The sequence below is a fragment of the Quercus robur genome, chromosome 11 (assembly GCF_932294415.1).
Source record: "Quercus robur chromosome 11, dhQueRobu3.1, whole genome shotgun sequence".
Lineage (NCBI taxonomy): Eukaryota > Viridiplantae > Streptophyta > Magnoliopsida > Fagales > Fagaceae > Quercus > Quercus robur.
The window spans coordinates 8,194,705-8,248,828 of NC_065544.1; the positions used below are offsets into that span (position 1 = coordinate 8,194,705).

Genomic DNA, 54,124 nt, shown 5'->3' on the forward strand with positions numbered 1-54,124 from the left:
TAAAAAAAAAAAAAAAACAGTATAATGTATATAATCAAACAATTTATCTCAATGTCTTTACAGTTTAAACATTAAAACTATTGTGAAATATAACTAAAGATTTTCTACCACTAAGAGCATTAGTATTGGTGGTGTCAAATGACTCAAATTGCCATATTGCCAAATTTAACAACCAATATTAGAAAAATAATGTTGCATTAGTGGAGCTAAAGGTATAATTTTTGGCTCTTGAGCTGCAACGCACAGCCATCTTTGGCTATGCACCGTAGCTTAAATGTTATACTTAAAAAATATATTTTATTTGTCCTCTTATTATTATAATGATTATTTCCTTTTGGGTGTGGTTGTGGTTATTATTTATTGTAGTGGATATATTATTTATTGTGTTGTTTATATTATTTGAATGTGTTGAATACTAAAATAAAACCATTGATGTTAGGTGTTTTGTAAAGTGATGTGGTAAAATAGATAAAGTAGTTTTTTGTGGTGCCAAAAGCTAAAATTTTTTGTACCACTAATGCTAATGCTCTTAACATTTGCCACAACTTGACGAAATAGTTGACAATAAGTGATGGGTCGTCACTTTCAGATGAGCTAACTATATCTTCTCATGTACTTACAATCGATAAATTTAGAGTTGTAACAAAAATTGTGTCCCATAGCATTTAATAATAATAACAATAATATTAATAATAATTATAATTATAATAATAATAATAATATTATTATTATTATTATTATATATGTAAGAACGTGTCTCCTAATTCTATGGTTTAAGATACAAAGCAAAACACATGTTACAATTAATTTGTATTATGGGTTGATATTGATCCACAATGGGAAATTTAATTTGTAAAAAATATCATTTACTTCATAATATTTAAAAATTATCATTATTAAGCACTACATAAGATGAAGAATTTTTAACGAAAATATCATTTACTTCATATTATTTAAAAAAAAAAAAAATCCGTGCAAGGCATGCACAGGCCTATATCTAGTAGGAGTCAATTTCTTATCGTTTACTCATTAATAGTTTTGGGTAAGTGATCAAATGATATTAATTTCTTCATAGAAGAGAACGCATCACTACTCAAAGTTGCCTCAAAGGAGATGTAAATCCCACTTTAATTTTGTGTCAAAGATAACCACCTAAACACTTGCGAAATTCTTTTTTTTCCCCCTAACAGAATGACAATGACCATGCAGTGTTAGAGGAACTTTCCTAATAATAATGTCAATTAATTATGTGGAAGTCACGAATTTGAATAGTTCCTTAGAATTGTCAGCAAAATGCCAAAACCATCTACTTAAATAAATAGTTGAGTGGAATAGTTTAATTTCTTAGAAATAGGTTGGCAATCATTCCACACGTTAAGAAGTTACAATAATTAAATTAAAGCTTGACCTTGTAGAGCAATTAATGTCAACTTCTTTGCCAATCAAAGCTCCTCACTCTTCCTCTCGAAACTCAGAGATGGAGGAGTTCCAGATCTTCTCAATCTCAGACATTTATCACTGTCCAGGACCTCACAGATATGAACCGTTTCTCCAATATGGACAAATCTGTGGTCGTCTCAATCTTAGGAGCAATAATCTAGTATTTTTTTTTGCCTCTGTTTATGGAAAATTTCAAAGGTGAGAAACAAGGACAAATGGAGCTGAGTCGACCCACACAAACTATTCTAGAAGTCTATTAATAAGTTAATTACTCGATCCATTAATCACGTGAAACATCTCCAGTATCTTTTCCTTCTCTCTCACCGTTTCAACCAACATATATCGACCAACATGTCCTTTCCGAGTAATAATGGAGTTGAACCTTGAGCCTCCTAATTGTTCCAGCTAACATTTAGACATCAGTGAGTTTGGTAACACGTTCTACCACTTCAGTCTCATCAGTAATACAACGAACAACGCACTTTCTTTCAAGCTCTCTCTGTGTCTCTACTTTGTCTTGGCTCTAATCGCATACAACTTCACCACCAAACATAGCATTAAAAAAATAAAAATAAAAACTTTCTAGAACCCACATGATAAAAAAAAATAAAAATAATCAAAATAATCCATCTACACAAAAAAGCAACTACAAAAGGTCAAAACTCCTAGAAAATACCGAATCGTCAAAATTTACCTGATAACTCTAGGCTTACCTCGATGGAGAGGTTACTATTTTCCAATTGAAACAGAGAAAGAGAGAAGATAAGAGAAGAGATCGGGCTCCGATCAGACAGAGAGAGAGAAGGAAAAAGGTGAAGACTTTTTGTTGTGTCCAGGAGCAGAGTTAGGAATTTTTATTTAAAGGGTTAAGTTACAACACTAATATATTTATCAAGACAACCCTCCACACATACACAAACATATATATATATATATATATATACATGCACACACGCTATTTTATTATATACATATATATATATATATACACACCCCCAAAAAAAAAAAGTTTAATATTTTCAATTAAAATTATGTTTGATGGCAATCTTTCATAAAATAAAATTCATTTTTACCATTTTTATAGTAAAATTCTTTAAAAGTTTCATTTTCAATACAAACTATCAAATTTTATACTAAAGTAAGTAAAAAAATCTTTCAATTGAACTAATAAAATTTTCAAAAACATGAATGATCCAAAACTTGGAGGAATAAGTTAAGCTTTGAACATATTTGAAACTATCTTGTTCTAACCCAATATGTGGCAACTAAAAAGACATTTTATGTGTAGTTCTAGTAACAAGATTTTTTTTTAATGAGTCAATAACTTGTTAATCGTCACATAAAAGGTTGAGAAAGATAAATTCAAACATATTTGATGCCAAACTTTATCAAATATTTAACAGGTATAAGAGCACATTTTACAACAAAAAATAGAATTGTGAAAAATAAAGTCATATCTCTATAACTGTTAAACCAATTTTTTTTTAAAAGCATCATTGGACTAATTTAAATATTTGGAGGACAACTCTTATTTTTGTAAACTAAATTTTGAAAACATTAAAATAATAATTTTTTAAAAAAAATTCAAATTTTTCGGGGCCCCTAGCTCCCCCATCCTATTACATAGCTCTGCCCCTAGTTGTGTCATTTGTTGTACATGTTGTGTGTTGAGAATGGAATGAGGGAGAAGAGAAGATCTATAGAGTCAAAGTTAGAGAGGTCTTACTCAGCCAATCTTTTCTTTGGATTGGGATCACATTGCTATTGCAAATGATGTAATGGATATGAATGACTGAGAATTAAAATTGAAACAAAAAAAAAAAAAAAAATTAGATCCCAACTATTGAATAAAAAAATGAAAAAAAAAAAAGTAAAAATAGTAAATACATGTTGTGGGAGGGAGGGGGTTAATTACACGATGCAATTGCATAGATTTCAATCCCTTTTCTTTCTAAAAATATTTAAATTACTTTATATAAGTTCAAATTATACCTAGATTTTTAATACATATATACATATATACATATATATATATATATATATATATATATATATATATCTAATTGAATTTGAACTTTTTAGTTTTTGTATCAAATAATTCACTTGCCACAAAATTAAAAAGTTAAATAGGATATGTGACGCAAAATTGAACTTCAATTTAGAATCTAATTGCTTTTTAACTCTTTAATTTTTGCATTCAATAATTCACTTGACACAAATATTTTTTTTTTTAAATAGATGGGGCAAGTCACATAAATATGAACTTAAATTTAGAATCTAAATTTAGAATCTAAATGTATTTTCTCTCCGTTTTGAATATTCCTGTTAAAAGTTGCAAAATGAAAAATGCATACTCAATAAAATAGGTTTTTTTAGAGCCAAATTCCTAAATTCATGACCTTCTTTGGATACTTCGAGAACACAGACAACACAGCAAAAACACAAAAAATGGGAACACACAGAAATGGAGCTGAGACCCACACAATAAAAGTTCAGAAGTACCCCTCTTTTTACCAGTAATTACCATGTGATGTGACAGTAACATCTCTATCTCTTCCGTCCACAAAAAAATTCACTTGCTTTCCTTCTCTCTCTCGTTCAATTAGATGTTTTTTTTTTTTGTTATAGTGGAGTTGGGCCTCCATGTTACAACTAACGTTCACTCCAGTGTGTTTGGTAGCACAACTTCAATCTCGTCTGCAACTATAATACTCTCATTTCTCTCCCACCATAAATTCCATCACACCGGCTTTGAAACATACATCGAGGAAAATCATATACTGATTTCTGTAGTGAAGTTCCAAATAGTTCCATGGAAATAGAAAAAATGGGTACTATTGGAATCTTTGCAATCTTTCTTTCAAGCTCTCTCTGTCTCTACTTTGTCTTGGCTCTACTCCGGTTTGTTCACAAACTATGGTGGAACCCTATTCGCATACAACATCAAATGCGTTTACAGGGAATCACAGGTCCTTCTTACAGATTCCTCCATGGAAACAACAATGATATTTTGAACATGAAAAGCGAAGCCAAGAACAGGCCTATGGGTTTATCACATGACATGATGTCCAAAGTTCAGCCTCATATTCACTCATGGGTCAACAAATATGGTAACCAAAGAAAAAAACCTCCAACTATGTATATTTTACTAAACTTGATCATTTTTTTCTTTTTCTTACATTCCCCCACCCCTCTCTCTCTCTCTTCGGTGCAGGGAAGATTTATCTTCAATGGTATGGCACTCAACCTCAACTGGTCATTACAGAACCACAGCTTATCAAAGAGGTACTGAATAATAGAGGCAGTGCTTATCCGAAGGAAGAGGCTAAGGGCTATATGAAGAGGCTCTTTGGAGATGGGCTTTCAGTATCTGAAGGTGAAAAATGGACAAAGATGAAGAAATTGGCCACTCATGCCTTCCATGCCGAGAGCCTGAAAGTAATCTCTTATTGGCTTTGAAAAACATGTTTAATTTTTTATATTTAAGTTTACAGCAATAATAACAACAATAAATAAAGCCCTAGTCCTAAAATTTTGAGTCTGCTACAAATTCTAAACCGATTTTCTTTTCTTTTATTCTATCTTATTTAAAATCATATTTTCTGTTATTCATCTATTCTATTATTTAAGGAGTTTTTTTTATTTGAGATAGACATTTCGTTGATTCAAAAATACTTATACACCCTTAGATTTAAATAAAAACAAAACTAAAGGACAGCTGGATAAAAATACATTTATAACTTCACATATAACATTGCCTACAAAATAAAATGACTCTTTCACCAACACATGTCTTCAAAACAACCCTATTTTTTTTTTCTTTAAAAAAATAAAATAGAACTCTTTTTATTATGTACTATTATTGAACGAGCTTCCTCAATTTGGACTCCCATCGGACTCTTAATTTTTTATGCTTAAAGTACTCTCAAATTTATCTACTTAAATGATTTAAATAGTAGGGTTAGATATGTAACATTACTAATTTAAAAACTCCTAAATTTTAGCTAAATTTTAAAAAAGTTTTTCCTAACCACCTTTCTGCCTTCTATTCTTTTTAGCCCTTTTTTTTTTTTTTTCACTACCTCTTTCACATTTTTTTTTTTTTTACTGTTAGCTAAATTTATTAAAAAAAAAAAAAAAAAAAAAAGCCATTTCTCCTAACCAGTTTCTGCCTCCTCCACGTATGACAAAAAATAAATACAATAGCTTTTTTTTTTTCTCTCACTCTCTCTCACATTTTTTTTTTTGATAATCTCTCTCATTAGACATCTAGGAAAAATTAAAATAAATAATCGTAGTAAATAGAGACATAGAGGTTTAACTTAACCCATTACCAAGTAATTATCCAAAAAATAAAAAGCAGTTATCCAAATTTAAAATTTCACCAAAACCCATTATAAAAATGTTATGAACACATGGGTAAAACTCACCATTGAAAACCGACTTAAAAGGGGGTGTCTTAGAGCTTATAAACACATGGTTAAACTTACACTTAATCCATGTGGGATACTAGAATCATAACATATCACCACGCTCCACAGCTGATGTCCACAACGACCTACTCTATTGACATTGACCCGATGATGGTAATTTTTTTTTTTTTTTGGCCGACTCCACTAGTAAGCCATTTTAATCTAGCCTTTAGGTCACCCCCTTCAAGACCACCCTTCCACAAAACCACAACTCATTTGATCACATATTCAATGAGCTACATCTGATTACTCAACATGGTGATTAACTCTGATACCAAATGTTAGGAAGCCATGGGTAGAGCTCACCTTAAAAATCGGCTTACAAAAGGAAGATGCCCAAGAGTTTATAACCATATGGTTAAGCTTATAAACTCAATGAAAACCATATGAAGATCTTTACAAGCCTCTTTATATTTTTCCATTAGATGTCTATAGCTTCCATGGTAGATCGTCTTAACATGAAACCAAATTGATTCTCTGATATTGTTGTTTCATGTCTTAACCGATGTTCAATCACTCTTTCCCAAAGTTTTATTCTATGGCTTAGAAGTTTAATTTCATGGTAATTTGTACAGTTTTGAACATTCTCTTGTTCCTATAAATAGGTATTATTTTCAAATGTAACTAAACTCAATAACAAACTAGCTTATTAAATTATTAATAACTTAGTTTGAATTGTAAGAAGAGGTTCACTTTTGAATGCAGAATATGATTCCAACAGTGATCAGAAGTGTGGAGGAAATGCTAGAACGGTGGAAACATCAAGAAGGCAAAGAGATCGAGATATTCGAAGAATTTAGAGTATTTACATCAGAAGTAATTTCCAAGACTGCTTTTGGGAGTAGTTACGTAGAAGGGAAAAACATTTTTCAGATGTTGAGGAAACTGGCCACGATAACAGCCGACAATGGTTATTTACACAGGTTTCCCGGCATCAGGTAGAGTCCTTGTAAACTTGGGTTTCCTAGCATCAGATAAAGTCCTTTTAGTTAAACATTAAACATTTGTCTATTTTTACAGTAAAATTTATAAAACAAATGATGAAATTGAATCGGAGGAGCTTGAAGAAGGTATACGCCAGTCTATATTTGAGATGATTAAGAAAAGAGAAATGAAGGTAACAACTAGAGAGGTTGGCAGCAGTACTGAGGAAGATTTTCTTGAAATACTTTTAAAGGCTCATCATGATGCCAATCCTAGCCGAAAGATTTCAGTACAAGATATGGTGGATGAGTGTAAGACATTTTACATTGCTGGACAAGAAACCACTACTACTTTGCTTGCATGGACTTTATTTCTCCTAGCAATCCACCCTGATTGGCAAGAGAAAGCAAGAAAGGAAGTGCTCGAAATTTTTGGCCAACAAAATCCAAATCCTGATGGCATCCCAAAACTCAAGACTGTAAGAACTTCTGAAAATCATATCAATTACTTGTTCTATATCACTTTAACACCCTGAACACACTTAAATATAGATCACTCACTCACTCATTGAAACACTTGCACACAGACCTCAGTCTCTGGACACCTATACACTCACACTATTATCACTCATTCACTTGCTTCACACACATAGGCACCATCTCCCCCTTTTAATTCTTGCTTCAAGTCGGTAAAGCCAGCAATTTCAAAGCTTCTAAATTCCTCTTTTATTTTTAGTAAATTTTTTCTTATCCAAACTTCAAAAAAATCAATGGTGGTGATTTTTTTAGCTCAGAACAGCTTGTAGAAAAATATAGAAATCTAGATGGTGTTTTTACTAAGTGTGGGCAATGATAGGAGAGAAAACTTTCTAGAGAGACAGGGAGACACTAATAAGATTTTTAACACTGCAAATCTTAAATTCTAATTTTTCCGATATTCTTTCATATGCAGATGAGCATGATCATCAATGAGAGTTTGAGGTTATATACTCCTGCACTTTCAATAATGAGAAAAGTTGAAAGGGAATCTAGACTGGGGAAGCTCATTCTTCCTGCTAATCTATTGGTGTACATTGCACCTCTTGCAATTCATCATGACCCTCAAATATGGGGAGAGGACGTGCATCTTTTCAAACCAGAGAGATTCTCAGAAGGTGTTGCCAAGGCTACTAACAACAACATAGCTGCTTTTTTTCCATTTGGAATGGGACCTCGGATTTGTGTGGGCATGAACTTTGCCACCAATGAAGCAAAGATTGTTCTTTCAATGATTCTACAGCGCTTTGCCGTCACCCTATCCCCAACCTATGTCCACTCACCAATTCAGAATTTTACCCTTCGCCCACAACATGGAATTCAAGTGCTGCTACACTCATTGTGAAGACTGGCTAGAATTGGCAATAAAATGTGCACTATCTTAATGTTATGCTTGCTGCAAATAATTTGGATGTTTAATTAATTTTAGTATCCAAAAGTTGTTGCATAATATTCGGATTTATTGCATTTGTATTTGCATTTAGTAGGATAAGGGAATTTGTCAATCAAGTGTTTGGGTTGTAACGGCTAGTGGAGCTAGTCTTTGAGTTTTATTAGGATATGTTGTTCCTAAAATGCAGGGGTTATCTTGTATAAAAGGAGCAGTAGTTTATTTGAATAAAATCATCAAAGAAATCTGTTGAGGTCAAGAATTTCTTAGTTGATCCTAATTTATTTTATAGTGTTTATCCCTTAATTATCAGTATAGGTTAAGGTCAAGTTTTTTACATACCACACGTAGTGCACGGAACATCTTTGGATTTGTAGCCTTTTTCTTTGAGTTGGTAGTTAGCTTAGGATTTGATAGCTTGGAAGAAAAAAGAAAAATAAATGAAATCACAGTTTTAGTTCAAAAATAGGATATGTGTAAAACTGTGAGTAACAGTTTGTTTGCAACAAATATTACCTTTAAAGAAAAGCAAATGAAGATTGAATTAATAAAATTAGTAGGAACATTGAAGTTATGGGTGATGTTAGGAACCCATGGGTAGAACTCACCCTTAAAAATCGGCATCTAAAGGGAGGATGCCTAAGAGCTTATAGACACATGATTAAGTTTACACTTAATCAATGTGAGATACTAAGATCATAACATACCACCATGCTCTGCAGCTAACGTCCACGAATGCTCATTCTATTGACATTGACTCGATGGTAGTCCTTTTCTTTTTGTGGCTCCACTCACCTATCAGTAATTTTAATCTAGCCTATAGGTTGCTCCTTTTGGGATCCAACCACAAAGCCACAACTCTTTTGATCCTATACTCAATGAGCCACGCCCCAATTAATCGGATTGGTGGTTAACTCTAATACCAAATGTTAAGAATCTGATTATGGAATTGAGGAAGAGAGAATTGTGTAGGTCACTTCAAGGGGACCTAGGCCTCCACACAAAGAGAGAGAGAGAGAGAGAGAGAGAGAGAGAGAGAGAGAGAGAGAGAGAGAGAGAGAGAGAGAGAGAGAGAGAGAGAGAGAAAAGATTGTCTAACAATATTATTCATCAATGAATTATACATTCAATTCTTATCCCTTTAAACCTATAGGTAGTCCTTGCTTAACAACTAACAGAACATTAGTCATTAGTTAGCTAAGTAACCACTTGCCTAACTAACTCCTAATCAACCATTTAATCCAATGGTAACTAAACTACCTACTACAATAGTCACAGTACATGTGTAAATGATACAATGCAACTGAGGTATGTATAAATGATACAATGCAATTGAGGTTCCTAACAGGTGACTTCAACTACCTTAAATTATTACATGAAATATATGCACCATTGTCTTATGTGTGGTTAATTCCAATTCACTATGACCCTTTCTTGATCTTGAAAAAAATTAGATTAAGGTTGTGTTTGGGATTTGAGAAAAATTTAGTTTATTTTACTTTTTAGCTTATTTTTGCTCCTAAGGTGGGTCTCATTGTTCCAAAAATCAGCTTTTAGCTTCTTCTTTTTTCTATATATTTTAAGCAAAAAGTTTTCAGTTTTATAAAAATAAGTGATTCCTAAACGACCCTTAAGTGTTCATTTGAGAACAATTTATATATTAAATATTTTACAGAAAAAATTGTAGATAAAAATTATAAGCTAAGGATCTGGTTGGTTGAAGAAGTGGAAAAGTAGGAGGATGGAAAATTAGTGGGAGAATAGAAAAGTGGAAAGATAGAAAATATTTAGTTTTTCCTCGTGTGTGTTTGGTTGGAGGGGTGGAAAAGTGAAAGGGTGGAAAATTCTTTTGTTTTGTTGAAAAGAAAAGTGAGAGGATAGAAAATGTAGTTTATATAAATTGATTATTATACCCTTATTACATAATAGGTAAGAAATAAATTTATTTGTACTCATTAAATAATATAAAATTTACCAACAATTATATTTTTCAATGAGAAGTGTTACGTCCACAACATTTTTCGCAATACTTTCACAACAAAATTTATGTGGAAAGTTGTTACTAGTTCTAATTTGAACCCACCACTGAAATTATTTTTTTACTCACCAATATTAATTAATAACAATCTATTACTTAAAATTTATTATAAAAATATTGTGGTAATATTTCTCAATTAGGATTTTTTATTCACTATGTTATTTCTTCTTTCTCAGCCTTCATTTCATCCATACGTTTTTCTTTTCTTTTTTTCTTCTTTTTCTCCTCCACACACATTGTCCTTATCTCTATCCCCCTTCATTCTTTTCTTTTTCTTCCTCATTCTTTTCTTTTTCTTCAAGTACGTTCCAGGTGCAACTCTCATTCTCTGTTTTTTTTTTTTTTTTCTCCCGCGCTCTCCCTTTGTTTTTTTGTTTTTTTTTTTTTTTTTTTTTTTTACTTGACTCCAACGCTCTCATTCTCTGCTTTTTTTTCTCCAACGCTCTCTCTCTCTCTCTTTTGTTTTTTTTTTTTTACTTGACTCCTGCACTCTCATTCTCTCTTCTTTTTTTTTTTTTTTCTCCAACGCTCTCTCCCTCTCTTTTTTTTTTTTTTTTTTACTTGATTCCAGAACGGAGTATTATTGTAAAAGTGCTATGAGAGCACTTTTCTCTCCAGGCTTTTCCCCCCGATTTAAGAGGATGAAATTTGTGGGCCTGGGAGAGAAAATTTTCTCCTGGGTTTTCCTTCTTCCCTATTTTCCTTCTTTTGCCAAACAATGGAAAACACTATTTTCCACCCTATTTTCCTCCTTATGTTTTCCATCCTCCCTAAATTCATCCCAACCAAACATAGTGTAAATAAAATAAGTTTATTTTTATTTTTTTAAGAATCTAAATAAAATAAGTTGATTGTTTTTTTTTTTTTTTTTGGGTTAAAATTATTGTAGCAATAAAAAAGGTGGGGGTGAGACCGGCAATAAATAAAAAAATTGAGCAAAAACCAATGAATGTGACCCATAAAGTAGTGATTCTATAACCAAAAAAACCAAGCTAAAGTGGAACCTGCAGCAGTGGCAGAAATAATTGAATCTTGAAATAAGTTTCTTTCTTGGGCAATAGCGGAGCCAAAAAAAAATTTAAATATACGTGCACGAAAGGAAAATTTACCTCGTGCTGCAGAAGCAAAAGCCAGTCCTTGTCAAATGCTGAATCCGAAATTCGGGGAGAAGTAATTTACTTTCCCCAAGCTCTTAACCACGTGTTAAAACATTGTTGTGGGTATAATGTTATTTAGGTTCTGTTTGAATATTATTTATTATTAAAAATTCAAAATTGAAAATACTGTAATAAAATAATTTTTAAATGTGTGAATAGTATTATAGGACCCAATTTTAACTTAAAATTTGTTGAATTTCATATTGTGGGTCTCGTGAACACAGAAAAATGCCAAATGCAGTAAGAAAATCATTTCAGCAACATCCAAACTCACACTTAGGGTGCGTTTGTGTAAGGCTTATTATGTTTGCATTTTCCTAAGTTACGTTTTTTGGTGCCATGGACCAGCCAAGTGCAAATTGTCGGTGAACAGTAAATTTGAGTAATAAAAAATATTTTGTTACAGTTCCTACAATAAGTTTTTAATTTTCAACAAAATAAGCGGTATCCAAACGCACACTTAGAATAACCGGTTGGAACTGAGCATTTTTTGCCATTAGAAATATGAATCTTTTATGTACCCTTGCTTGGATAAATTAAACTTAAATATGACGTTATGAAGTAAATTAAGGATCCAGCAATACCATCGTTGAGAATGAGACTTTTGCAATGCTATAGAAGAAGCAATATATACCACTATTGGTCTCTCAAGTTTCAAGTGTCAGCCGACTAATTAGCTGTCAGTATGCATGGTACGTTTAATTGTAAAAGTGGGTTTTTGAAATTTTGATTAAAAAGAGAAAATACAAAATGTGTAATGGTTTATTGATAAGGGCTTCAAAATCATTTTCTTGTTTATTTGAAGTATTGTTCAGCCTCATCTAAGCAGTAAGGAGTAAGGAGTAAGGACCTAAATAGTTCAAATCGGATGTTAATAACTATTTTATCTTAAAATAGTGCTATCTTCAATGTTGAAAGTCTTAAATGTTAATTATGATGATAATTCCTTTTGTCGGCAACCCAGCATCTGAATCAGTGTCACCATATATGATTTCATTGCCAAAGAACACCGCAAAAGATAATCAATAAGACAATATTATACTCATGGTCATGGACGTGCAAAGCCAATCAAATTCGATACTGTATTTTTTTCCTCTCCCTTTCAATTCAATGATTTAAGTTGTCAGTATGTGTTCACATATCCATATTAGGGTATGGGCCATCAGATTCCACCATGGGGAATCATTTTATTTTCATGGATGCTGAAGCTAAACTTGGATTTCAGTTTTGCAAGCAGGCATTAATCAACACTATAAATTTAGGGCAAGACTTAAGTTACAGTACCTAGATGTTGTTCCTTAAATTCTCTTTTTAAGATTCTGTCATGTGTATTTTTTCTCATGGAATGGTAGTGTTTTTTTTAATTAAGTAACCACATGACTGAATTTTAAGAGAAGAACCTAAAAAACAACACTTAAGGTACTGTACCTAAATTTTATCCATAAATTTACTATCAAAAAAAAAAAAATACGTAAAAGAGAAAGGCAAAAATAGCCAGAGAAGATAACACTGGAATTTAATACTCCATTCAAAGATGATAAGTTCCAAAATATTTATTCAATAAGCCCCAGAGCTATTAACAAGCCAAAGGAAACAGCAATGACACTCAGCATTATTGATAACTTTATTACATATAGAAAACTGAAAAAGTTATATTACTACTACTTGCGCAGGTTGCGAAAGTAGGCTGCCGGGTCTCTCTCAAAAACATCTCTGAATATGCGATGATTTCTAGCCGGTGCTTTCATTGTCTTCCTGTTTTTAGATCCTGATGAACAAGATAGGAGACCAAATATGGTAATTGCTACGCCAAGCACTGCGACAGCACACTTGGCTATTGTAGCCGCATTATTTTCTGGGTCTGACATTACATATGCTAGTGTTTTTTTTTTCACGGTTCTGTGTGATTTGGATGCAACCCTTTATGTCCCAAATGTTCCTGTTTTTGTTAATCTATTTCTCTGCTCTTTAAAAGTACAATAACAGAAGGCTTTTTATATATATATAGCAGCCTAGGAACTTAGAAAGTCATTTTGTAATTAATGCAAAACTTCTACTTGCATTTTCCAAGACTTATTCATTGTATCGAGGATGAGAGCATGTGAAAATAATTCAAGGAACTTGAATCACGAAGAGACGTGTGCATTAATTGTACACCAATGACAAGAACATTTTCCTATTAGTATGGTGTGTGGACGTTTCGATCCCTAGCGCAGCACATACCCGCATGATTTTTGAGCGCATGCTGCATGAGAGGTACATTGTTATATCACTGTCACATGGTGGTATATGACAAACCAATGTTTTGAATACTAATTTGGATACCATTACAATTTGTCAATTGGTATCGAACATTTTGGTATCAACCTATTTCAGCATAATGTTTTGAGGTTATTGTTAAAGTTACATATATAAGTCCACATTATATAATACTATACCATATCAAATTATTAATTCAAAATAAAGTAATGTACATTCTTAATATCATCATTACAAAAAATAAATGTCATATCTAAGTAAATGAAAAAAATATATATATTCTTAATCATGAATAAAAAAAACTATGTTATAGTGAGTAAATTAAACAAGAAAAACACATTGTTAATGGAAAATAATAATAAAATATCATATGTAAGTAAAGTAATAAATAAATAAGGTTTAGGAAAAAAATTATGATTCGTTTACATATCGGCTGAAATCACCATATCAGGCGAAATTGAGTGGAATTTACTTAAATTGGTGATATGATCAGAATGGGCCGGAATTTAGAACATATTGGAATAGAACATACCAACTTACTAATTAGAAAAAAAAAAAAATTCAGCCATTCTGGGCAAAATGAAACAAAAATTCATCATTATGTGACAAATATGTATATGGAACATAGTGTAGCTAAATATGCAATTGCACCTATCTCATTAATTTGCACTCGAAATTTTTGTATATGGACGGCACAGACTAGTGTGTTTGGGTTTGGATTTATGATTTGGGAGCAGTCCGCCTACAAACACACCCAAGTTTACATAAAATTTTATAACATGCTTAGGTGTCAACGTGTGATTGGATTACAACACTTACACAAGAGACCACCAATGGTACTTGGTGAAAAAATGAATTTGGTGCACCAATCACAAATTGAAATGTAAGCTTGTTGTGGATCTGGGTGTGAGTTTGGGTGTGTGACTAGAGTTTTCCATTTGGAGGTGACAATCTAGGCCCATTCATTAGACATTATTGTGGCTATTGAAGAGTGTGGTGGTGTTGTGGTGGATGTGGAGGTGGAGTCTTGGTGGGCTTGGTAAATTACCAATTCTCCAAAAGTATAAATTTTTTGGAAGATGTATTTAATCATTAAACTATTAATTAACTCTCCCTTACGTGTGGACCCAAACTCTCTTTTAATAAGTGAGATTTTAACATGTGAGATTTTTAAACCTTTTTTTTTTGAGAATGAGATTTTTAGCATTTTAAATGGGAAGTAGAGTGGATACAAATATTAAACTTAGGAAAGCTGTGTTAACTTATTTATTTTATTCAAAGTCAAAATTGTACTGGTAAATGAAAGCTAATAATTAAATAATAATTTTCCTCAAATTTTATTTTGTTTATAAATAATTTTTTATTGAGGAGAATAAATTATACGTAAAGATCACTTGAGGTGCTAGTAGTTTGTTTGTATGTATATAAAAATTATACATAAAAGGATGTATAAGTAGTCTTCAATCTTCATATCAGACCCTTAATTCATTGAATTGTTTTTTTGGTACGTAAGAGCTCTTATTTGAGTCATGTGAATTCAAATGTAAACAGCACACTTCAATATTTGCAAGAATTAAGGATCTTAATTCTAGCAAGAACCAAAGAAATTAAAATCTAACTGTACCTTTTAATTCTCTTATTGCAGAAGTCCCAATGTCATTATCTGGCACAGGGAAACGGTATTCTGCAACTGGAGGAAGAAACAGAAGAAGAAGAAGAAAAAGAAAAAGAAAAAGAAAAAAACAATCCAGAAATTAATTTCAGTGGCAAACGAAGAAAAAAAAAACTGCCAAACAGGAACAAAATTCTAACCAAAAAAACAGTAATCGACAAAACAAAACTCAAGAAATTGAAAAAATAAATGGGAACGGAGAACTCTCTCCTTCGCCATTTCCAAATTTCAAAAAATCAAATCAAAACCTAATGTTACCAAAATACCTAAATAAAAATCAATCCAACCAAATTGAATAGCATATAGAAAAACTTACCGGTGGTAGTTCTCTCAATGTTGTCTCCTTCTCATCTATGTATCGCAAGGTTTATTACTTGGCCTTCTCTATCTGTGGATCGCAACCCGTGTTAAAAAATTGAAAAAGGAATTGATAAGAAAGTCACAAATTAAAACCTGATTTCCTTAGCCGTACTTTTTGAATCCAAATCTAAAACCAAATATTTAAATTGAACATTTAAACCCAAAATCAAAACCCTAGATCGACGGCCGAAACCCTAAACCTAAAATCGAAACCCTAAACCAAAAATAGGAACCCTAAAACAGAAATCAAAACAAAAAATTTAAAAAAACTTACTGTTAGTCGGCCTTGCGAGAGTGCCTTGAGTGAGATTGAGAGTTCGAGAGAAAGTGTGTGTGTGCTACCGATCGATGAGAAGGGAATGGAGAGGAGGAAGAGCGGAGGGAGGAAGGGGATTCGGATAGGGTGGGAGTGAGATAGATTGAGATCGGTGAGGGGAGTGTGTTGGATCGAGAGGTAGCTTGAGATCGGTAAGAGTGGTCTTTGTGGAGTTAGGGTTTTTTTTTGTGTTTCGTAACTTTCGTTGGGGGATTTTTTTTTTTTTTTTTTTTATACTGAATGTCTAAGCTCTAGACTTGTAAAGCATATTTGAAGCATCCTTCAAGCTATACTAAAAAAGAAAAAGAAAAAGAAAAAGAAGAAACCGGACGGAAACGTGGCTTAAAGGAAAAGCTTTTTTGTAATAACACATAAATGGTATTAAAAAGTACAATGAGACTCATAAAAATAAACTAAATGGTAAAAAAAGTTAGCTTTTTCAGCTAATGTTAAACACAAACTTAGTCTCCCTTTAGGAACACGTATGAAGAAATATTTATATATAAGAAAGTACAATGAGGCTCATAAAAATAAACTAAATGGTAAAAAAAGTTAGCTTTTTCAGCTAATGTTAAACACAAACTTAGTCTCTTTAGGAACACGTATGAAAAAGTATTTATATATAAGAAAGTACAATGAGGCTCATAAAAATAAACTAAATGGTAAAAAAAGTTAGCTTTTTCAGCTAATGTTAAACACAAACTTAGTCTCTCTTTAGGAACACGTATGAAGAAGTATTTATATATAAGAAAAAAGAAGAAACCGGACGGGAAACGTGGCTTAAAGGAAAAGCTTTTTTGTAATAACACATAAATGGTATCAAAAAGTACAATGAGGCTCATAAAAATAAACTAAATGGTAAAAAAAGTTAGCTTTTTCAGCTAATGTTAAACACAAACTTAGTCTCTCTTTAGGAACACGTATGAAGAAGTATTTATATATAAACTAAGAGTTAGGTGTAACGGGTGTTTAAGATTGGTCAAAAGTCTAATCCTACACACTTTCTAGAACGAGGGTCAAGCAAAGTTTCTATCTGATTTAAATGAAATAAAATAATTGGATGGAATAGGATTCATTATTGAATCTAAAAACTTCCACCTGCAAGCTCATCGATCCCTCCCACCAAAATTTCATCACTTTCCTGCCTTGAAAACCAGAACAAATCCATAAGTATAGCACCTTGTCAACCTCAAAAAGCATATAAAACAAACAATATTAATTAAAATATATATATAGTTGAAATTGAAAATTTTTTACTGAAATTACAATAAATAAAGCTAAAAACTAATTGAAACAGTACAGTGAAATATATTAATGGTACCAAAAAGTATAATAAAACCCATGAATAGTAGTAAAAATAAGCTAAATAATATAAAAAGCTAGCATTTTCAGCCAAATGTCAAACACAACCTTAATCCCTCTTTAGGAACATGTATGAAGAAGTATTTACACATAAGAGTTAGGTGTAACGGGTGTTTAAGATTGGTCAAAAGTCCAATCCTACACACTTTCTAGAACAAGGGTCAAGCAAAGTTTCTATCTGATTTAAATGAAATAAAATAATTGGATGGAATAGGATTCATTGTTGAATCTAAAAACTTCCACCTGCAAGCTCATCTATCCCTCCCACCAAAATTTCATCACTTTCCTGCCTTGAAAACCAGAACAAATCCATAAGTATAGCACCTTGTCAACCTCAAAAAGCATATAAAATAAACAATATTAATTAAAAAAAATATATAGTTGAAATTGAAAATTTTTTGAAACTAATTGAAACAGTACAGTGAAATATATGAATGGTATCAAAAAGTATAATGAGACCCATGAATAGTAGTAAAAATAAGCTAAATAGTATAAAAGGCTAGCATTTTCAGCCAATGTAAAACGCAACCTTAATCCCTCTTTAGGAACATGTATGAAGAAGTATTTACACTTACACATAAGAGTTGGGTGTAACGGGTTTTAAGATTGGTCAAAAGTCTAATCCTACACACTTTCTAGAACGAGGGTCAAGCAAAGTTTCTATCTGATTTAAATGAAATAAAATAACTGGATGGAATAGCATTCATTATTGAATCTAAAAACTTCCACCTGCAAGCTCATCTATCCCTCCCACCAAAATTTCATCACTTTCCTGCCTTGAAAACCAGAACAAATCCATAAGTATAGCACCTTGTCAACCTCAAAAAGCATATAAAATAAACAATATTAATTAAAAAAAATATATAGTTGAAATTGAAAATTTTTTGAAACTAATTGAAACAGTACAGTGAAATATATGAATGGTATCAAAAAGTATAATGAAACCCATGAATAGTAGTAAAAATAAGCTAAATAGTATAAAAAGCTAGCATTTTCAGCCAATGTCAAACACAACCTTAATCCCTCTTTAGGAACATGTATGAAGAAGTATTTACACTTACACATAAGAGTTGGGTGTAACGGGTTTTAAGATTGGTCAAAAGTCTAATCCTACACACTTTCTAGAATGAGGGTCAAGCAAAGTTTCTAAAAACTTCCACCTGCAAGCTCATCGATCCGTCCCACCAAAATTTCATCACTTTCCTGCCTTGAAAACCAGAACAAATCCATAAGTATAGCACCTTGTCAACCTCAAAAAGCATATAAAACAAACAATATTAATTAAAATATATATATAGTTGAAATTGAAAATTTTTATTGAAATTACAATAAATAAAGCTAAAAACTAATTGAAACAGTACAGTGAAATATATTAATGGTACCAAAAAGTATAATGAAACCCATGAATAGTAGTAAAAATAAGCTAAATAGTATAAAAAGCTAGCATTTTCAGCCAATGTCAAACACAACCTTAATCCCTCTTTAGGAACATGTATGAAGAAGTATTTACACATAAGAGTTAGGTGTAACGGGTGTTTAAGATTGGTCAAAAGTCTAATCCTACACACTTTCTAGAACAAGGGTCAAGCAAAGTTTCTATCTGATTTAAATGAAATAAAATAATTGGATGGAATAGGATTCATTATTGAATCTAAAAACTTCCACCTGCAAGCTCATCGATCCCTCCCACCAAAATTTCATCACTTTCCTGCCTTGAAAACCAGAACAAATCCATAAGTATAGCACCTTGTCAACCTCAAAAAGCATATAAAACAAACAATATTAATTAAAATATATATATAGTTGAAATTGAAAATTTTTTACTGAAATTACAATAAATAAAGCTAAAAACTAATTGAAACAGTACAGTGAAATATATTAATGGTACCAAAAAGTATAATAAAACCCATGAATAGTAGTAAAAATAAGCTAAATAGTATAAAAAGCTAGCATTTTCAGCCAATGTCAAACACAACCTTAATCCCTCTTTAGGAACATGTATGAAGAAGTATTTACACTTACACATAAGAGTTGGGTGTAACGGGTTTTAAGATTGGTCAAAAGTCTAATCCTACACACTTTCTAGAATGAGGGTCAAGCAAAGTTTCTAAAAACTTCCACCTGCAAGCTCATCGATCCGTCCCACCAAAATTTCATCACTTTCCTGCCTTGAAAACCAGAACAAATCCATAAGTATAGCACCTTGTCAACCTCAAAAAGCATATAAAACAAACAATATTAATTAAAATATATATATAGTTGAAATTGAAAATTTTTATTGAAATTACAATAAATAAAGCTAAAAACTAATTGAAACAGTACAGTGAAATATATTAATGGTACCAAAAAGTATAATGAAACCCATGAATAGTAGTAAAAATAAGCTAAATAGTGTAAAAAGCTAGCATTTTCAGCCAATGTCAAACACAACCTTAATCCCTCTTTAGGAACATGTATGAAGAAGTATTTACACATAAGAGTTAGGTGTAACGGGTGTTTAAGATTGGTCAAAAGTCTAATCCTACACACTTTCTAGAACAAGGGTCAAGCAAAGTTTCTATCTGATTTAAATGAAATAAAATAATTGGATGGAATAGGATTCATTATTGAATCTAAAAACTTCCACCTGCAAGCTCATCGATCCCTCCCACCAAAATTTCATCACTTTCCTGCCTTGAAAACCAGAACAAATCCATAAGTATAGCACCTTGTCAACCTCAAAAAGCATATAAAACAAACAATATTAATTAAAATATATATATAGTTGAAATTGAAAATTTTTTACTGAAATTACAATAAATAAAGCTAAAAACTAATTGAAACAGTACAGTGAAATATATTAATGGTACCAAAAAGTATAATAAAACCCATGAATAGTAGTAAAAATAAGCTAAATAGTATAAAAAGCTAGCATTTTCAGCCAATGTCAAACACAACCTTAATCCCTCTTTAGGAACATGTATGAAGAAGTATTTACACATAAGAGTTAGGTGTAACGGGTGTTTAAGATTGGTCAAAAGTCTAATCCTACACACTTTCTAGAACAAGGGTCAAGCAAAGTTTCTATCTGATTTAAATGAAATAAAATAATTGGATGGAATAGGATTCATTGTTGAATCTAAAAACTTCCACCTGTAAGCTCATCTATCCCTCCCACCAAAATTTCATCACTTTCCTGCCTTGAAAACCAGAACAAATCCATAAGTATAGCACCTTGTCAACCTCAAAAAGCATATAAAATAAACAATATTAATTAAAAAAAATATATAGTTGAAATTGAAAATTTTTTGAAACTAATTGAAACAGTACAGTGAAATATATGAATGGTATCAAAAAGTATAATGAGACCCATGAATAGTAGTAAAAATAAGCTAAATAGTATAAAAAGCTAGCATTTTCAGCCAATGTAAAACGCAACCTTAATCCCTCTTTAGGAACATGTATGAAGAAGTATTTACACTTACACATAAGAGTTGGGTGTAACGGGTTTTAAGATTGGTCAAAAGTCTAATCCTACACACTTTCTAGAACGAGGGTCAAGCAAAGTTTCTATCTGATTTAAATGAAATAAAATAACTGGATGGAATAGCATTCATTATTGAATCTAAAAACTTCCACCTGCAAGCTCATCTATCCCTCCCACCAAAATTTCATCACTTTCCTGCCTTGAAAACCAGAACAAATCCATAAGTATAGCACCTTGTCAACCTCAAAAAGCATATAAAATAAACGATATTAATTAAAAAAAATATATAGTTGAAATTGAAAATTTTTTGAAACTAATTGAAACAGTACAGTGAAATATATGAATGGTATCAAAAAGTATAATGAGACCCATGAATAATAGTAAAAATAAGCTAAATAGTATAAAAAGCTAGCATTTTCAGCCAATGTCAAACACAACCTTAATCCCTCTTTAGGAACATGTATGAAGAAGTATTTACACTTACACATAAGAGTTGGGTGTAACGGGTTTTAAGATTGGTCAAAAGTCTAATCCTACACACTTTCTAGAACGAGGGTCAAGCAAAGTTTCTAAAAACTTCCACCTGCAAGCTCATCGATCCGTCCCACCAAAATTTCATCACTTTCCTGCCTTGAAAACCAGAACAAATCCATAAGTATAGCACCTTGTCAACCTCAAAAAGCATATAAAACAAACAATATTAATTAAAATATATATATAGTTGAAATTGAAAATTTTTATTGAAATTACAATAAATAAAGCTAAAAACTAATTGAAACAGTACAGTGAAATATATTAATGGTACCAAAAAGTATAATGAAACCCATGAATAGTAGTAAAAATAAGCTAAATAGTATAAAAAGCTAGCATTTTCAGCCAATGTCAAACACAACCTTAATCCCTCTTTAGGAACATGTATGAAGAAGTATTTACACATAAGAGTTAGGTGTAACGGGTGTTTAAGATTGGTCAAAAGTCTAATCCTACACACTTTCTAGAACAAGGGTCAAGCAAAGTTTCTATCTGATTTAAATGAAATAAAATAATTGGATGGAATAGGATTCATTATTGAATCTAAAAACTTCCACCTGCAAGCTCATCTATCCCTCCCACCAAAATTTCATCACTTTCCTGCCTTGAAAACCAGAACAAATCCATAAGTATAGCACCTTGTCAACCTCAAAAAGCATATAAAATAAACGATATTAATTAAAAAAAATATATAGTTGAAATTGAAAATTTTTTGAAACTAATTGAAACAGTACAGTGAAATATATGAATGGTATCAAAAAGTATAATGAGACCCATGAATAGTAGTAAAAATAAGCTAAATAGTATAAAAAGCTAGCATTTTCAGCCAATGTCAAACGCAACCTTAATCCCTCTTTAGGAACATGTATGAAGAAGTATTTACACTTACACATAAGAGTTGGGTGTAACGGGTTTTAAGATTGGTCAAAAGTCTAATCCTACACACTTTCTAGAACGAGGGTCAAGCAAAGTTTCTATCTGATTTAAATGAAATAAAATAACTGGATGGAATAGCATTCATTATTGAATGAGTTGAATCTAAAAACTTCCACCTGAAAGCTCATCTATCCCTCCCACCAAAATTTCATCACTTTCCTGCCTTGAAAACCAGAACAAATCCGTAAGTATAGCACGTTGTCAACCTCAAAAAGCATATCAAACAAACAATATTAATTAAAAAAAATAAAACCAGCTAGACAAAACTTATCTCTCTCTCTCTCTCTCTCTCTCTCTCTCTCAACTCTTTCCAAAAACCACATTGACACTGAAACTTTCAATCAATAATGAAAAAAAAAAAAAAAAAAAACCCATAAAGCATGATGTGTACAATAAAAATTAGACAAAGAATGGTGACAGAGAGGTAGAGCTAAGCTTATTTTAATTAGACAATTCAAGGTGACCCCATCCATGGAGGAAATACGTGGGCCATGATCCAGATTATGTAATTGGTGTTATGGAGATTGGAGTATTATAATGTGGAGGCAGATATTGTGATTCTGGTTGCAATTATTATTATTGTGTGTTACGTGGTTGTGATCATTGCTGTAGGGCTAATACACCGTTGTCATGTTTTCCTTATTGTGCCTAAATGTTTATGTTTGAGATCTATTGAATTAACTCATAGCAGCCCTTATTAATTTTTTTATTTATTCTTGTTGAATAATGTTGTAATATTCACATGTGAGTAGTGTGATTAGTTAAATAACGAAATCTCACATTGGATAGTAACAAGCAGTTAATATAAATAACATAATTGGATCAAAAGTTATTTAATTGCTTAACATTTTGGGTCAAGTTTTGTTCTTATATATTATATTAACTATTCAATTGGAGTCTATCCAATATGTTCTATCCCCAACACATACAAATCTAATGCTTTTTTGTTACCCCTTCAACGGTAGTGTGCAAATTACCACTTATTGGGTTTTTAGCTCATTACTTGTTGTTCCTTTTTTTTTTCCCCCTGATGAGCTGCTTAGATTCAGTCATAAGAAGTTGCTAGGAAGTGATCGTTTTGGTGAAGGTGGATTGCTATTGGGATTTCGATCACATGGTTGTTCTAGAAGAATTTCCTTGAGTTAGAATTTTAAGTTTTCTTTTTTATGTAAAAAGTTTACTTCCGTGAGGAGTTGATTGAGACTCTGGTTTATATTCAAACCTATGCAATTTAGGTCATTTGGTTATTTTGAAGGTTAGATTGAGTACTATGTGTTGCTTTTGAGATTAAATTTACTTTGGGGATTTTATAATGTAGGTTAAATATGGACTTTTTTTTAATTTGAATTTTTGTGGCATTACATGAATGACCTAATAGTTTCAACCTTTACAAGCAAAAGTCCAATTTAACTAAAATAAAATTAAGATAGAAATTTTCACATCAGTTTATATAAAGCATAATATATAAAATAAATCTATCTATTTACCTGAAATGTGACTTATGAAAGAACAAGAGAGAAAAAGGACACACGTAGTAAGGAAAAAGATGGACTCAAAACTCAAAAGGATGTAAACTTCTTTAGCATGTAATAAGGCCTAGCTCAAAGAAGAAGAGGAAAAAAGAAGTAATTTGGCAAGAAGAATAAGCTCTATTGTGTAAGAAGAGATATGATCATATGGGTACTAACCATACTTTTCTTTTTGGTCCCTTTGACCTTCAAGTTCAATTTTTGCCTCTCTCTCTCTCTCTCTCTCTCTCTCTCTCTCTCTCTCTCTCTCTCTCTCTCTCAATGCTACTAGCCACATATTTGGAGTTGTGCAAATTGTTGCCCATCACACCCAAAACTTGGCTTCACTAACCAAACCCATTAACAATTCCTGCAGTATTTGAACAACCTGAAGATATCTTTTGGGCAATCATATCCTGATCAACTTAGTTCTTCTTCTCAAAAAAAAAAAAAAAAAAACCTTAGTTTTGATGGTATGAACCTTGTATCAAATTGTGACATGAACGAGGCGCTTGGATTTTCTAATTATAATATGCCAACTGGTTTTCAAAAGTCCGCAACATTTTTAGTATCAATTTACTTAATTAGTAATTTATTAATGCCATTAAACTTTTGTTATGTATTTAGGAAAGTTTATAGTTTTACTTATGATAATCATATTTAGAAACTTATATTTTGAGATCAAGCACTTTGTGAACCAGTATCCGAAGTTAAAGAGTAATGACATGCAATATCGAAATTGTGAATTTTCACCTGATTTGAAAATTTTGAGAACTCTAAACATGTCTATGTCTATGAATTTGTTGATGTATGATTTAGAAACCAATTGAATATTTTATTTAAATTTATTTGATATGTAGTTGTCAATTCTAGCCAACAAGGCCCTTGCAGCTTTGTAGAGGAAAAAGTTTCTTTCCAAACTAGTTTGGAGAAAAACTCTTTGTTGAGGTCTAAAAAATCACAGCACCCAAGCTCAAAGAAATAACACAAAGGGCCATAGAAAATGAAATTAAAAAGAGGTGGTAAGCCGAAAAGGCTTGAAGCCCAAAAGCCATAAAGAGACAAGCCTTAAAGCCTATGAGAAAAGAAGAAAGAAAAAGAAAAAAGGCCCAGATCAAAAGATTGGAGAAAGACCAGCGTAAAGAGCTGAGTCAGGATCCCCAGAGGCTGCCAAAGGCTCGGGATCCCCGAGGCGTGTAGCACAACTAAGACAGGATTAAGATAGCTCAAAGAAAACGCCAAAAAACACAAGAAACGAAGGGCAGATATGTCCTTCTTAGGTACCAAAGATCCAGCAAGAAAAAGGAGAAAGCCTAGAGTAACCACTCACAATGCAAAGGAACGGTACCTCGGGGAACCAGAATAAGGAGCTATAAAAAAGGAAGTAGCAGCGAAAAACTTTCGAACCAACAGAGTTGGATTCCGCTCACTTGGGAAAAATGACAAAGAGGAAGGACGGCCAAAAGCTGAACCATAAGGAACGTGACATTAGAAACAAGTACATTCCGGAATGAAAAGTCAGCCATGGGCTTTCGAAGAAACAGCACCAAAAGGAGGAAAATATGAGAAGCAGGGAAAGACTCAACCTTCTGAGCGATGGGCACAAAACGGGCTCTGGTACCCAGGGAGCAAAATAGGGGAATCAATAGTTCCCTAGAACTCTAGAATAACACTATAAAAATTAGGGAAAGCAGCCGGTAAAAGGGAGAAATTTTTGTGAGAAAGCAATAGAAAATCACAACCGAATCGTTGAGAAAGCTCTGTCGAAAAAACTCAAAGAAAGTAGTAAAAAATCTCCCGGTATCCCAAAAATAGCTACTATAGCACATACTTGGATTCAAAAGGATTCAAACTTTGCAAGTTTTAGAGGTTTGGATAGCCATCTAAGTCTGTAATTTTTGAGCTTATTTGAACCTTGTATCACGTCTTAGTGAGCACATTGTAACCATAATAAAGAAAAACTAATGAAGTATTTCTTATTAATTTGAGGATCCCTAACAATTGTTTTGTGTATTTCCTAATTACTTTGCATTCCTTTTGCTGTTTTCATTATTGTTCAATACAAATATTCTCGTTTGCTAGTTTATGTGTATTGTAGGAAACATGCCATATGCACCACTTGGTTCTTAAACAATCCCTTAGCTGTGGTGAACCAAAGCCCAGTCCACCAAACTAGAATTATTTGGCCCAAGATCCTTGAGTCTGTGTGCTAAAGAAAAAGGCACTCTCATACCCTTCAAATTCCTCTTCTATATTTTGGGAATTTTGAAAATCTAACCGTTGGATTGCATATTCTTATTATATTTTTCATACTTGCAAAATTTCAAGAAGATCAAATATTGATAGCTATGTTATCAATGACATGTTTAAATTTCAAATTTTTGTGGTTAAAAATTATGCATAAAAATGCATTTATTGATCACATAGTAAATAACATTCGACTTGAATGAAATTTGACATGCATGTTAAGAACATAAAAAACATGGAATCCAATGGTTCAATTTTAAAATTCACATTTGATAAAATAGAAAGAGTTTGAAGGATTTTTCTCCAAACTTATTTGGAGAGAAACCTTGTTTCCTTGTAGGGAAAAAGGTTCATCTTCAAACTAGTTTGGAGAAGAAGTCTTCAAATTCCTCCTATATATTTTGATTGGATGTAAATTTTGAAAATTTAACCGTTGAATTGCATGTTCTTATCATATTCTTCATACTTGCAAAATTTCAAGAAGATCAAAGATTGATAGCTATGTTATCAATGATATGTTTAAATTTCAAATTTTTGTGGTTAAAAATTATGCATAAAAAAACATTTATTGATCGAATAGTAAATAACATTTGATTTGAACAAAATTTTACATACATGTTAAGAACATAAAAAACATGCAATCCAACGGTTCAATTTTTAAAATTCACATTTGATAAAAAATATATATATAGGAAGAGTTTAAAGGATTTTTCTCCAAACCTGTTTGGAGAAAAACCTTATTCCCTTACAGGGGAGTCTGTGTGCCCTTATAATGGGAAGTCTATTTTTGATATATTTGTGCTCATGGGAGTCTGGTGCCCACAATCTATAGCGAGAATGTTCGGTCTCTATGTGTTGAATATGTTCTACAATGAAAGTATGTTTAATTTTGTTATGTAAACAAATATTGTGCATTCTAATATGTTTTCTCGGTAAATATATATTCGGATTGACCATTGGTTAAGCATGTTAAACTCCCTTCAATAAATTGGTATCTTTGATATGTTGATAAGCTTTAGAACGATTTTGTTAATATTCAGTTTTACAACTCTCTGAAGAGTTAGCTTGATCCTATTTTGAATTATATTATAGACATGTGCTTACTGAGTTGTCAAGCTCACCCATTTCTTATTCTTTTTCACGGTGAAGTTTAAACTTCTTTCTCAAAAAAAAAAGTTTAAACTTTGAAGGAATGGTTGACATGATTGGATACTTGGGGAATCACAAAGACATTACATAGATTTGAACCTGTGAGAATGTTTCACCATATTTTTAAGATTCTGTTGTCATTTGAGAAATAAAGTTGTAATGTGATTCCTGGATTGATTGGATATTGATTATGCATGAATGTGTGAGAAGTATCACATTAGGTATATATTGAATTGATTTGGGTTTTATTAAGAACTATAATGAGTCTTAATTATGACTAGACTAATCATTTTAAGGTATAATGCAAAGCATTTTCCTTGAATTGTCCCATGTAATACTAGGGGTATTTTTGAGAGTTTTAGTAAAAAATTCATTAAATCTAATTTCATTCTATCTGATTCTCCCAATTTTAGGAGAATGAAAATTGAGATTTTGAAGGAATATAGATATCAATTCCCTTCTACCATTTCATTTTCTCTCACTAAAACTTCCAAACAATGGAATGATCTTTCAATTCCCTCCACTAAAACTTTCAGACAAAGGAATGCAAGAAATATTTCAAAATAATTAATTTCATTTCATTCATTTCTCTCCTCCCAAATGAAGTGTTAAAATGTTTTTTTTTTTACCACCGCGCACCCTTGGCATGAATATCACTCCACAAATATAAATGCTTATGGGGTATAGAGGGTAAGAGTCAGAGTTCAAGTCTCTAAAAGAAACTTCGCACACATATACACTTAGATTATGCTAGAGTAGAACTCTATCCCATTCCTCTAACCATGTTATAATTTTGTCTTGTTCTTGAAATCCTTTCAAATTGATTAATTTTTATTCTTTCAAAATAATCAAACTTCTTTTTTTGGAAAAAAAAAGGAAGGGGGGGGGGGGGTGTGGGTTGGTAGAGAGTTATGGAATGTAGAGAGAGATTAAAAATCCTAGTTCAAAAATTTTAACTCAAATCATAATCCATGGAATATGCAAAGAATGTCACTTTGCACTTTGAGATATCTTTTAGTAATTAAAATTTTAAGACATGTAATATGATTTTATTTATCAAAGACTTGGTCTCAATTTTATGACATCCATATATTTTATGTTTTCTAGCATTCTTACTCTTGAAACGTGACTAGTTTGTTAGAACTAATTTTAATTAACAATTTAGGCATGCTTAACCATATATTTTATGTTTTCTAGTGTTCTTACTTGTCAAATATGCCTAGTTTGTTAGAATTAATTTAAATTAACCATTTAGGCAAGCTTATTTATTCAGTTTAAATATTTATTTTATGAATTTTCAAATTTATTTTTATATTTTTTATTTTTATTTGACCTGACTTCTAGAGCGGGTTAACATTTGATCTGGGCTTAATAACTATAGTTAAATGTATAGAGGATATATTTGCTTTGGACCCCAACACCCTCTTTGAGACTGTATTGTATCTCCTCTTCTACTCTTCCTTTTTGAAATTGATCTAGTTGATTTTTGCTTCCTAGTTTTCTTATTTGGTATTTATTCTGCAAAAATTTGTTAAAGACGTCTACAATGATGGATTTTAAGTTTCTCCATATGAATATGATCTCGAGCAAATTGTGATATTTTGAGAGGCGGAAAAACAAAAGGCAAGTCAGGTCAACACAACACTCCGCAATAAGAGGGCATGTATACATATCCATCAATTCTCGTCTATTACTAATTCAGCAACAGAATCCATTAAAATAGAAACCCCAAAACCAGCAGTTCTAGTTGTAATAACAGTTCTTAAACTTGATAATTAGAGGGTACAATATGTTTCTCCTGCCCATTTCTTCTCCTGTTGTTTTTCTTACAGCTGTATTCTTGTCCAATATCTTCTTGGGATCAATCCAGAGTCATTGGTTGGGCCATACAACACCTAAAACGCGCCTTGCGAACCGTTGTCAAGATCTCAACCTCTGCATTCTCAAGCATTCTGACAACTTCAGTGAAGGGGGGTCTGACATCGGGGTTGGCATCCCAGCACCTGGTCATGATCTCACTGAGAGTGGGTAAGCAATCATTGGGAATGATTGGACGGACACCTTTGTTGACAACTGCAAAAGCTGCCTGCACTGCCGTCATGTTTGGAAACGGAAGCAATCCTGTAATGAGCTCCCAAAGAACAATTCCGAAACTATAGACATCTACTTTCTGTGTGTAAGGCCTATGCTGGATCATCTCCCTGCAGACCCAAAAATCACAGGCAAGTAGACAACATTGTAAATTAGAATATGAAGAAATAGACAAAACACACAATAAATCATTATATATTTTAGATTCAAGAATCAAAATGACAAAGCATAGTTAATGCATAGCAAAACAAGATTGTGGTAACTATTCACAAGGTGTTGATAGCTCAATTATTAGATTGCTCAACTACATCTCAATCCCAACTAATAAGGTTCAGCCCCATGAGTCCTTTCTAATGCGTTTTATTTTTAATCTCTCTAGTAATCTTCACTCCGACAACTTGAATCAAAACACTTATTCTCACTTATGCATTCAATGATCTTCACTCAAGATGCCATAATTACGAGATTATAGCAGTTAAAACATAAAACAAAATATTGATGTAAAAGAGTAATTTTGTTTTCTTAGTATCAAGCAATTGATGAATCTAATTAAAGCAATTCCATCAATAACAAATTTCAGTTAGAAAGTACAATAGATGAGAGAAAGATCAAATATGTTCAGAACATGTTGATAATTACTAGATAACAAGAGGGGGGAAATTTGCTGCGATCAATAAAATGTCATCATCAACTTGTATTAAATAAATAATTAACTAATGAGCCAATGCGCTCTAGCCTAATTGGCACCTCCTCCCCTTATAAGTTCTTTTTTTGTGGTGGGGGGGGGGGGGGGGGGGGGGGGGGGGGGTTAGGTTGTGGGTTCAATACCCATTGGCTGCATGTGTAACTTACTAATAACAAGAATAATCTAATTAAGGCTCTCTACCCAATAAGAAATTGTCGACTGACAAGACCACAAGAAAATATTACACTAATAGATGTTCACAAGACATATAAATCTCCACTGAAAGCAAAAATGCATACTTAATAATAATATCTAATTAATTGCTTCTCTACTATATGTGATTAGTTGATCTTTAAAACCGAAAAATGTCTTACCCAATGCACAAAGCTCCCACTTTTTGAGGGGTTTGGGAGAGGTCATGGTAGGCAACCTTACACCCAATTTGATCTTTAAAACCTCAACACCCACCCCCCAACCAAAAAAAAAAAGACAAATAAGCTCATCCAAAATATAGAGGAAAACCAACCAATTCAAAAACTATGGGTTGATCATTGTTGGGATCCTTAACAGCTACTAAAGCCTACCACATAGACCCCACAACAAAGCTGTCTTCCATATATTAAATTTTAAGTAAGCAAAGGATGAGCAACATTTAAGTTACTAAGCATAAATGTCAGCGACCACCTTCCAAAAGCTGTGGTTCAAAAAACTTTGTAGCCCTAAACTGCATAAAATGTTCCATGTCTACCTTCCAACACATCCTTGGACAATTAAACTTCATTCCTTAGCGTGTATATTGATGGGCTAATACAGTTGCCATACTTTTTCATACATAAATATATGACCATTGACACAAATATCATTAAGATTCAATGCAATATTGTTAAAACTAAACAATACCCACCACCTTGCTTGTCTGTTGTCATAGCCACCACCACCATTCTCTCCCATGACGTACCACCACAGCAGCTCATTGCCACCTTCACCACACCATTAGACTTCACTTCCACTGCTAACAGTGCGTAATCTACTCTAAGGTAACAAATAGCAAAGGGTGTACTATACACTGCAATCTTTCCATTGGAAAATGGATCTCAACCCTAAGACCTCAATCTCCACCCCATTCTTATGGGAGGAAGATGTGCCATTTGAGCTATCTATTGGGAAATAAACCCAACTTAAGATAGCAATTCCATGGTGTTACAAAAAAATAAATGCATCAGTAAACTTTCCCACTAAGTCCAATTGTACATCAGATTAGTGCACTAACCTAATTGTCAGAGCCTTGCCATAGTATTCTCATATCTTTCAAATGTCCTCCTCTAAATGTGCTCATTTTGAACTCGTATAAAGCACAAGGCAGGTGTAAAGCCTATTTTTCACAGCTCAAACAAAGCTAGGAGAGAAGGGATTATATTAGGTAGACCAGCTTATAATTGACATTTTAACTTATGCTACCCATGTGAGGCCAGACCTATTATGACTTTGATGAAGATGAGCATAGCTCTTGCGTAATTCACCCTCCTGCTAAAGAGTTCAAACAAATATAACTGTTTCACATTTTCCAGCTAACAAATAATGCAGCCACAGCCAGTGCAGAAATGAAAGCTGTGGATGCCTTGTGCTGAACTCTATCATATACGTGACTACTGACAGATTTTTTTTTATTTTTTTTGCTGATAAGTTAATGAAAACTGACAGAATTGGCTTAGGATTATGCAAATAAGTTTACCATACATACCTAAATGGGTAATAATTTATCAAAAATTTCAAAGTGGTACATGACCACCACCTAAGCCCAAGATTGCAAATAAAGTATTCCCATAAAGAGCTGAGATATGCTTCTACAGAGTACAAACTGAGAGCAGTCATTTAGCAAAGAGTAGTAAAACAGACAAGCAAAATAAATGTTAGTCCTTGCATCAGTTATATAGTATGAATGAATGCAAACTGTGCCACCTCAGAATACAACTAAACTAATATCAAACCAAGACCCAAGTACTAATACTGACCAATTGACCAAAGAACACCCAGGTTCTAAGCACTTGTCAGGAACAAAATCATATCAATCACATTCAAAAGCAGATTGTCTACTTCCAAGAAAGCTCAATGGTTAAAAGACTAGTGCATAAATTGGTAGGTACAACCAACATCAATTGGACAAGGCAATCCCAAACATTTGAGATGTGGGGGGGGGGGGAGTATCAACAGTGTCTTGATTGAGAGGAATTTATGACAGTGATTATATATATATATATATATATATATATATATATATATCTAACCTACAATAAATATAATAACAATTTATAATACGGGGGAAACTATCCAATTTAAAACAGCTTCAAAAAAAATGCCTTATGCACGCTTTAGTATAATAGACTTCACTTGACTCTGACATTGAGGTCTCATTCGAAAGAATATTTCAAATACCCAACATAAGAAATTAAACATACAAAATAGAGATATATGAGTGTGTGTGTGCACCCTGAAAAACTAACCGATCTATTGCAGAAATCAGTTGGATCATTTGATCTATCACTAAGAAAGAGAAAATCTGTTTGGATGCTCAAGTGTGGATTTTATTTTTAATTGTTTATCACACAAAATGTAAAAATTCGATTTAAGATTTTTTATTTTAGTTTAGTTTAGTTTTTACATCACTTGGCCAATGTATTTAATAATTAATAGTACTGTGTAAATGATACTGCTTTAAGTCACTTAATACAACTGATCGACCAACCTGAAATCACCAATTATACCACCTCACAATGTCAATTAACCCAGGCAATTTATCAGTAAAGCAAGTCAAATAAATTAATGCATTCATTAATGAAAATTTGTTAATATTTTTTTCCCAATTTGATGAATTGTCCCTAATTAAGTGTTTATTGCTCAATGTAAGTCAGTTTTCAGTTTGTATCCTTGATGACTTTCTTAGTGTATGTTGTTTTCTTTCAGAAAACATATATCAATTAATCAAGGACCTTCCACAGCCTAAAATCATAGTATCTACCACATAGTAATCAATATATAATATCAGAAAATTGATTGTTTCCCCTAGTATACTTCTGGTATACTTGGGTGACTTGTTTTCCTGATTTATATAATTTTATTACTTATCCAAAATATATATATAGAGAAGGATTTGAGAATTATAAATCCAGATTATCCTTTAAATTCTGAGTTCATTTTCTGATATTACATATACTGCCCACCCTCTCCCTCTCTCACTCTCACCCAACCATCCCCAACACACCCCCCACACCCCCCCCCCCCCCCACCCCCCTTCTGCCCCCCAAAAGAAACATAGACATGATTTGGCACTGTAAGAATGAGGCACATGCATATTCAATTTGTTCTTTGTAATTAGGTAATTTCTGAAATTTATGTTTAGGGTTAAAATCTGATTAACCCTAATCCACATGCACTATTTATAGTTTTAAGGATAAATTAAACAATATGACCAAATTACCCTCTCTACCATACAATATTTGTGATACCCCAAATTGTGCAAATTCGATTGGATTGGATTGTTTGAGTGTGTGTTGTGTGGCTAGGTGGATCTTGGGTTTATAAGTGATTACAAGGAGCCCCAATTGTAACTTGACTAGTCCTTTTGGAGTGTAAGCGTTGATGTGACTAGAGCTTTTCTCTAGTCGTTACAATATTACTCAAAATATTCTTAAAAAGCAGAATCAGCAGATAGCTAAAGGAATCAATATAAATATCACTTTTGAAAAAGTTGAAACTTTCACTGTATTTAACAACTTCAACCAATAAAAGGAAAGGTTAGATTTACCAGAACAATGTCATAAAGTTTTATTATTTATTTTTTATGACATGGAACCTCACCAAGGCAGAACCCTTTGGACCCACCCCCGGGGAGTAAATCATGGATCCATGACCTAGAACAATATCATAAAGTATTAACATCGACACTTTTCCTACTGCAATAAAATGAGTTTCAAACATTCATGATTTCTTTAGATGTAATATGAACAAAATAAATTGAACTTTTCCTTGAACATTATATCCTCATGTATAAAATTTACAACTGTAACCTCAGCCGAAAGATGGTGATTTTTTATTAGATAATCATAGATTTGTTTCCAAAGATTATTTAAAGCAATTTATATAAATATAAATATATATATATATATATTTTATATAAGTAAAAAAAGTAAAGTAATAAATATCATAATGGTGCATGATTTCCTACATAAGCAACTTGGAAATCATGTTAGCATTTGCAAACCAAAACCCATTCTCTTTTATAGACAATATAGAACTTCTATTGGAACAGTTTTAAACCACATCTAATTCAGCAAACATGGTTACTAGACCTTAGGTTACTAGTAATTGCATACCTGAACCAAAAGCCTTAAATTTTGACAAGAAGTAAAGAAAATACTAAAGCATGCTTACGTGCTCTAACACAAAAACTAACAAATATTAATTAAAAAAAATTCGAAGTCACTAGCTATGAACAATGCTGTAACCCTTTTTTTTTTTTTGAGAATCAGACACCCATCCAACAATGCTGTAACCCTAATATTTGTAACCAAGGAACAATGCAATTAAGTTCTCAGAATGATTCTCACAAGACAGTTAGATCTGACCTAATGGTGATCAAATGAATCTTCTAAAATACTTGCATGATCTTAAAGTTAAAACAAGCACAACTAAACCTACCCTTGGCGCACACACACTCACACGCATATAGCCATGTTATTATACAAGTTGAGCTACCAGAAATTTTTCAGGCCTAAATCAAAACATCAGACCAATATCATCTGACTGCAAGCTTATATATGGCATTGATTTTCATGAGCATTTTTGAATATCTTACATTATTGTGGTAGAAAATGTGTGAACAAGCTTAGAATTGGAAACTAGAGGTCAAAGACTCAGAAAAATAAGATGCATTTCTATCTACAAAAAAGATTTAAAAACTTTGATATCTAAAAGCAATTCATATAAAGGATAAAGAGGAAAAATCAGAAGAAGGTAGCAATTAGTAATTCTGAAACATTGGTAAGTGATGGATGCTACTAACTATATTAAATTTAAAAATATTATATGTAATGCAAGCATGGGAAAAAATACCCAGATAGAGAACAGAAAGAGAGAGAAGGAAAAAGCATGAAAATTTTGACAGCTAAAGATCAGAAGTCTTACGGAGCCATCCAGCGATATGTCCCTGTCTCTGGTGTCATTCCCTCAGTCTTCACTTCAATGCGGGCAACTCCAAAATCTGCTACCTTTATGGACTTGTCCGCATTAATCAAAAGATTGTCGGATTTCAAGTCTCTGTGAATCAATCCAAACTCATGCACATATGCCATACCCCTTGCAACATCCAAGGCCTGTTTGACTGCCAGTTTCAATGGAACAGCCCGATTCTGCCGCTTCATCAAAAACTGCCGAACAGAACCCCCCTTTGCATACTCTGTTACAATGCACCATACCATTGGTTTCCGACAGGCACCAATGAACCGAACTATATTGGGATGCTTCAATCTGGCCAACATCATAACTTCCTGCTGAAACTGTTGCTCCATTAACTGAGCCTTTTCCAGATCATTTTCTGGCCTTTCCAAGATCTTGATAGCAACATCCTCCCCATTATAAGTACCTCTGTAAAGTTTCCCAAAAGCCCCTTGAGCAAAAGCTGCCCCCATATTAAGCTTCCTCAAATCAATTGTCCACTCATCAAAGTTCTCAGGCCCCAAAGTGGGGGAATTGCTATCCATTAAAGCTTGGGCCAGTGCATCATCACTCAGAGCATGTGTGACTCTTCCTCGACGATTGACACTCAGTGCAACAGAGTGGTTGTCAGTAGCACGCCTCCGCAACCCTTGGTGGTTCAAAATGCGAGTGTGGGAGTCATTTGAACCAACGCTGCTGTTATCCATAGACATTGCAACAGAACCTCCACCATTGCTTGTTTGCAGGCTTCCAAAACTGTCAATGGACATGTTGGTACCCTCTCCGAGTTTATGGTAAAATCCTTGTGACAAATCATAATAGTTGTTGTCCTGGTTGTTCAGGCCTATAATTCCAGTGAATTTTGGACTAGCTTCCAACATTTTCCCGCCCAGGCAGCAGAACCTTTAAGTCTCTTATTTCTTCAACATTCGAAATCCCAAACTCAAAACCCCCTTAGCAAAACCCTAAAACTACAATTGTTCCACAAGATTTCAGCACCAAGTCTTGATTGTAATAAATAAAAACCTTATATGCAAATAAATAAAAACCTTATATGCAAATAACTTATGCTCTAAAGGTCTTCTAAATTATTCCTTTCTGGGAAAAATTTAAATCTCCACCAAACAATTACTGGGATAGGGAAAAAGAAAATAAATAAGTTTGAATTAAACATCTTGATCCAACATATTGTGCATATTAAATCATTTGGCTCAAATCAGCTGAATTTTCCATTATTTGGTGATAAACAAAAAACATTAAGCATAAGATTCAAACTTCCATATTTGCTTTCTTATGCTTGATTTAATAAACTGAACTCTTTTTTTCTTAGTAAGTTACACGTGCACCCATCGGCTTTTGAATCAACAACATTCACCTCCATCCACTCTTTTAGGAAAAGAACGTGCCATTTGAGCTTTAACTCGTTGACCAAAAAAACCCGTCCTATTTACTGAAACGACATTTATTGCGAAAACTTTTGATTTCAAGAACTTTGTTTGTAAATTATTTATGAGACAAAAAAACCTTTCATTAAAAACAGTATATATCTATAGAGTGAATGTTTCAAACACAAGCAAAGCGTCTCATTTAATTTTGTCGATGAGCTCTAGCTCAATTGGCACCTCAACATATAAGTTCCGGGTGAAGGGTGTGGCTGTGGATTCAAGACCCGTTGGGCGCGTGTGTAACTTACCAATAAAAAAGGTGACTCATTTATTTGACAGTTATATGGCCACTAAATTAAGTAAAATATATAAGCTTATAGAGAGTGAAATTCTGGGTTAACTTACCAATTAAAAAACATATACCATATAACAAAATCAGAGATTTCTTTAAAAACCCTCTCTTTTTTTTTTCAAATTTAAAACAAAACCCAACAGAGCAATTAGATAAAATCAAACAATTTCACACTAAGTACTCATAAAACCCAAACTAAAATTAACCTAATCAAACAAAAATAAACCCATATGAAAAATCAAAGATTTCAATTCACAGATTATTACCAAAATTAAATAGCAATAAAACCATAAATCATAGCCCCAAAATATATATATGCGACAATTTTGGTCAACCAAAGCACTAAAGTAACAGCAAATAACGAAAATTGAGAAAATCAAAACGAAAATTTTTATAAAAAAAAAGTCCATAAACCCTAAAACCTAAGATTCATCATTTTAAGAGCTTCGATTTAGCGAATTCTCGCGAAACTTACCTCGATCGAAAGCGCTCGGCCGTGCGATTCCGATTCTAATCGAATCGGATGGTTACCACATGCAAATCAACGGCCAAGATTTCACCACAGCCCTCTCCCTCTCTCTCTCTCTCTTTCTCTCTCTCTCTCTCTCTCTAGCTCTCTCGCTCTGTGCGTGTGTGTGTGTAAACGTAAAAAACGACGACCAAAGCGACCAACAAGAAGGATCAAACAAATAAAAGAAAGAGAAAAACAAAGAAAATGGGTTTTTATGAGAGTTTTAGTATTAAAATAATGTGTATTACTGTTTGGCTTTGGCCACTGCTATTCTTCTACTACTACTTTTCCTTTTCTTTTCTTTTTTTTTTTTTTTTTTTCTTTTTTTCTTGTCTCTGGGTAAATTTTTAGGGGTTTTCTTTTAATAGTTTCGATAGAATTTGAAACTTTTGATTCTTTTCATTTTTGTTTTTTGTTTTTACCAAAAATATGTTTAGAATGGACAGAAATAGAGACCAAAATGTTATTTCACTAAGTATAATAGTATTTTAGTATATTCCGATCATCTTTCATATCTTCTTAGCTATTCGGCATTTTCTCTAGTAAAAAGTAAAAGAAATTCCAGTTAATTGTGTTTGTGAGTTATTATCATAGAAGGCATTTACTTTCTTAGATAGTTATGAAAGAATTTGAATCTATGACGTTCATTTAATGATATTTGCTTTTAGTTATTCCGATCATCTTTCATATCTTCTTAGTTATTCGGCATTTTCTCTAGTAAAAAGTAAAAGAAATTCCAGTTAACTGTGTTTGTGAGTTATTCTCATAGAAGGCATTTACTTTCTTAGTTATGAAAGAATTTGAATCTATGACCTTCATTCAATGATATTTGCTCTTAGTTCTCTTGTTTGACGATAAGAGAGTTGAGCTATCTCAAACCTACAATAAATTATTACACATGATTAACAGCATTTTTTCAAAAGTTCATAAGGGAACATAAAATAGTGAAAATGAACTAAAAAATAAACATTTATTTATTTCTTCGTTAATATTTTAGTATATTCCGATCATCTTTCCTATCTTCTTCGTCAATTTCTCTAATATAAAGTAAAAAGTAATAGAAATTCAAGTAAACTGTGTTTGTTAGTTATTATCTTAGTACGCATTTACTTTCTTAGATAGTAGTACAAAAGAACTTGAATCTCTATGGTGTTCATTCAATGATGTTTACTCTTAGCTCCCCTGTTTGACGATAATTGAGTTAAGCTATCTCAAACCCACACAATAAATTGCACATGATTAACAGCACTTTTTCAAAGTTCATAAGGGAACATAAATGAATTAAAAAAAAATCATTTATTTCTTCGTAAAATATTTGTAAGGAAAAGAATGAATATTTATTAGTGTTTATGTGATGGATTTTACAACTTGTTTGTGACAGGAAAACAAAATGGGATATAAAGGGGTTTTAAAAATCATTCCATATGATCCTCTGTTTTAGAATTTTAAAGGAGGAAATCGATATGGAATGTTTGTTCCATTCCCTTCCATTAAAATTCAAACCCCAAATCCCTCCAAATAGGGGTGGTATCCACCATGTGAGATAAATATTATATATCCCTGTTACACAAAATAAAAATTTATCCAAATGTGGGGATCTCAAGGTAACAAAATGAAGTTTAAATAACTTTTCATTGAAATTTCAATAATAACATAATACTTCATTCATATTCTACTTATATAATATATACTCCTTTACAAAAAAGATTTCGGGTCTAAAGCCAAAATGCAAGTTGTCTGATTACAAGATTTACACCCCCCCCCCCCCCTTGAAAATGAATGTTATCAAATTCCATATCAATTTGACTGATATCAGCAATAATATGACCCACTGAGAACAAATTGTGTTATTGAACATCAAAAGGCTCCCTTATAAATTTACAATCACCCTAAAAATCACATTTCTCAAGCCCAATGCTTTTGCAAAAACATATGCTTTAAACAATGCCATTGTTTTCATTGCACCATTCTTCATTAAACTTAGACAAACCTCACTTTTAACTAAAAGAACTGTTCCATTACAATTTTGGAGTAGAATACCGAAGTCTCTATTGTTAAACCTAGCAAGAACTTTTGCATCAAAATTTACCTTTAGTGTCACCAACTGGAGCCAACCAGTATTGGGGCCTTCCATCTACGGAATGAATTCGGTTAACATGCATAAATAGAAATCTTGTTGCCAACTTCAATACTTTTCGATAAAGCTAAGGTTTGTATCCAGTGGCTAGTTCCATTAGACACGTTGAAATGCGAACACGTGTCTGTATCCTAGCTTGTCCACTGGACACAAGCCCAACCCTTTTGATAATAGGCAACAACCTATAAACGAAACGCCTATGTCCATTATTAATGTCACTGAGATTTAACCATAACAGCCACATCAAGAATTTAAAGTTGACAATTTCAAATTCATCCCAGTTTCACAACACATAGTCTAAAAGAATAAAAAACAAAAATCCAATTAACAGCCACTAGTAGTCAGGATCTACAAAGAAAGAAATAGTCCACATGGCATAAGCAAAAAAGAGTAATACAGTAGAAAAATGAGTAATAGTTTCCTCATCATCTTTACAAATTGGACAATTGTTGAAAGAAATGATTTTCATTACAAACAATCCTTAATCGATAGGAAGAATAACATGCACAATTTTCCACATGAAAGCCCAAAACCATTGTAGAACATTTCCCCTCCACCTATTGACATCTTTCAGTCAATTACATAAACAATAAGCTCATTGCACTATGAAAACATATTTCCTAATAGCTCTTCAAAAAAAAAAAAAAAAAAAAATTCACACTGTTGAGACTAGCCCAAAGGAATATACTTTTTTTTTCTTTTTTTTTTTGAAAGCCCAAAGGAATATACTTAATAAGTGATGCTTTATGATGCAAAAACACAATCAATTACTGAAATTTTTTTCCCATTAATTTGCACCTTATTCAATAAGATTGTAAGCACAAGCATTGAATGGGGCACACATTGTAGGGTGACAATTTAAAAGATGTTGGTTGTTGAAAACATTTATCAAACTACACTTGTATACTTTGTCTATTATTAACCTATCATCTCAAACTAGATGTAAAACATTGCACCAACCCCCTTTCAACGGAAAAAAAAAAAAAAAAACAACAACAACAACAACATTGCACCCATTAAGGGTTTGTTTGGTAGCAAATTGTAAACAATAGTTGTTAGTGTTTAAACACTGAAAACTGTGGTTGAAAAAAAAAAGTGTGTTTGAGTAAAAGTGTTTAAGTCACAGTTCTCAATTTAAGGTGTTTAAACATTATATTTTGAGAACTCATCTGTCCTAATTAGTTTTTAATTTTTCAATGTTGGGTGGTATTATTATAAATATATTGAAAATCGTGGGACTCACATGATTTGACAAAACATGACGGAAACAATTGTTCCCCTCTCTCACACCTTTCTTTTTCTTTCACGCCTTCTCTCTTTTGTATAATCTCACACAAACAGGGTCCCTTTGACTCTTATTATGCTCTCTCTCTATCTCTCTCGAGTTTTGGACTCTACCTCATAACTCCTCTTTAACGCCTTTTTCTTTTCTTTTCTTTTTTTGAGACTTTAACTCCTCTTTTAAGTATAGAAGTCAATTATTTATAAATATGATCATTAGTAGAGAAAAGATAGGACAATCAAAGACCTCCATAACTAATTTCCACACCATGAAGAGGCTTAACAAATTGAACTTTCGTAATCATTTATTGTGGTTAGAAGCTATAACGTTCGAATATAAATCCTATGTACTACTTTGTGTGTTTCACTTTATGTTTCACCAATTACAACTTGTCATGTGTTTATTTATTTTATTTTTTTCCATTTCAAACTTTGGCTATTTTATAAGGAAAGTTAAACAAATACACGACAAGTTGTAATTTGTGGAATATAAAGTGGAACACAAAAAATGATACAGAAGATTTATATTCATAATGTTCCCATGTGATAAACAAGGGAGAGTTTCAATCTCCCATGGAACTACAATCAAAAGTTCATATCTTCCTTGGAAGCAAAAGAAAAATGTGAGATTGGAAACTTGACATTGAAGAAAGATTCCTAATACCAACTGAAAATATATATCAAGAATCAAATAAATGGGTCATCGAGTATTTGGACAACTTTATTCCATTATTTGAATAAATGTTATATGTTAACCTAGAGAATTCAAAGAAGCCTACGCTAGTTATCCACCTTTCTTGATCTAGTGAAAGCCTCAACAACTAGAAATATGAAATCTTACATATCCCTAATTGACAGTGCAATAAAAAGTGCTTAGTTTACGGTGTCTATGATGCTCAATTGTCTGTAATGAATAATGGGCAAAGATGAAATATTTACATAACAAATATGTAAAGATATTTGCATATTTTGAGGTAATTTTCTAAAAATCTCCTTTCATTGTTTTCTTTATCAATATATCAATAATTAGATGTTTCAAACACTCATACCAATTTTGAAGATGACTCACTAGCCCATCATTTTGGCAAACTAGAATGGGTTATACTAATATATGACCTTAAGGCATACATTATATCATATACTATATTATAAAAGTTAAGCTTAGAAGCTGTGGTTGTTAGGATATATTTTCTCAATTACGGGATAATATTTAACAACTATTTAATTTAGGTAGAACTTTATTATTAAATTTCAACAAATTTAAATTCTATTCAAACTCAAAGTCTATTATAAACAATTTATAAACTTAAATCCCACATAACAACCATGTTTTGACTAAGGGATAATATTTAACAATAATTTAAAACAAATTTAAATTATATTCAAACTAAGACTAAAAGTTTATAATCAAAAATTTCTTAAACTTAAATCCCACATAACCCATGTTTTTGTTTTTTTTTTTCCTCAAGTTGCATGATTTAACAATAATTTAAAACAAATTTAAATTATATTCAAACTAAAAGTCTATTATAAAAAAAATTTCTAAACTTAAATCTCACACAATAACCCACATTTTCTTTCTAAAAAAAACAACCCATGTTTTGGTTGAAACTACAACTTACCTATCTATGATTTGGCTGAAATTTAAGTTGCCTATCTATGGTTTGAAATTTGACACTTTACCTACCTAAAGTTAGCTCAATTAGATTTCCTTAACCCAACTCTGTTAAAAATAGGGCTAAATATATAATTTTATTCCACTTTTATGTCACTCTTCTCCAAAAACACAATAAACATACAAATACAATATCAAATAAAATAAAAAATAAAAAAATCCAGCAAAACACCTGTATCATGAGATTTCAAATCACTGGTAGACAACTTAAATTTTGGTCAAACCTTAGGTGGGTAAAGTGTCAAACTTTAAACCACAAATAAACAACTTAAATTTTAACCAAACCACAGTGGGTAAGTTGTAATTTGCTCTAATATTTAACAATAATTTAAAACAAATTTAAATTTTATTCAAACTAAAAGTTTATTATCAAAAACTTTTAAACTTAAATCCCACACAACCCACGTTTTTGTTTTTTTCCTCAAATTGCATGATTTAACAATGATTTAAAACAAATTTAAATTCCATTCAAACTAAAACTCTATTATAAAATTTTCTAAATATAAATCCCACACAACCCACACTTTTATTTTTGTTTTTTTTCCTCAAGTTGCATCTTATTAAACTAATATTTTATTTAAATATTAAGCTACAAAACTCTTGACTAAGGGATAAAATTTAACAATAATTTAATTTAGATGAAATTTTATCATCTAAGTTTTAGAATTTAAATTCTACTCCAACTAAAAGTTCATTACCAAAATTTTCAGAACTGATATATATCCAGCCAGGGTTTTTTGATACAATCCATCTTAACCAACAAACCATCCATATAATTAAATCTCACACAATACACCCCACATTGTTGTATTTTTTTTTTCTTTCCAAAATGCAACTTACACTTATGTTTTAATCTAATAAATTCATATTATTTCTTGTTTTTGGCTTATGAATTTACATGTATGATATTATGCCAAAGGAAGTTTACTATAAAGAAGCAAAATAATGGACACTCATTTAAGTCCTTGGTTCGCTTATGTAAATTTTTATTTAATTTTTTAAATTCTCAAATTTTGAACTTTTTGTGTATGTTTTGATTTTTGGTTTTGGTTATTGTATTTAATTTGTGAGTGTGTTGAATTTTTCAATTAGACTATGACCAGGAAAAAAAATCAGTATTGAGTAACTATTTTGTTTATTATTGTTTGTGTTGACTAGGGCATAGATTAAATATAACCCAAGTAGGAATTGTAGGATTAAGGGCCCAAATTATATATTGGGCCTTAGGCCTTGTCCGAGAGCGTGGGTGGTCCGAGGAGGAACGAATGGTAAAGAATAGTTCAAGTTCAGGATTTAATGAGTAAGATACAAATAGGAAGATTATCTGAGGAGGAATATCTCCTCGGATACGATAAGTGCAGCTCAAATATGCCTTTCAATGATTAGAGTGACCTTCCATGAAACTCCAGTGATAGAAACGTGCATTATGAACATACAAGAAGGAGGGGAATCCAAAATATCTTAGGAAAAGCTGCTACCACCGCATTGAATGCACTACAACTACTTTTCTGGATGCATTTATGTGGAGAAGACCTCTGAATAGTGTTGTCTTTGCTACCACAACTCATAGAAAGCCAAAGAGGGTGTCTGATGGGACAGGTACTCAAATAAGGGCTCAGATGATCAACAAGTATAATATCAAGATAGTCCAAAAGGAGTTATATGATGTAAGAGACCCCCCATGAGGAAGGGATTGGAAAAATAGAGAAAGAATATTGTAGCAATCAAAATTATACTTGTACCCAACTGTTATTGATTTGTATGACAAAATACCTCCTCAAACAATGAATTCATTCAGCTCTATTTTCTTTGTTCTTGCTTAATCATCTTTTAAATCCATACTAGCTGTTGTCAAATTCATTAGAGCCTAGTTCTTCGACCCACTCTCTACAAATTTATTGTACTGGGCTCATTGGGTCAAGATCTCATACATCTTGGACTTGAGCTGCAAAACGTGTCCCTGTAGGAATAATCAAATTCATTTCATATTAAGAAATTAATATAAAGCCCAAAGAGAATTTTAAAATATAAAAATAGATGAGCACTAATAAAGTTTAAACTCTAAACAATTAGAACTTAAAGTAATTTTTTATTAAAATTATTTACTTATTTGATAATTTATTATTACTATTTATTTAATAATTCAATTTTAATTATTTTAAAATTTTTGAGCTTACATTTGAATCTTTATCAAGCTGTGCATCACAAACTAGAATGGGTTATACTAACATATGACCTTAGGACATACATTAGTAAACCATTTTAGGAAAAAAATTATGAAAAATTTGAAAAAATAACTAACTTCTTTTTAATATATATATTTTTAATTTTCCATAAAAAAAAATTCATGAAATGGATAATTAATGTATACCCTCCGGACATATATTAACTAGATCCAACTAAAATTGCCAAAAGTCAATCTTGAAATGTTGGAAAAAGTGAAAAAGAATCTAATACAATTATTGAATAAATAAACAATCACAATTGATCTTAACTAAAAGTCTAAAACTACACAAAGAAGGACGTTAAGATGTATTTTGGTCTCTGAATGCATGAAAAATAAATTGGTCAATTTACTGAAAGATTCTTATAGTATTCCTATGGTCATATAAGAAATGACAAGATTAGATATCAATATCATACTGCAACGTTTGCCCTTCAAATTTTAATGCCTTCTCATATGACTAAAGTTGCACATAATAGATTTGGAAGTTATCCATAAAATTAAAGAAGGTGATAAAAAATACTCAATCAAATTTTGTTAGGAATATGAAATAATTGTTGTAATCCCTTTAGTTAGTTAGTTAGTTGAGATTAGGATGAGTTAGTTAGGATTTGAGCACATATAGCTCATTTAACACATGGTTTAATTCATAAAGCACATGTTGAATTAACTAGCCAATTATCTTGAGCCATGTGGGCCAATGAGATTAGGGTTAGTATCCTATAAATATATAATTGTAATTCAACATTAGATATGAATGGAAGAATAAACCAATTTCTTAGTGCATTAGTGCATCTCTCTCTCTCTCTCTCTCTTTTAATTTTTCTACTTCTCTATGGAAGGTGACTACCTCGAATTAAGTCAATTTCTCTACAATCCTCATCCATTTCCCTATAATTCCCATCAATCTCCATTAGGAACCACCGAGTTCCTAACAAGTGGTATCAGAGTCATCGATCTTGAGACGGGTGAATATAATCGACAAGAAATCCTGAAAATGGTGAATGAAGTTTTAGAGAAGGTTAAGGCCTTGACAGAATCTCACGAGGCTATTTCAAAGAAATTCAAGGCTTTGGCTGAATCTAACAAGGCCATGAATGAAGAGCTTTTAAGAATGCAAGAGGATCTTGAAAACAGGTTCGAAGAAGAGTTTCAACTTCTTGGTGCAATGGAAGCTGGAGTACAAATGACAGAGACCGAAGAAGAGTTAGAGAAAAATCAACTTGTTGAGATTAACCCAAGCTTTCTTGCCGAGGTCACATGCATCTCCATCAACAAGTCTATATTGCAAAAGTATGCTAGTGAAGAGGTGTCAATTGGTTCACGGTTTACTGGTCTTGAAGTTGAGCACATTGATGAACATGTCTTAATGCAGGTGGGTTTCATCGGAGAAGTAGTTTTGAAGGATTATCCTAGTCTCTTAAAGAAATGGGACTTGATGCTATTAAGTGGGGCTAAGGTTGATCTTGGACTGGGCTATGGTGATCAAGTCTCTCTCTTACGGGGCAATCTCCAAGGTAGGAAACTTGATAGTCCATTGGTTCCAATTAGATGGAATTCCATCTCTGAATTACTATTTGAAAGTGTAGAAGAAATCACATTTCCTTCTTGGTTTGAGAATTTTTCTCATACGTGGCCACTTCTTTGTGGCAAGCCCAAGTTAATGTGCCAAGAAGAGCTCTTGGCTAGAATTTGGAAAACCGCCACCTATGACTCTCCTTTTGAAGTCCTTATAATGACATACGGTGTCCTAAATGCACAAGGACACATTCAAGTTCTTGGTGGCAACAGTGTGAAGTGCCCAAGGTTCTAATGCTAGCATTGATTTTCCATGTAATGGAATGTATCTTGCTAATGATGGAAGTCTTGATTTCCTTAGGCTGGAACACGTGGAAGGGCATCAAGAATTGTCTTTAGAAACAATGTTATTCACAACATTATCAACACAAGGAAAGCAAAAGTGGCAATGTAATGAAACTTTTACAGGGTCAACGCGGCAATATTATTACTGTGAATCTACATGTACAATTAGTGCTACCGTTCACATTGGTTGTTGCTACAACTCATTGTTTAATGCGGAGGACAACACTAAGACACGATGTAGATTTTCAATTAGTGTTGGTATTAAGATTACTAGCTTTTCAGATTATGCTACTCTATTTTGTGCTGTGTTTAAATGCTTGGAAATATTTGATGAGTTCGACGGACAAGATGCTTTGGCGTATTGGATTAGTGGTCGATTTCCCCTTTTGAAGGTGTCACTCAATAACAACACCTTGTGGGCAAGGTGTTTTCAAGGGAAGGGAATGTTAGGAATATGAAATAATTGTTGTAATCACTTTAGTTAGTTAGTTAGTTGAGATTAGGATGAGTTAGTTAGGATTTGAGCATATGTAGCTCATTTAACTCATGGTTTAATTCATAAAGCACATGTTGAATTAACTAGCCAATTATCTTGAGCCATGTGGGCCAATGAGATTAGAGCTAGTCTCCTATAAATACATAATTGTAATTCAACATTATATATCAATGAAAGAATAAATCAATTTCTTAGTGCATTAGTGCATCTCTCTCTCTCTCTTTTAATCTTTCTATTTCTTTATGGAGGGTGACTACCTCGAATTAAGTCAATTTCCTTACAATCCTCATCCATTTTCCTATAATTCCCATCAATCTCCATTAGGAACCACCGGGTTCCTAACAAATTTATGAAAGGTAGGCTTGTGGGTTATGGTTTATAAATAGTCTCCTTTTTTATTATTAATTAACAAAATTTAGATATGGTATCTTATGTCCTGTACTTTAAGTTCACTTCTTAAACTTAAGCCACGAGGTTATTTAACAAAATCAGTAGACAGTGTTAAAATACATCCTACTTCCTCCATGAGAAATCCCATGACCTCTTTTTGTCATCTTCTTCATCTATTTGTTGGCAATTGGTGCACACACAATAAATTTCCATATATATCTAAAATTTTATCACTGCCCAAAAAATTAAACTTTAAATGTAAAGAAAATAAATTTGACAACTTGTCTCTGGAATCAGAATACCATCACTGCATCTGTCTTTCAGTGTTTTTCTTTATTTTCTAGGATTTGTTCAAAGAATTTTATTCAGAAACAAACCAACCTTTGTAGATAACAAATCTCCACATGTTAAAACCTCTCCAATCAACATTACTCATAGAGATTAAGTTTTAAGAGAATGTCTATCACTTTGACTCGTTTTTTGCTTTAAAAAAAACCATCTTACCAATCGAATTAAGGTTTTATTTATTGACAAATTTGGTGAAAAAAAAAAGACTTGAAAGGAAATCTACAATGAGAAAGCAACAAGATCGGCAATTAAATGTAACTTAGTGCTTGATTTGTGTTCAAGAGACAAGAGGCCATGAACGCTTCTTTACTAGCAAGGAGAGGGGAGGGACTGAAAGAGAAAACTTGTTGGGTTCAACGTATCAAAGTAAGAGGACATAAGTTTTATGACAAGAAAATAGAAGGTGTTTTAACACCGTTCACTGATTTTCTTAAATAGCCAAGCGACTTAATTCTAACGAGGGAACCTAAGATATAAGGTATTGTATCTAAAATTTTTCCTTTATTAAAAGTGAGCTTTTAGAGCTTAGTATTCAAAAAAATGTTCTTAAAAAATTTATATCATTCATGATTTCCTAAATCGACTTATTTCCTTTCAATTTTCTATCTTTACTTTTGGTTTCCTTACCTAAATAACGTTGTGTTAATCACGCATTAGGCATAATGCATAAAGAACCATGTTGTGTCTCTCAGGTTGAAAAACATATGAGCAACATATTTTTCGTTATTTTGTGGCATAATTCACAAATAAATAGAACTGTATGTAGATTATACATTGTTGACCTTTGGAAACTCTTCTAGCACTAAGGAAATTTAAGTTGTATATAAATCAAAATAAATGTGTTTTTAGGGCAACTAATAAGAAGGGAAAAAATAAAAAGAAAAGAGAGATGGATCTTGCCAAAATATATACTATCAATGATATGTCCATTCTCACCACAAAATATGAAGTTTGTAACTTCCAAGGATAGGTCAATTGTGTTGCTTGATTCATTGCAAAACTCTTCTCAATGGATGAGTTCATTTTCAAACTCTTGAAAAAGGAATACCAAATTTGAATAGGATGTGAATTGCCAAAAGGCATTCGAAAAAAAAAATTCAAATTGTATATCCTTAACCCACTAGTGTTGGTTTCACTAACCCTATGAAATTTTGTTCCCACACCTCAACATTACAGAAAAATACATGAGATTGATACACAAACAACTAGTTGAGGAAAAATGAAGGGAAATAGCCATTTATTTCCTCAATAATAAGTTCACTACATATAAGGAAAATTACACTTTAATAGAGTAAACCTATTACGAACTAGCTTAGGTCGCCTACGAACAAAATTTCTCTCCAAACTAATTTGGAGAGAAACCATTGAAACTTCTTATATATCTCTTCTTTTGTTTGAATTTTGAAATTCTAACTGTTAAATTTCATGTTCCTTATGTTTTTAACATGCATATCAAATTTCGTTCAAATCGGATGTTATTTACTATTTGATCATAAACTTATTTTTTATACACAATTTTAGAACACAAAAACGTGAAATTTTAATATTTGTTTAATGACAGAGCAATTGACTTTTAATTTTCCTGAAAAGTTTCAAGCATGAAGGATACAATAAGAACATGCAATCTAATAGTTAAATTTTCAAAATTCACACTCAATATAAAGATATATGAGGAGTTTAAAGGGTTTCTCCCTAAAGTAGTTTTGAGAAAAACTTTGTTCGGTTGCCTACCACCTTTAGAATTATCATGACAAATTTGTCTCTGCAAAATATAATTTTATGCCAACCTATCTCATTGCTTAACATTTGTTGTAGTGGTGACTTAACATTTGTTGCAAGAACTTTTATGCCAACCTATCTCATTGCAAGAACTTTGTTGCAAAATGTTATTAACATTTTGCAAGCATGAAGATAACACGTGGTACAACCTTGGTGATGCATATCGAGCCTACTCTAACATCATATGCCAAATATTCATCTTCATGTATTGACATGTATGAGATTTTTATAATCATTTTTTTGACAAATATGATGAACATTGAACAGTTGACACCAATGAAAAAGGTTTAATGTGGAAAATCTCCCATAATTAGATTTTCAACTTTGTTTAATCTAGTGAAATCATATGGTAATTTCTTGGTTAGCATATGGTTTATTGGGAAATTTTTTTAATGCATAATGTTTTGTTGTTAATGATACTATGAATACCATTTTTCGGACCTTGTTTTGGTTTGTCAATTAGAACTATTTCAGTACTGGCCTATTTTGACATACTGTTTATATATATATACCACATAAAATTACCAATAATCAATGTCAATATTCAATAACTCAAAAGGAAAACCATTATTAATAAGAACCAAAATACATCTTATAATTTGTGTATTTTACTTGACTTCATGCCAAAGGAACAACCTCCTTTATTAATTTTTGGGAGAGGGATGCCATGATTTTGAGGGTGTTTTAGATTTGTCATAGGATGTTAGGATTTAGGAACTTAGATGTTGTGAATTCTGAAATTGAGGATTTTGGGTAGATTTGGTTGGAGTAGGGATGACTTTGCACAAGTGTTGTCCAACAAAATCAAATTGATTCAATTTGTTGCTGCTCTCCAGTTGATGGTGGGTCTCGTTTTCAGCAACCTAATGGGATCAGGTCGAGTATAGGATGAGCCCAAACCCAACTCGACCCAACTTGTGGACACCCCTAGTAATGACTTGATGGGTAACAGGGTAAGCAACAAAATAATGTCAATTTCACCATTAAGAACTCAATTCCTAGATCTGACTATCGCTATAGTACCACATTATTTAAAATTTTAAATGAAGTGGTACTAGATACACTTTTAGATTTTGTTATACATAATTTGAACAATGAAATGATTAATTTTAAACAAAGAGAATCATCATTTTCCAAATTACACTTTACCTATATCTATACTACTATTTAAGGGGCTTCCCTATTTGGGCTGGACATTTTTTTTGGTTCCAAAATACCCTTACAACCTAAGTTTAAGTAGAGATAAAACTTGAGGATAACATAATAAAAATACATTTTTAACTCCCACATGTAACCTTGCCTACAAAATAGGTAGGGTTGTCTAGTAAAACCAAGAACCTACCGGAACCGACCAACCCGATCGGAACCGACCCGTCATGACCAGATTGACACCTCCGACGGGTCGGTGATGGGTCCCAACCTTCAGAACCCGACTTCGGCGAGTCGAGTGGCGGGTTTCGTCCTTAAAAACCCGAGCTACTCGACCCGCCCGACAAAACCTCAAAGAAGGCCGAAATCTGGTGACGATCTGGCGCTTCTCAGCTCTGATCTGGCCACGTTTGGCCTTCCTTTACTCAAATCTACTCAAATCCTCACTTAGATATGCTTAAATCCGGCGAAGCTAGCCTAGATCTACTCAAACTTGGCCAAACTCCGGTAAGCCCGACTGTAACTCGGCCAAATCTCAGCCATATTTCCATAGATTCGACGAGTTATCGGCCAAATCTCGTTAGATTCGGCCAGATTTGACCAGATCCGGCCAGATTTCCGCCAAAATCCGACGATATTGGAAAACTCGAAATCGACCGATTCTCACCTGAAAACCGATATGACCCGACCTAGTTAATCTGAAACGTTATTTGGGTCGGTTGCTGGTCTAAATATTCCCTACCCGATAAGGTCGGGTCGAATCCGGGTTGGGCATAAACCCGACCCGTGGATAGCCCAAAAAATAGGTAATGTTTAACTCCCACGTTTAACTGATTTTTTTTTTTTTTTTTTAACTGAGAAATGTAGAATCATTTTATTCAAATAAATAGATCTATACAAGTGTAAGTAAAAGGGGGGGGGGGGGAGGGTTCCACAGGCTAGCTGTGTTGAATTAGCTAGTCTGAACCCATGGACAAGACATTCAACAATGACAGCAACATGAAAAAACTAAAAACATTAGCTACTAAGTCCTTTGGTCTACCTCTAGCTTTTGGTACTCGTCAAGGAAAGACATTGCCCCACGCAAGATAGCCTCGGGGTGTACCTGAGTGTCCTTAAAATAATAAAACTTGTTTCTTGCATTCCATATTGCCCACGTTGTAATGGCCTAACTCTCCAATTTCTTCTTTGTCAGTTTTGCCACAAGATTTCGTACCAGCAAGAAAAAATCTAGGATCTGTGCATGGCATTTCTGTACCTTTCTTCGAAATAGTGCCTACACATTTGTCGCAAACGAACATTCCCAGAGTATATGGTTGACTATTTCCTCATGATGTCAGCATATTGCGCAGTGAGCATCCACCTTCACCTTGCGCCTCTGCAGATTGGCTCGGGTTGGGAGAATATTTGCATAAGCTCTCCATAGAAAGTTTCGAACCTTCGGTGGGGTATTGAGAGCCCAGATAGATCTCCACACTCTTCCGTCCTGCCTCACTAGGGAGTGGTCACCTAACGATGGGTGTTGAAGTCTCATCGCCACCTTGTACACCATTTTAATGGAGAAAGACCTACCTCTATTTTCATTCCATGTCAAGGTGTCCTTTGCATGCATGTTGTTTAAGGGGATACATAAAATATACCTGTATGTGAGTGGCTTAAACCATTAGGCAATCTTATCACGGTCCCATTGCTTTGTACCTTCATCCATAAAATCCTTCGCCAAAAGTGGTCTAGCTCCCACCCTTCGAAAGCATGGGGTTCTTGGCAACCAACGATGATTCTCAATTTACACGGTGGTACTATCTCCAATTTTCCACACCAATCCTTCTAGTATGACATTTTTGGCCTGTAGCAAGCTTCTCCATACGTAAGATGGGTTATTCCTAGGTTGGCCTCCAAGAAAGAGCATGTAGGGAAGTAACATGCTTTGTAAACCCTGTACATCAGAGAGTGATGGTGATGAATCAAGCGCCATGCCTGTTTTGCAAGCGTCGCCAGGTTAAAGGCAGTAATATCTCGGAAGCCCACTCCACCCTTTGCCTTTGGCTCACATAGTTTACTCCACCTTATCCAGTGAACTTTTTTCTCATTACTTGATTGTCCCCACCAATATTTGGCTAGGATAGAGTTTATATCATCACAAAGCACCTTGGGTAGTTTAAACAGGCTTACTGAGTAAGTGAGTATCACCTGTGCTACAGTTTTGATCAAGATTCTCTACCCGCTTTCAATATATGCTTCTCTTTCTACCTTGTGACACTTTTGGCGATCCATTCTCGTAGTTCCTTGAATGTATTTATCTTATTTCCCCCCTACCATCGGCAATCCAAGATATTTCTCAAAGTTGGAGACAACCTGGGCATTGAACATGTGGCTGATTTCTTCTCTTAGGTCCGGTCTGGTATTGGGGCTGATAAATATGGCTGGTTTTTGTCTATTGATGGCCTGACCCGAGGTTAGCTCGTAACAACTCAAGATATGCAGCAGTCGATCACACTCCGAAGGGATGGCTTGGCAAAACAGCAAGCTATCATTAGCGAATAGGAGATGAGAAATATTGACTCCATCATGGCATGACATTAGCCTTTTAACTTGTTGAGTTTCTACTGCCTTGCGGAGTAGGGATGATAAACCTTCCACACAAAATAGAAAAAGGTAGGGTGACAAAGGATCGCCTTGCTTTATTCCTTTTGAGGGTGAGATGAGGCCCTGTGGTTCTCCATTTAGTAGCACCAAGTAGCTTGTTGTTGAGACACATTGCATAGCTAAGTGAACCCATCTTTCATCGAAGCCTATTTTCAACATTTTCTTACGTAGGAACTCCCATTCCATGTGATTGTATGCTTTACTGATGACAAACTTCACTGCCATATGTCCAATCTTGCCTTGCCTTCTATTTCTCAACCTGTGCAACATCTCATAGGCTACAAAAGTATCATCAGTAATAAGTTTATTCGAGACAAAAGCACTCTAAGCATTGGATATAGTATATGGTAGGATAGTTTTAACTCTATTGGGCAAAACCTTGGAGACTAACCTACTAATCACGTTGCTCAAGCTTATGGGGCGATAGTCTGACTTGGATTGGGGTTCTTTCTTTTTTGGTATAAGTAAAATATGAGTAAAGTCCATTTTGCTTAGAAAGTGTCCTGAGTACAATACAGATAAGACTGCTTCAGTGACTACAATGTGCCAGAACTTTTGAAAAAAGAAAGGAGACATACCATCTAGGCTAGGCGATTTTGAAGGAAGCATTTGGTAGAGCGCTTTACGTACTTCCTCACC

At 32.8% G+C, this 54,124-nt stretch overlaps 2 protein-coding genes and 1 long non-coding RNA gene across 3 annotated transcripts; 1 reads left to right on the forward strand and 2 right to left on the reverse strand.

Moving 5' to 3' along the window:
* Positions 1 to 4,125: 4,125 nt before the first annotated feature.
* On the forward strand, positions 4,126 to 8,523 carry LOC126706955 (cytochrome P450 CYP749A22-like). Its single transcript, XM_050406546.1, has 5 exons — positions 4,126 to 4,550; positions 4,655 to 4,878; positions 6,618 to 6,850; positions 6,933 to 7,314; positions 7,788 to 8,523. The coding sequence occupies exons 1-5, from the start codon at positions 4,253 to 4,255 to the stop codon at positions 8,214 to 8,216; spliced, it is 1,566 nt and encodes a 521-aa protein (XP_050262503.1). The 5' UTR covers positions 4,126 to 4,252; the 3' UTR covers positions 8,217 to 8,523.
* Positions 8,524 to 12,960: 4,437 nt separating this feature from the next.
* LOC126706959 (uncharacterized) lies at positions 12,961 to 16,339 on the reverse strand. The gene is made up of 4 exons (XR_007648772.1): positions 16,022 to 16,339; positions 15,704 to 15,775; positions 15,340 to 15,405; positions 12,961 to 13,701 (listed from the first exon to the last, which is right to left on the reverse strand). It is a non-coding gene; the product is annotated as an uncharacterized LOC126706959 (long non-coding RNA).
* A 12,556-nt stretch (positions 16,340 to 28,895) lies between these two features.
* Positions 28,896 to 37,729, reverse strand: LOC126706957 (serine/threonine-protein kinase STY13-like). The gene is made up of 3 exons (XM_050406550.1): positions 37,462 to 37,729; positions 35,220 to 36,220; positions 28,896 to 29,463 (listed from the first exon to the last, which is right to left on the reverse strand). Exons 2-3 carry the CDS (start codon positions 36,128 to 36,130, stop codon positions 29,124 to 29,126), a joined length of 1,251 nt encoding a protein of 416 aa, XP_050262507.1. The 5' UTR covers positions 36,131 to 36,220; positions 37,462 to 37,729; the 3' UTR covers positions 28,896 to 29,123.
* Between the last annotated feature and the right edge of the window lie 16,395 nt (positions 37,730 to 54,124).

Coding starts and splice junctions, on each gene's coding strand:
- LOC126706955 (XM_050406546.1), top strand. CDS start 4,253: ATGGAAATAGAAAAAATGGGTACTATTGGAATCTTTGCAATCTTTCTT. Junction 4,551..4,654: donor CTCATGGGTCAACAAATATG/GTAACCAAAGAA, acceptor TCTTCGGTGCAG/GGAAGATTTATCTTCAATGG. Junction 4,879..6,617: donor TCCATGCCGAGAGCCTGAAA/GTAATCTCTTAT, acceptor TTTTGAATGCAG/AATATGATTCCAACAGTGAT.
- LOC126706957 (XM_050406550.1), bottom strand. CDS start 36,130: ATGTTGGAAGCTAGTCCAAAATTCACTGGAATTATAGGCCTGAACAAC. Junction 29,464..35,219: donor ACATATCGCTGGATGGCTCC/GTAAGACTTCTG, acceptor TTGGGTCTGCAG/GGAGATGATCCAGCATAGGC.